Here is a 72,089-nt window from a genome sequence, read left to right on the forward strand (position 1 = left end):
ATTTCACTGTGTTGGCTATTCATTAGATATTTTATTCACATGAGGAAAATTAGGGTATTATAAGGGTGTGGTTTGTATGATGGGAGATAGTTATGCAACCATCATGAATGTAAATCTTATGGAGGGCCATTTGAAACAAGAGCACATGACTTTGTTAGTCATTTTTCTAAGATCATCTCTTCAAAAAATAAAATCTTAAACATGTGATTCTTCAAGCACATACTTTATACAAGTAAATGAGGGAGCTACTATAGGAAATGATGAATACGTGAACAAAGTTGAACCTAAGAATATATAACAATTGCCAATTCAACACATCTCCTTTTTATACCTAAATCCTTCGCAATTCCAGGCATAAGATGATTAACACACAATGGTACTTGAACAAAAAGCACTAATAAATATTGAGGATGTGAATTGATAATACTGTTTCGCAGATGATTTTTGCATCTCACCCTTTATCACTGGTGCTTCGACTTTATTAGCCCTCTTCTTTGGTGACCGACGAATGAAGAATTAACACAGTAAAAAATCTAAGATAAGATTAATCCACTAAAATTAGAGAATGATAAAAAATGAATTTGGCTTGTGATTAAGAATTATCCATTTTTACAAATCCTTGCTTTCTAAGTTGTATGCTAACCCTTGCTTGATGAGTATTGAAAACTTCTCCCATTGTATCCTTGCTTTCGCTAGTTTGAAGTTTTTGGTTACATGCACACAATCATGACTTTACATCACAAAGCATTCACATTCTAAAAATTTTCATGTTCTTTCATTACATTTTTATCTAAACAGCAAATTCTAAACTTTCACTTATTCAAACGACTAATCTAAAAATCTATGACTTAAAGGATCTAATATAGTCTATGATTTAAACTAAACAAATCAAAACATAAAATCTATGATTTAAACTAAATCTCATCACTTACACATCATAACAATACAGTCCACCTTAGTCATGTGGACATTCTTGGGGAAGAGGTTGCAACATTGTATTTGGATCCAATTGATCACTCTTTCTCTCTCTCCCTCTCTCCCTATTCAATCTAATTAGCCAACTGGATTTGCTCGACATTTTAATGTCTCAAGTATTGCCTCGTGATCTGACTCGCAAACTTTCCAAAGAATCATATTATGTGGTCTTTCCCCATATTTTATCAAGTGGACATTTAATGCGACAACAAGGTTTGCATAATGAAGAATCTTCCTCTTTGTTTGCCAATCCTCAAATAACCACAAGTTAGGGTTCTTCATAGAATATCGTCTAAGCCATGTGCCGGTTACAACCACTGCATCGACATGGTATTCTAAAACTTCACCCTCTATAACCAAGTGATCTAATTTTTCTTTGGCTTGGACACAATGACACAAATAATAATCTGTCCCTTCTTCATTGTCTTTAGGTGCAATAACAACAAAAACATGACCTGCAGTGACAAATGTACAAAATGTGGTCATTAATTCCAAAAATACTTAGGTAAAAGTTAAAAAGTTACATATTGAAATTACGAAGATATATAAATATATAAATTACCAAGTTGCACTAGATCTGACAAGTGGTCAAAGTCAATAGATGAATACATCTCTACCATTTCCAGTGCTTGTGGGGGACGATAGGTGTCAATTGGGTCCAAAACCCATATATCCCATTTGTCCACCCATTCAGTCAACTCACAGTCATCCCAATTTTCCTCTGCACATGATGGACAATAGCATGCCATTTTTTATTTGTGGATACTCCACGAACTTGCATCAAAGCTTCTAAAAGAATGCAACTCACTGGAACCTATTAGTGTGCAACAATCTTGATATGGTGCAATGTTAGTATTATCTATCAACCAAAAAAATCTATGGACCGTAGACTCACCTTCCTTACTTGGACCCATTGTAGCATTACACCAGTGGACGATGGATTTTGTATTTGTCAATATTGCTCCATTTTTGTACTTGAGTTCTTCATGAGCTAAGGCTCTTTTGATGCATGCGCCTGCACCATCATGCTCTCCCTTTCCATGACCAGCCTCTATGAAATTCTACATGTATTGAATTCTACACAACCTATGCATCTTGCTTAACCAATAGAAAATTTGTGTATTTTTGAATTGAGATGCACAATTGTCTAACCAAATAATGTGTTGACAATATGTGATGCCCCTGTTAGCCAAATCTCCATAAAACAGTTGAAAAAAACCTTGTACAAACTCTATAGAATGTGATTAATCATCACTGATGTAAAAATGGTACTCCCTCAAAATCTTCTTGTCATCCTCTGTACTTGTAGGTGAATGCATGAATGTTATGTGAAAAAATATGGAAACCTGTTGAGAGGTATAATACTTTGCTTGCACCTCATTTTGTGGTTGTAGTGTGTAGTTCTCTGTGAAGTCTACAACCGAAACAATGGTATCCAGTGGAAACGTATCCTTGCACAACTTGAATTGCAAATTCAACCATTGAGCTCTATGTGTATGCCTTGCATACTCGTAAATAATCTTTTCACAAATTTTTTTCATGAAATCATACACTAGAATCTTTTCAATGACTAAATCACATCTTTTGCCCCATTTCCCATCTTTTAGAGCATATGTCACTGTCTTAAATTTTCCATAATCTACTATTTCATTTCCAATTGCATGTGTACTATCCATATGTTGACAAGTTGATAAAAGTTGTAAAGAACCACAAAATAAGCATGTACCATCCAAGCATGATGTCTTGTAAAATTGTTGGTCATCCCCTATTTTACATAAAATGTTGGATATGAATTCCCTTGAAGATCTTAGTGGCTCATTCATGTCACAATCCTACAAAACAAACTTAGAATGAAAAAACTCATATATATGCCTAAAAACATAAAAATGGTTAGAAAATTCAATATGTATCCTACAAAAAGTTGTGCATGTGTGATTTATCTTGACATAAAAAGGTTTACCCATCTCAAAAATTCTTTGACTTATTCGAATTTGAGGATACATACCAATAAATTTTGCAAAAAAATATGTCTGAGTTAAGTCCAAAAAATGTTTTGCATGTGGGTCATGATTTTGGCTACCAATCCTCCTTCTTACAACATCTCTTTGATTAGGGGAAACATGTGTTATTTTTCCAAAAATCTTCGATCAATGATTTCAAACCTTCACTAATTTCTTTATCCTTTCACGGTAGTCTATTGCTAAATGTCCATAACTCATTTTTCATTGGATCTTTCAATCTCTCACACCTTAGCATGACTCTCCTTAGCGTACCTCTACCAATTTTTAATATTTTGCTTATCTTTCTCATGAGTCAAGCTTTCTTCACTTGGCTACTTTCTATTGTCGATGTAAGTACTCATCTTGTGATATTACTATCTTTGGTGTGTGATTTAGAACCAACTTTGTCATAAGCACTCATTAGATTCTTTACAATGCTTTTTTCATTTGAATCGTGCATCATTCTTAACCCAAGAATCTTCATGATAGGCCTAAATTTCAAATTCATCATCATTTCAAAAAATAATTGGCATTGACCTGTAATATTTAATTCTTCAAAAAATAATCTCCACATACGATTAACTTTTCTTTGACAAGTACGCTTGCTAAACTTGTTAGGCATTGATTTTAAAATGTTAGTATCAATATCAATCAAATATTTTGATCTTCTAAAATGAATTCTAGAAGGTGTTATAATCTCTTCAATTCCCTCAACATTTTGAACATCAAAATAAGGTTGAGTGTATTGCGTACCTTGAATCGAAGATGATGTGCCTTACAAATAAGATGAAAAAGATGGAATATCACCTACTTGATGTGTTGATGTTGTGCCTTCAACATGACATGATGGAGTGTGTATATCGTTGGATATACAAATTAGTGTCTCTTCAACATGAGAGGATGATATGACTTCAACATTGGAAGATGGTGTAGTGGACGATATGACTCCAACATTGGAAGATGGTGTAGCTTCACAATTCAATTGTCTTCTTGAGCATAATAGTCTCATTTGTTCTCTTTGTCTTTCCAATTCTTCCTCTTTGTTTCTTTGTACTAGTGGTTCTTGATCCTCTTCAAAAGTCAATTCTTCATTATTGCTTTGCAATTTTCTTTATTCACGTAGTAATTTCATTTTATCTCTTTTAATTGCCAAATCTCTCTCGCTATCTTCATTTGTTTGAGTTTTTGGTTTGTTCCTTGGCATGATGATGACTTCTACATGTCAAATTATTCAAACATCTGAATTACTTAAAATGTGTAAATTAAAAATTATTCAAACACATATAAAAATTATAATTATTTGAATGAATATACAATATATATCAAACGACTTGTCAAATTTCTAACCATTTCGAAATAACATTTCATTCAAACATACAATTTTCAATGAATTCACTATATATTAAACAACATGTCAAATTATAATCAAATTTGTATCTATATATCAACAAAAAATATTTAAAATGGATTGTACTAACCTTTTCTATACAAGAAATTTTCAAAAAGTCTTCAAATCACGTATCCAATGATTGAATTTGGTGTTTGCTAGCTTCAAAAAGTGTTGAAATAGTGTTTTCTATGTTGAAACCCACAATTTCTGTCAGAATAATAGAGTGCACAACAGACCAAAAGCAGAGAATGGATAAAATGGGTCCCAAAGTTTTTTTTTGACTATTTTTAGGTGATTTCACATAGTGCGTATGCACTATAGTGCATACACACTATAAAGCGTGTATGCACTATAGTGCATATGCACTATGTGAAAACACATCACTCTGCATCCTCCCTACTGTCTATCCTTCCTACTGTCTCTCTCTCTCTCTCTCTCTCTCCCTACTCTCTCTCCTCTCTCCCATCCCCTACTCTCTCTCTCTCACTCTCCCTCTCCCACTGCCTACTCTCTCTCCCTCTCTCCCTCTCTCTCCTCTCCCATCCCCTACTCTTTAGGTCTCACACACACTCCCATCCTCCCTCTCCCACTTCCTACTATTGCTCTCTCTCTACCCCATACCCTACTCTCTCTCTCACTCTCTCACATCTGCTACTCTCTCTATCTCTCTCTCTCCCATCCCCTAAACTCTCTCTTAAATATAGATACACACTCCCATCCCCCTCTCTCTCTCCCCTCTCCCATTCCCTACTCTCTAGATCTCTCACACACTACCATCCCCCCTCTATCTCCCCCTCTCCCACTCCCTCTCCCACCACCTACTATCTCTCTCTCAAGTTCTCTCTCTCCCTCTCTACTCTCTCTCTCTCCCCCATCCCCTACTCTTACTCTCTCTCTCCAATCCCTAAATCTCTCTCACACTCTCTCCCATCCCCTACTCTCTCTATGCCACCTCCTACTCTCTCTCACACTCTTTCCCATCCTTTCACTCTGTCTCTTCCATCCCGTACTCTCTCTCTGCCACCCCCTACTCTCTCTCACACTCTCTCCCATCCCCTACTCTCTCTCTTTCATAGACACACACACACACACACTCCCATCCCCCCTCTCTCTTCTCTCCCATCCCCTACTCTCTAGATTTGTCACACACACTCCCATCCCCCTCTCTTTGTCTCCCTCTCCCTACTCTCTCTCACACTCTCTCCCATTCCCTACTCTCTCTCTCTCACTCTCTCCCATCCCCTACTCTCACTCTCTCTCTCCCATCTTGTTTTCTCTCTCTCTCTCTCTCTCTCTCTCTCTCTCTGCCACCTCCTACTCTCTCTCACACTCTCTCCCATCCCCTACTCTCTCTTACACACACTCCCATCCCCCCTCTCTCCCTCTCCCACTTCCTCTACCACCACCTAGTCTCTCTCTCCCATCTACTACTCTCTCTCTTAGACTACTCTCTCTCTCTCTCTCTCCCTTCTCTCATCCCCTGAACTCTCTCTTTTATAGATACACACTCCCATCCCCCCCTCTCTCTCCCCTCTCCCATCCCTTACTCTCTAGATATCTCACATGCACTCCCATCCCTCTCTCTCCTCTCCCACTCCCTCTCCCACTGCCTACTATCTCTCTCTCTCCCATTCCCTACTCTCTCTCTCTCTCTCTCTCTCATTCCTACTCTCTCTCTCTCTCTCTCTCTCTCTCTCTCTCTCTCTCTCTCTCTCTCTCTCTCTCTCTCCCATTCCTAGCTCTCTCTCACACTCTCTCCCATCCCCTACTCTCTCTCACACTCTCTCCCATCCTTTCACTCTGTCTCTCCCATCTTGTACTCTCTCTCTACCACCCCTTACTCTCTCTCTCACTCTCTCCCATCCTTTCACTCTGTCTCTCCCATCCTGTACTCTCTCTCTTCCACCCCTACTCTCTCTCTTCCTCTCTCCCATCCTTTCACTCTATCTCTCTCATCCCATACTCTCTCTCTGCCACCCCCTACTCTCTCTCACACTCTCCCCCATCCCCTACTCTCTTTCTTTCATAGACACACACACACACACTCCCATCCCCCTCTCTCTCTTCTCTCCCATCCCCTACTCTCTAGATCTGTCACACACACTCCCATCCCCCTCTCTCTATCTCCCTCTCCCTACTCTCTCTCACTCTCTCCCATCCCCTACTCTCTCTCACTCTCTCTCATCCTTTACTCTCACTATCTCCCTCTCCCATTGCCTACTCTCTATCCTCAATCCCTTACTCTCTCTCTCCCCTCTCCTATGACCTACTCTCTCTCTTTCAAAGACACACACATTCTTATCCCCCCACTCTCTTCTCTCCCATCCCCTACTCTCTAGATCTGTCACACGCACTCCCATCCCCCCTATCTCTCTCCCTCTCCCTCTCCCACTCTCTCTCCTACCACCTACTATCTCTCAAGTTCTCTCTCTCCTTCTCTACTCTCTCTCTCTCCCATCCCTCACTCTCACTCTCTCTCTCCCATCCCCTACTCTCTCTCACACTCTCCCATCCCGTACAAGCTCTCTCTACCACCACCTACTCTCTCTCTCACACTCTCACACTCTCTCCCATCCCCTACTCTATCTCTCTTACACACATTCCCATTCAGCCCCTCTCTCTCCCTTTTTCGCTCCCTCTCCCACCGCCTACTCTCTCTCTCCCCGATCCCTTACTCTCTCTCTCCCCTCTCCCATCACCTACTCTCTCTCTTTCATAGACACACACACACACTCCCATCCCCCTTTCTCTGTCTCCCTCTCCCACTCCCTCTTGCATTGCCTACTATCTCTCTCTCAAGTACTCTCTCCCTCTCTATTTTCTCTCTCCCATCCCCTACTCTCACTCTCTCTCTTCCATCCCCTACTCTCACTATCTCTCTTCCATCCCCTACTCTCTCTCACACTCTCTCCCATCCCCTACTCTCTCTCTCTCTCTCTCTCTCTCTCGTCCCCATCCCATACGAGCTCTCTCTGCCACACCCTACTCTCTCTCAAACTCTCACACTCTCTCCCATCCCCTACTCTATCTCTCTTATAAACATTCCCATTCCCCCTCTCTCTCTCTTGCACTCCCTCTCCCACTACCCACTCTCTCCCATCCCCTACTCTATCTCTCTTACACACTTCCATTCCCCCTCTCTCTCCCTCTCTCTCCCTCTCCCAATGCCTTCTCTCTCTCTCTCTCTCTCTCTCTCTCTCTCTCTCTCTCACACACACACACACACACACACACACACACACACACACACACACATCCCATCCCTCCTCTCTCCATCTCCCACTCCCTTTGCCATTGCCTACTCTCTTTCTCTCCCATCCCCTACTCTCTCTATCTCTCTCCTCTCTCTCATTCCCTACTCTCTCTTTCACACACACACACCCATCCCCCCTCTCTCCTCTCCCATCCCCTACTTTGTCTCTCACTCGCTCTCCACCACCTACTCTCACTCTCACTCTCACTCTCACTCTCACTCTCACTCTCAATCTCACTCTCACTCTCACTCTCACTCTCACTCTCTCCCTCTCTACTACCCCCTACTCTCTCTCTCTCTCTCTCTCTCTCTCTCTCTCTCTCTCTCTCTTACACACATTTCCATTCCCCCTCTTTCCCCCTCTCCCACTCCCTCTCCCATCGCCTACTCTCTCTCCCATCCCCTACTCTCTCTTGAGCTACGCTATCTCCCCCCTCTCCCATTCCCTACTCTCTCTCTTTCACACACATGCACTCCCATCCTCCTCTCTCTCACTCTCCCTCTCCCACTCCATCTCCCATTGCCTACTCTCTCTCTCCCCCATCCCCTACTCTCAATCTCTCTCTCCCAACTTGTACTCTCTCTCACACTTCCTCTCTCTCCCATCCCCTACTTTTAATCTCTCTCCCCCATCCCATACTCTCTCTTTACTACCCCTACTCTCTCTCACACTTCCTCTCTCTCCCATCCTATACTCTCTCTGCCACCCCTACTTTCTCACACTTCCTCTCTCTCCCATCTCATACTCTCTCTGCCATCCCTACTCTTTCTCACTCCCTCTCTCCCATCCTGTACTCTCTCCCCTCTTCCATCCCTTACTTTCTCTCTATCTCTTTCTCTCTCTCTCTCTCACACATAGCCATTCCCCTACCCCCCAAGCTCTCTCTTGTGCTTGCATTGTAATTTAGGCCTCAATAGTGTGTGTGCCCTATAGCATGCATGCACTATTGAGAATTCAAATGGTTCTAATAGTGCATGCATGCTATAGCACGTACGTGCTACTAAAAGCTTTGCATTAAAACCAAACCTAAGGTTTGGTTTTTCCTTGGAGATCCAACCCAAAGGTTTGGACTTTATAAACAGGTCTAAGACGTGTTTTCTAGCAAACATATAAAAAATGATTGATTTTTCTTGTGTGCTTTCCTTCAAGATTCCTTGTGGTTGGGTATCAATAAGATTAGGTCACATGACATTATAGGTCTATGTGTTAGCTATCTAACCATATAATTTATTTTTAATTTGAACTATTTCAAGCCTTTCATCTATAATTTCTTTTGAATGTATGTTCATTTTTTGTCAAAAACCACCATGTACTAATTGGGCTATAGATTTTAGCTCATTCATCGAATTTTGTAACAACTTAGTTTTTTAGAAACTAGACTCTATTCTACACACTTTGAAAAAAAAAAACTTTTGATTTTAGATTAGTTTTCAATTATTTCTTGGGGGAGCACATAGATATTTCACATTTTTGGGATGTGTGTAGTTAAAAAAATTATAAAAAAAAAATACACATTATAAAATTACCTAAAAAATTTGGGATAAACTTTTTAGGTATAAACTACATAGTGTTAAGTAATTTTTGACCAGAGCGATTAAAGAATTTCAAAAAAATTTTAAAATTTTAGGGGGGCCACACTTTGTACCATGTTAAGTTTTTTTGGAATAAATAGTACCACTTTTTGTGGCCCCCTTTTTTGAGGACCTAAAACTAAACCATTTTGAAATTTTTTTAGTAGTTTAGAAACTAGATTCAAAGGACTACGACTTTTGTTTTTGTCATATCTTAAAATTTTGAGCGTAACTATCTTCAAATTCTTGTTGAAGTTCAAAAATTGCTGATTTCAAGAAAAAGGTGTCCACTTATACCCCGCTTTTGGCACCACAACTTGGTGCACTTACCTGGTAGTAGAATGGTAATTTGATTTCATCATGTCCTATTATGACCAAATAAACTACCAAATATGTGACTAAATATGGTACTAAATATGTGACAAAATATACTATTAAATATGGTGCAAAATATACCACTAAATATGTGACTAAATTAACTTTCAACTATATGACTAAATATGTGATTATATATACTAGTAAATATGTAACTAAATATGTGACTAAGTTAATTAAAAAAATTAGTGACCAAATAAGTGACTAAAATCATTTAGTATCGTTATAAATGACTAGATATTAACTACTATTAGTGAATTGACTAAGTTTAGTCACATATATAGAAATTTTTGTTGTAGTGTATAGATGAAGAATTTTGTCAATAATCTCTCATGAGAATGATTTAAATCATAATTACTAAGGTATAATGAAAAAAACACAAGGTCAACTCTTTTAGAGAGAAATAAATTTGGTTTCAAATTCCTCTAGCATGATAAAGAAACCCACAATTAGTGAGATTGTGGTCTAATGATTTTAGAGAATAATTTAGTGTAAACTATATTTTAGAGAATAATTGAATGTTAACATGTGTTTTATTGCATTTAATAGTAAAGACATAAATATCTTGATATAATGAAAAATATAGGCATATAATTTAATGATAAAAGAAGCTTAGTTGTGCAAATAAACAAAAACATTAATCTCAGTAATAATTCATCAATTAAGAAAGGAAATAAATAATTGGCCTTATCTTTACAAGAAGAGGATTCACCAAATTAGAAATACAAAATCTCAAACCATGTGGATTCAAGAGGGTTTTTTTTGTAAAAAATGTCTTTTATAGATCAACCAAATCTCAGTTATCAGTAATTCACTACTATACTTCCACTGACATTAAACCCTACTCTCTTTCTCTCTCTCCAATATCAAGACTTTACTTTTAGTCATGAAGCAACAAGTTAGATGGAATATTATTATCAATAAGTTTATAACCATGGGGATCTAATCAATATACATTATCCATCGAGCAATTTATTGTTTGGTTGAATCAATTGTGTCAATTTTGTTCTTGTTCCTCAAATTAATCTTGTAAAAAAAAAGTATAATAGAATTGCTAAATAATTAAGTTCTGGGGGGGGGGGGTTGGTAAATCAGTTATAACTAGTTATCCCACAAGTCTTAAAAACACTTTCCACTAATTTAAACACTTTAAACTTTTTGATCACTAACTTGGTAATCATATCTAATATCATAACACAAACTGATATAAAAGTTGCATCAAACTATCAACTTCAAATACTGAGTATCATAGTAAACATGAAATAAACATGCACCACAATAAGCAGTCACATAATTTTGACACAAGTATTTAATGTAAAAACCATGTTAATGGAAAAACCACCAGAGAATAAGAAACCCTAAAATTTCACTCTTTTGAAGTAAGCTCTTTTAGGAACCAACTTGTTAGAATATTTTTACCAAAGATTGTCTAGACCTTATCACTCCTTAAAAAATCTAAAGATTGGATTTCTCTAAAGGACTTAAAAAAATTTCAATAGAATATCACCATATAGGATTTAAATAAGAGTATTAGGTTCACTTGATTAAGAGATTTTTTTCTATAATGGTTAAAGAGTAACACTGAAAAGATCTATTAGGTTTCAACACTACCTTGCTTGTTCAAATCCTTGTATTTCTCATTATCTTTCCTCTTTCAATAGTTTTTCTTCCTTTTGATCCCTTTCAACTAATCCACTCAACAACTCATCAACTTAGCACTTCCCCTTCTTGATCTTCACAATGCTGACATTCTTGGTTATCCTTCTGGTTATCACTTTCTTCTTCAACTTGTTTAGCAAAAATTAACATTTTGTTCATCCCTTAAATATGAAACTTTTCCCACTTCTTTATAATCTTCTAGGTCTTGTCGCTTAATCACAGTTGTGAGATCTTCATCAAGTTTAGATTCGTTGAATCTAGACTCTCAGAAAATATACTTCCACCTTGAACTTTGTGCTCTAATTCAAATCATCAAATCTCCTACATAAGATGTAGAATTTCTCCAGTTGTTGATCTCATAAACAACTTTGTCCTTATCTTAAAAACTTCTTGAATAATCTATATTTTCATCAAATGTCACCCTTATATTAAATCTTTCCTAAACTATTCTTCATTTTGAAGCTCAATTAACATTATGTATCTTGTGATATTGGTATCAAGATTTAACTGTGTGATTTTGAGTCAAACTGATTGACCCATGTTTCATGAGTAGTGATTCAACATGAATCCATCTCTCATGAGAATAAATAGAACACTTAGCACTCATAAGATCTAGGTGATGCTCATAGGGGTGAATCATTGGGACTTCCTGGGAGGTCACCCATCCCAGTACTACTCTAGCTTGAGCGTGCTTAACTATGAAATTTACTCCATTATTAAACCCAAAGCTTGCAATCCCATTTGAAAAACCTTCACCAAGTGTTGTGCCTTATGAACCATTCATTAGAAATCCCCTTAAGCTCATCAATTGATAAGTAGGAGATAATTTCCATAGCAAGTCAAATTGTGATATTGGTATCAGGATTTAATTGTGTGATTTTGAGTCAAACACATTGACCCATGTTTCATGAGTAGTGATTCAAAATGAATCCATATCTCATGAGAATAAATGAAACACTTAGCACTCATTGGATCTAGGTGATGCTCATAGGGGTGAAGCACCAAGATTTCTTAGGAGATCACCCATCCTAGTACTACTCCAACCCGAGTGCGCTTAACTATGAAGTTTCCTCCATGGTTAAACCCAAATCTTGCAACCCCATTTTCAAAACCTTCACAAAGTGTTGTGCCTTATGAATCATTCATTAGAAAGCCCCTTAAGCTCATCAATTGATAAGTAGGAGATAATTTGCACAACAAGTCAAATTGTGATATTGGTATTAGGATTTAACTGTGTGATTTCGAGTCAAACTCATTGACCCATGTTTAACCATGGAGGAAACTCCATAGTTAAGTGCACTCAAGATGGAGTAGTACTGAGATGGGTGACCTCCTGAGAAGTCCCAATGTTTCACCTCTATTAGCATCACCTGGATCTAATGAGTGCTTAGTGTTCCATTTATTCTCATGAGAAATGGATTCACATTGAATCACTACTCATGAAACATGGGTCAATGAGTTTGACTCAAAATCACACAGTTAAATTTGGGTATGTGCAAGATCATGGTCAACCAAACTATGCTCTTAAGTGGCAATAAAAAATCAAAAAATCAGGGTTATGTCAACTTGATGTGCAATTTTCTACTTGTTATTAACTTTATATCAAAAAGTTGAGAGAAAAGAATCTCTAGAAAATTGAATCTAGTTTCTAAAATACTAGGACTTATCTAAAAATAAATAAAAATTGATTGGTCAAAATTTTGATTTTTAATGCAATATTACAAAAATTTCAAAACAGAAATAAGAAGCAGACATATGTCTAACCACCTTAATCAAAATCAAATGATAATATTTTTTAATAATATTCTAGATATAAGTAGTAGACTCATGCCTGGATGTGAAACATATTTTTGGGTATTTTTATTCTAAGTAAATAATTAATAATTAATTTTTGACTTTGGTATTTTTGGAATTAAAAAACTCTCGTGTCTGACCACCTTAACTAATTCAAAACTCCACAAAATTTAAATTTTCCTTTTTTTTCCCCCTATAGTGAAAGAAACATAGAATGTGATGCATTTTTTGGATTTCAAAAATTTTGTACCATTTGAAAGTTATAGTTGTTTTTCAAGTAGTGTGTTAGTCAACACTTTATACATAACTCCATTAGAAAATAAGTAATAATTACTTACTAAACTCATAATTTGAAAAACATTACATTTATGGAAAGATGAGAACATTCTTAAGAAACCCTTTTCATTTCATCAAATTTTGGTGAAACAAAAGTCGTCAGCTACATATTTGAAGTAAAAATCAAATAAAAATAGGCCAAAAACACATTTTTAGGATGGTTTTAAAGTTGACCATATAGGGTTGGTATCAAAAGATATATTAGAACTTATAAATATATTAATTGTTTCCTTTTAGTATCAAGGTTGGTGGGAAAAAAATGGAATATATTTTGAAATGCTTTAAGGCATTTCAAAACTACATATTTTTAGATCGCCACTTTTTGGCACACCATGATCGTACACATACCCAAATCCTGATACCAATATCACAATTTGACTTGCTATGGAATTTATCTCCTACTTATCAATTATGTATCTTGCTTGACCAATAATAGAATCAGTTAACACTATAATTTTCTAGTTGACACTACACATCTTCACTTCTTCATCAGGTGCTCAGTGAAAACTGTAGTGACTTAGTTAATACTGTAGTTCTTCATTCACTAAAAAAACTGTCTTTCTTATATACAATCTCAATAGTTAAGTAAATCATGTAAAATAATCAAACCAACATTATACTATCAAAGTCTAACATATCCAAGTTACCATTGAATACCATACACTTATCAACACTTACAATAGTATTATACTTCCTTCAAATCCTCTTCATCAATCAAATGATATGACACTCTACTGAATTAGCATACTATCTAACCAATTAAGACTTAACATCAATGAAAACATAAAAACTAATATGACTCTTTCACATACATTAACAACATTATCATTTGGGGCTAAAAATCTCCCAATTTGAAATTGATGGTAACACATAAGATGTCACATTACATAACATTACATTATGAAACAATAAACATAAAATGCTAACACAACTTCAATTTTCTAATTTTATTCAGGTTGTTTGTAATTTTATAACCTTTGCATCAGGTTCTTCTCTTGTTCAACAACGTCATCAGAATCATTGATCTCCCCCTTCGAGTGTACTCCTTGTAGCATCTCTCCCTTTGACTCATAAGCAATATGTTCATGTGAAAATTCTCTCCCTTTTTATAAAATCTCTCCCCCTTTATTTCATAAGGATACATCTCCCCCTAACTTTACTCATCTCCCCCTTTGACAAAAATGCCAAAGGTAACTATAACCTTCAATGAGAAACTTTAAAAACTTGTAGTCATACCTTGTACCTTCCATGTACTAATTACATACACTTCTAGAAATTACTTTTACAACTTCAAGAAATAGTCACTCAAGAGTGAACTCTTGTATCAAATCCACATAGATATTCTAATAATACATGAATTAATGAAAAATGCATCTTCTCCTAGTGAAACTTGGACAAGGGAAGGACTGGTAACTTACCTCTAAGATACTAAAAAGAATCCTTAGGAAATGACTTTGTGAAAATATCTACAATTCACTGCTTAGACTTGACATACTCAAGTTTACTTATTTCTCTTGTACTTGCCCCCTCAAGTAGTGATACTTAGTAAATATGTTCTTATATTTTCCATACATGACGCGATTCTTTGATATATTAATAGCACTTATGTTGTTAAAATAGATAGTAATAGATGCTTGAACAATACAATATTTGAATAGTTAATAGCAACAACAACATAGTCATCTTCAACAGTAGATTATGATAAAAAAATTCATTTCTTCCTCAACCATATAATTAAAATTTCTCCTAGAAAGAAAGATCGACCACTATTTCTCTTTTTGTCATCAACATTTCCTACCCAATCAAAATTAGTGTAAACTCTAAGCTCAAAATTACCTTATTTCTTGTACCATAATCCATAATCTTCTATAGCTTTCAAATATCTTAAAAAAATCTTATCTCTAGTCATATATGTCTCCTTAGGATTAGATAAATATCTTGCAACTTTACCAACTCCATGTGCAATATCAAGTCTTCTATGTATAATATATTGTAATTTCTGAATCATTGATATGTATTGTGTCTCATTCACTTCAGAAAATTGTCTTCCTTAGATAACTTTCATCTAATGACCATAGGGGTGCTAACTATACTTGACTTATCCATACCAAATGTCTTCAATATCTCCTTTATGTACTTATATTGGGTTGCATATATAATATCTTTTTCTTGATGAACAATTAAACCAATGAAAAACTTAATCTCACCAAACATAAACATCTCACATTCTTTTCTCATGTAATCAACAAATGATTTGTGCAACAAATCATTACCACCAACTATTATATCATCAACAAAGATTTAAGTAATCAACACATTATTTTTAGCTTCACTTTTCAATTAGAACTTACTATTTTCACTTGTTTTTACAAATCCAATTTTGATCAAGTATATTAAATGTAACCTTTCATACTATGCTCTTGGTTCTTTTTTTAATCCATACAATACTTTGTTCCATTTACATACCAAGTGCTTCTAATTTGGCTCCACAAATCTCTTAGGTTGTTCAATGTAGATTTCTTCCTCCAAAATTCTATTTAGAAATATAGACTTAACATCCATTTGATAGGATTTGAATCTCTTGTAAGTTGCATAAGCCAATAGTGGTCTAATTTCTTCCAGTCTAGCTCTATAGGCACACATGTCTCACTATAGCCTATTTCTTCTTCTTGGGCATAAATTTTACAAAAAAGTCAAGATTTTTTTGTGACAGCTTCTCTTTTTTGATTAAATTTATTCCTAAATGTCTATTTGGTTCCAATCACATTGTTTCCTTTAGGTATTGGTACCAGTGTCCATATATTATTCTTTTCAATCTAATATATCTCCTTACTTATAACATTAATCTAGTCATCATTATCAAGTGCATCTTTCATAGTTCTAGGATCAAATTCAATAATCAAAGATGTATTGTCCTTCAAGTTACATTTTTTCATTATTCCAACACTCTTGTCTCTAGTGATTTCATCTTGTGAATGGTTCCTTCTCATATACTTTTCTAAGATAGGTTTGACTCTGTGATCTCTAGCATTATCATCACTTGGTTGGGGCTCAACATTCTACTTGGGTTGTTCTATCTATGGCTTGGGTAATGCATCTTGTTTCTCAGTAGATTTTTGTTATTTCTTGATGTGTAATTGCAATGAATTACCTAGGTGCTCAAGTGCAGTAGAAGGTGTATTATCTTGAACACATACAACTTTTTTGTAATCTTTAGGTTCTTTCTTTATCTTCTCATCATTCTTATTATCAAACTTATCAATTTTCACATTTGCAGTTTCAATCATTGTGTCAATCACTTCATTCAAATATTTTTAGGCCTTTCTCCTAGTAAAATATCATCACATTCTAAATCAAAATTCCCATTTATTGCATCTTAATGAATATGACACATACTTCTAAATATTTTAGAATAACTTACATTTAGTGTATGAAAATACCAAAGTTCATATGGTGTCTTGCTTGTCCCTTTCTTCAACTAAACTCAGTTGAGGGTGTAAGAAATAATACTTACAACTTATCTTTAGAATATTTTCCCAACTCCCTTTTTGATTAGCATTTTTTTAGCACAATCAATAATAGATCTTTTTCTTCTCTCTACAATCTCATTTTGTTGTGGTGTCCTCAGTGTAGACAACTATATCTTAATTCTATGCTTAACATAGTAGTTAGTAAATTCATAAGACATAAACTCACCACCTCTACTAGATCTCAAATGTTTTAGATGTTCACTGGTTTCCTTTTCAACTCTAGCTTTGTACAACCTTAAAATTTAAAACACATTAAATTTGAACTTCACAAACATACTTATCACCATTCTAGAATAAACATAAACAAATAGTATGAAATGTCTATTTCCATAGTAGCTCTCAATTTCAGGGGACCACACAAATTAGTATGTACCATTTCCATAATATCATTGGATGAATGTGACCTACATGAAAAATTAGACTTAGTAATATTACCAAGTTGACATTACTTAAACATAACATTATCAAGTTTATGCTAGTTTGGTAAGCCTCTTACTCTCTTCTTTATACTTACTTTGAACATATTCTCAAAGTTTAGATGACACAATCTCTTATGCCACAACCATATAGATCAACTCTAAAAAATGGGCATGTACTAATAGTAGGATCTAGGTAAAATAGATTACCTCTTGTTTTCTCTCTAGTACCAATCAAGTTTCCATCATCATCATAGATCTTCACCATTTTTGCTTCTTCTTGTGAAACTCCAATCTATGACTTATATTATTTAGTTGTACAACACTCAATAGATTATACTTTAGTCCTTGAATCTAGTAAGTATCATCACATCTTATTTAATATTTAGCATCAACAAACCTTTATCTTTCATATAGGGCATAGAACATTATTTCCAAGTTTAATAGTTACACCATCATATTCCTCTAGCTTATCAAAATTATTAATATAACCAATTATGTGTTGTGAACATCTACTATCAATAATCTGTGTATTATGTTTACATGTAAAATAAGGCCTTTTCCTCTTTCATACCTTTCCTCATTTAGTATACTTTAACAACACTATATACTAATTCATCACCTTCATTCTTATCATCAAAAATTGACTCGATGCTCTCCTATTAAAAAATGTAGCATGATTTCTCTTATTTGTCCTTGTAGTCTATACTCCTTCTTATCTTTCTTGTCACTCTAACTCTTGTTAGGACATCTAGTAGAATTATGACCAAATTCATTGCATTTAAAACATATAAGAGGCAACTTACCTTTGAATCTTCCTTTACCTCTTGGTAGCCTCCTTGGAAATTGTGCTTCAATCTCATCCATCTCTTTATCATCTAAATTTGAATCATTCTCATCATTTCTACTCTTCTCTTTCTTTTCACTTCTAACGGCTAGTGATTCATTAAAAAAATTCTCAATCTTAGGCACACTATTATCAAACTTATTTAACTCAAATGTAGTCAATCTACTGATCAAAGCATCAGGAGTAAGATCCTTACTAGACATAGCTCTAAATTTTTGAATAGAAGATAATCTTATAGAATGAATAGGCAATAAATTTATGATAAGTTTACTTACAACTTCTTCATCACTCATGACTCCTCCAACATCTTTAATGGAAGTCAAAACTTCCTTTTTTTAGTTACTGTATTGAACAATATTTTATCCTTATTTCATCCTCATGTCATCATACTTGCCTCTTAGACTTTATCTTTGTCTCTCATTACATTCTAATCTCCACTATGCACAAGTATCAGCTTGTCCCACATTTCCTTAGTAGTAGTATTGTTCTTGACATTGTCAAACTCACCATCATTTAGTATAGAAGAAATCTTAATCGTCAAGCTATGGTGTTCTTTCTTCTTGTTCATCACGTCAACTATCATACAAGAGTTTGGAGAGGTCTACTAGTTTTCTAGATAATATAATACATTGTCTCTAATTTTTGATAGGTAAAATATTGAATTCTTCTTTTCCATGAAGAGAAATTCTCCTTATTTAGTTTTGGTACCTCTCTCTTATACATCTTTGGATCTTTAACTTAAGTCCTTTAAAACTTTACCTTTAAGCAATTAGCTTAGATACCAATTGTTAGACAACTAAGAGATGGGTGGGGGGGTTGGGAGGGGTGGGATTGGGGGCTAATAGGAATTATGTAATTAAAAAATTTAAATTATATTTTCCTATTTCTTGAATAGTGTCAGCAAAGCAATCAAAGAAACACTCACATTTCAATAGACAACAACAATTTTTGGCATTTTTATGTTATACACAAATAAGGTCAAGAATTATTTTTCAAGCATAATTTTATTCCTATTAAGGAAACTTCAAAGGGATACAAATTGAGTTGATGAGAGCTTGAAGGCACCTCTCTTAATACCATGGCACCCCCTGAACAAAGGTAATTGCAACATGCCTTTCTAACATGATCACCATGTAAACCATATTATTACCTTTTAACAAATATCCACTCATAATAAAAAAGGATTCAAATTAGATGACATCATGACCATTAATAAATAAATAGATTATGTGTCATATACAACTGGACAAGTTCCTTTGTATAAAAACTAAAACCCTAAAGATCCTTTATTCAGTACAAGACAAAAGAAAAATATGATTACATGGTGCACATTAATTAAGTTCTCAACCCATAGAATTCATTTCTTTCTTCTATATGGTACCATGGAATAAATCAATAGTATCTTTTTAACAAACATGGAAAAGAAAAAATGCCTACGTTAAATTATCAAAATGATCATAATCCAAGATTGCATATTTATACTGCAAGAATACATATAACAAGCTAAGAATGTTGCAAACTATTTTTGGATTCAATTTTGACACTTTGTGATTCATAATCTGGATAATTTTACATTAAGGTTTTGGATGACACTCTTTGATTCATAATTTTGTACAGGCATATTAGGGATACTAAATAAAAACTACATATGACTAGTTTTGTGTTGCAGGTATTGATTTTTGGTTGAAGAGAACTACCCAAGAAACAAACCAAAGAAATATTTTGCACCAAGAAATGTTAAATGGTTCCAAATAGCCATTTGTTACATTTTTGAATGAATAAGTGTCAAAACATAACCACTTTTATATGAGCTATTAGATTTCCACAATCCATCAGTGTTGTGCATTTGATTTCTGGATTTGATTGTGTGAACAAATTTTTTACACCAACATTTCGGATCACACTCCGTGATCCATCATCAGGATGCATGCAAGAGAAGAGAAGGAGAAGAGATCTTGCATGCATCCTGATGATGGATCACGGAGTGTGATTCGAAACGTTGATGTAAAAAATTTGTTCACACAATCAAATCCAAAAATCAAATGCACAACACTTTTATATGCATTTCTTGATGTTACAAAGTGTTCTCTCACCTTCTAGTCATTTCCTAAATCATGATAACTGTGTTGGATATATTATGATGTTGAAAATTGAACCATTAGCAATTTGAATGAGTGACGAGTCTTTACAAAAATTATAAGATGACATTTATTTTCTATAGAAAAACCCCTACATATTGTCATAGGCATTTTTATTCACGTTTCTCATATCTAGAGGCATAGGATGCATGCATCATTAGTAATTTAACAAAAAATGAACAAGCTATTTGAGTAGCTGCAAAATAGCATTCAAGTAGTAGAAAGTATGTAAAGATTACTCTGAAGCTCTGTAACCAAAATTGTGACAACCAAGTACCATTTTTTATTTTGATGGCCAAAATGGGTTCCACATTTTGAATGGTCATCCCTGATTCGTCAGTTATTCCAATCAATTTCTACAGGTCTATAGATTTTTCTAGAATAGTTACATTTCCTTCCTTGAGAGTTCGGTAATAATTTTAAGTTTATTAAATTCTTTTTAGTGGAGACTATGCAAATTGAAGAAAATATTCTTTTTTATACAATTTAATTGACAAAATATGAATTTATAATATGAAATAAAATTCATCAATATCATAAACTTCTAGATTATAAATGTTAAATAATAATAATAAATATTTTATGTAGTCAAATTTATGGACGCTAAAATTAAATTTGTTAAATAAAAAAAATATCTCAAATTTATTGACATCAGAAATGAAGAGTGGTCCTTAGCTCGCAATGTTGAAATCAGGTATCAACACAAATTCAACGGCAAGATACTTTGCATTAACGACAAAACACTCGCTTTCAACATTTACCAACTGCAATTTCATATTTTCACACCGAAAAATATTTGCTTCCTGTATGATATTCCTCGCAATCATTCGAAATCTCAATTATTTCTACACAATTCTATAAAATTCGATATTTTAAAATTTCTCCTCCTTTGAAAACCTAAAAATGGTTCATGTACAGCTTTTGTTTTGTGAGTACATTTACAATATGCTCCGGCACAAATAAATGTCAAGTCTGACAAGAATTTCTACGGCTTTAAAATTTGTGAAAGCGCTAGATTTACACAAGGGCGGGCAAATTCAAGTGTTAATTATCACAAACCATAATTCAGTGGACATTAACAGATGTGGAATCCATGGACGAAGATGAGCGCTTGATAAAATCTATGCAGTCAGCAATGGCCTCCGTGTAGAATGAATAAGTAGAAGCACTCACATGAGTTGCATAAACAGAATTAGTAGCTGTTTTGGCAGTCCCACAATCGCACAGTGATGAATTGAAAATAGTTTCCCCAAATATTGAACTCCAGAAACGGTGAAACGGTTGCTTCAACTTTTCCAGGAGAAAGAAAAGTCGAAGCCTTGAGCGAGACAAGTGTAGCCTGCTGCATCTCATTCTCAGCCTCCGTACTTTTCCTCTACTCTTTCGCAAATTCCTCCCTTTCCTTTGCATTTTCTCCATCTCCTTCTGCAGCTGCACTTGATCTTAATTCCTTCTTTCTCTTGTTTCAGTCGAGCACTTCCTAAATATATAATACGAATTTGTGTGAGGCGTTACGTGGAAGTTGCGGAGGAAAGAGGTTCGCCTAATTCTGCCATTTTTCCTTCCGACACGGACACGGCAGGGATTCAAAGGTTTCCACATTACTTGAGAACAACGCCGCCACGCAACCAACCACGAAATTGCTACATAAGCCGCTGTTTTTGAAATTAACATCCCCTGGTCAAAATAAATGGAAAGTCAAGCCGGCTATATTATTACTCCTTACCATTCCCACGTAACAGATCAAAAAGAATTTTCAAATTCACTGCACTTTCCTCCGTCGGCCGTGTGGGTTCACTTCGACGGATATTACATGTCTCATGCTCTCGTTTTTCCTTTAATAAATTATTCCGCCGGCCATGCAGCCACAATTAGGGTAATGTCGAGAGTTGATGTACGATATATTTATACGGATACGCATTCCATGAATATAACTGCTGCCACGCGTCTTTCTTGGGGCAACTTGTGAGTGGAGAATAGCATAACATTAATCACGCCACAAGGAGCCTCTTAAGTCAAACTCTGCATTTAGACTAAAAATTAAATTTGTCAGCTAGGTTTTACTTCTAGTGAAGCTGATAAAAGCAGTTTAACGAACAATTAGGAATCACACCAAGCTAATGTTTATAATGATGTGTGCTTTTTTAAAAATCCACATTTTAACAGTAGTCGAACACGTCGGCAGTCCAGCTGTACGATAGTGATTGTCGAAGCACAATTTTTCTTTGAGAGGCGTCTTCAATTGAAACTTTCATTTGAGAGCCCCGTGGAATAAAGTGTTTGTGAAAAATGTGTCCCCTTTCCCAATTAATTCGACACTATCTATGTACATGTACATTCTAGAGAGGCCATTTCTAATTTCATCTCACACTATTTAGAAAGTATATTGAACATATTCAAACGTATAAACTTTCCCTTTTATGTAATATATTAATGTCATATTTTTTAATTTTTTTTTTTTTAAATTAAGCTTTTCAAGTTTATTTATATCAAGTTTAAGAGAATTGAATTTAAGTTATGGTCGGAAAGTAGATTAAGTAATAATAATTTTTTTTTGGTAAATTTAGACTAAATTTATTATTTTCTTTATTATTTGTTTTAAAAATTTGGGGGATAGTATTGTGAAAAGTGTTATGATTAGATATATTATTTATTTTAAAATTGTATTTAATTATATAAATAAGAAATAATTAAAAATTTGTAAATATTTTCAAGTGGGCAAAATAGTCAATCGTGTAGATGCAAAGATTATTCATAAATCTATTTTGAAACAAAAATAGTAGCTATTTATTTCATCATCTTGTATCATTTATACATACATGATAAGTTTTCAATTTAATCCGACTAGAGCATTTGGTTCCTCATGTTTATTATTGAATTTTTAATGAGGATGAAGTCTACCATACTCTATTTGAAACACAATTGTGAGTTCAAATAGGAAAAATAATAGAAATATACATACTTTAACTCACAAGCCTAAATTCTAGAGTTATATAGAAAAATCTAAAATAAAATGATGCCTAAATCTATAGATTTCATTTAAATTTCAAATTTAGCAAAAAGAGTAAATCCTTAAAATATGATCACATTTCCTAACTTATTAACTATAACAACTTGTGTGGAAATGAGTGATTAGTTTTATAAACAAGTACTAGTAGGGATGTAATAGACTTACTTACTGGTACCTAGGTGTTTCAATTATTGTATCGAGCTACTTGGCATACACTTAAATTATAGCATGAGATCTTAGTATGACTAGCAAATGGGATTTTTGTTGGCTTTTTATTAACGGAGGCAGGAAAAGGATACTCAACTTAATGAACATTAAGTACAAAGAACTTTGATGCTCTACACCATTACATCCAAGCAACAAGAAAGATTGTCATGTCCCCTTTTCAAATAATTAAAAATAATAATCTTTGCTAAGGCAGGCAGGCCCAAAAAGGTGAAGTTTTGGAAAAAGGGGATAATCTTTGGAAGCTAATGGACTAATAAATGAAGATTATTATTAAAATATGTTTTATTAACCCCTCTTGGACGTGAGTTAGGGTTATGCCCTCTTTTAAGGGGTTTGGAGGCATTTTGGGCTGACCAGAACTTGATTTTTGCTCATTTCTTTGTTATTCTTCAGAGGCTGCCAAACCTGTGGAGAAGGAGACCCAAGAACGAGAGTTTGCAGGTTTCCAAGGAGACCCAAGAATGGGAGTTTTTAGGTTTCCAGGAAGGCTAATGATGGGAGTTTGAAGCCATTCCATGTGCATGCTCATGCAGAGTTTGCCTTTGTGCTGAACAGTGCAGATTTGTGAGTTTTTGGTTGTATTTTTTGTAAGAGTTTGGTGTTTCCAGTTGAGTATTTCATATCAGTTTGGGTTGCTACTGTATATCAGACTTTTAAATGTTAAAATAGAGCTGAAAATATGTATTTGGATATGATTATACTTCTGTGATAGATTATTAAGTTTTTGTGGTGATTTCGAGCTATTTTGTGCTATTTTCGGGAGCCCGATGAGCATTGTTTTTGTCCTCTGTTTGTGAGCTATTGTGTGCATATTATACAGATCTGGAAATGTCATTTTATAGGCTATTATGCTGCTCAAATTTTTGTAAAAATGTCCACTTTTAGATTTATTAATAATATGTTTAGCTGTGAAGTTTTTGGCACTATTTTCGGCATACCCGATTTGGGGTTTATTGAGAAATTGGTGGATCTTTGAAAGATTGGTTGTTTGATCTTAAAGATCTGATTAGAGGCTTGAAATATCATGTAAAATCAGAAAAGGGACATTTCAGTGGTATCAGAGCCATGATCTTGCCAGCCTGAGGGTTTGTAGAAGCTTGCATGTTAGTTTTGACAACTACTGAGATCTTGCATGTCAGTTTTGACAACTACCCAGATCTTGCATGTCATAATTTATGGTTGCATGTTGCTTCTAATTAGTTGCATGTCAAAATCTATGGTTGCATGCTACTTCTAATCATTTGCATGTTAGTTCTTGGTGAATTTGGTGGTTGCATGTTGCTTCTAATCAGCTGCATGTCAAAATTTATGGTTGCATGCAACTAAGTGAAAGAGAAAAAAGATATTTGCAGCGAGAAAAGAATAAAGAAATTTTGATCAAACCTCCAGTTGAAAGTAAAAGTACAAAATCCAAGGAAGGGAAAAGTATGGCTGATCCAGATGAGATGGCAAAGAAATTCTTCCAAGACATCCAAAATACTCAGAAGCAAACAGTGCATAGTTTGGTAGAAACTAGAGAGGCTTTGCGAATATTGATAGAAAAACTACAAGGAGTTGCATCTATTAATGAGAAAGGGAGCACTTCAGGAGGAGCCAAGAAATCTGAAATCCACACCATCTAAATCAACCAAAACTATTTTCTTGCCTGTAGATGAGCCACCAGTACCAAATCCAGCTATTAATCCTATGGAAGAGGTTACAAGTAACTTGATTACATTAAGAGCTACTTACAATGGCTTAGATGATGACTTTCGTAGTTCGGTTCCTTTTAGAGAATATGTGGATATGATGAACATTTTGATGCCCAAGAAAGAGTACAGAAGGGAGCATGACATAAGTGGAAGAGAGCTCAAAAATAAAATAAGCAAGTTTATAGCACCTACTTTTGATGGAACAAATAAAATTTCAGCTAGAGCATGGCTACAAAAATTACAGACCTTCTTCACACTTAACCCCATGAAGGAGAGTGATGCTGTTCAAATTGCAAGTCTACACTTGGAAGATGCAGCCTATGATTGGTGTTATCATGGAATGACTACTCAAGGTCATGATCAGGTAACTACATTTGATGATTTTAGTCAAAGAGTGATAGATAGATTTGACCTCAAGGATGATGATTATGAGGATGTTGTTGTGCATGATGGTGAGATACCTGGTAGAGATGAGCAGACATTGAGCATTCATGACTTTTCTGAGAGAGAGTACCAGGCACAGTTAGATGCTTCGTCACATGAGGTTGAGGCTAGTAGTACTTCACATGATTTATCTTGCCAGCTGAAAGTGAACAAAGACAATATTGTGACTTCATTATCTCATCATGATAGGTATGTGGAGTTAGTTGGTATTGGTCATATTACTCAAGTGAGGATTTTGCTTGAGTTACCAACTGATTCTAGTTCACAGATATGGACTCGAGATTGTTATATTGGCATTTGGGATTCAGTTGATTGGAGATCTTTAACACATTTTGGTAGTAGTGTTTGTTTGGGTGCTATCATGGATTTGATTAGAAAATTGCATGGTGTTGTCTTTTCTTGTGCTAGCAGCTTGTCTGATGTTGGTATTAGTTTTTATACACCGGTGTTGGGATTTGTTCATATATCCAGTCGACCATACTTGCTAGAATGTGTTGATGATCTTTCATATTTGGCAGTGTGTACAGATGAGTCCCAGGATCATATTGGCATTGATGACATCCAGGAGGATGCAGTGGGTAGTTTTGAAGACTTAGTTTCGTTGGGTACAAAGGAGTTGGACAATAGTGCTACAATTTTTGATACTCCGTTTGTTGATATGAGCTTTAGAGTTGATTCATAGGATATGGATGGTAATAATATAGAGACTAGTAACTTTGAGGATACTCCTTTAGACAGTGCATCAGAGGAGGTTTGTAGGAGACAGTCAAGCCAGTGCCATCATGTGTCTAATCAATTGAGAGTTAGTGAGCGAGACATTGCTATTGCTTGCCGACATTTCGATGCTACTCATCAATTGTTAGTAGTTTATGGATGGGGTTCTCCTACTAGTGATGAGTAGGGAGGCAGTTATCTTTCCTTGACAGAGTTCCACTCTTTATGGGATGCTATCTAGATTCTGAGATAGGATTATATGCAGTTGGTAGTTGATAGAGATTATCTTATGGAGTGGGGCAGTACAACATATGATGCATTGTTGGCCAAGGAAGATGAGGTGAGTGAGCTTACTGAGCAGCTTGAGGTGACTTTTGAGATTCTTGAGAGCACACAGTTGGCTTTCAAGGAGTCACAGTTTCATTTGGCTAAGGTGACCATGGAGTTAGAGAAACTACAGTCTTTACTAGATTTTGTACAATCACAAGCTATGGTGTTTGATGATCTGAGGATGTCCATGGTCGAGGTTGTCAAAGATAGTGGAGATGGGGATGCATCCATCCTTGATACTAACATTGGCATATCAGGTTCATCCCCACTAGAGTCAGGTTCAGTTGAGTTGGGTGCTGCAACATATTGTTGTGGTATGCCTAACATGGTGGTGACCTCTAGCACTAATGGCACGAAGACTAGAGATGCTGTATCAAAGACCATGTGTAATGTTGGTGAGCCGATAGTTGGCATGGTTCCTACTAGTAATAATACTCCCTTGGTGATGACTTCAAAGGTAGTAGGCAGTTCCAACTTGGTTAGTGATCGATTGCAGTTAGTTACATCTGGATTGCAGTCTGAGCCACTAACTGAGATTGGCGCATTCTATCAACATTACATTGTCAGGTATGCTCATCAATTTACCTTTGATGACCATGTTGATGAGATGATGATACAGAGATGTACTTTGGTTCCTAGTGCTTATCATCAGTTATGGGATAGTTTGACGCCTCAGGATGAGAGTTGTGATGGGCACAACATGGTGATAGGTTCTACAGTTTACAGCTTGATAATACATGACTTAGAGCAGGAGTTTTGGAGTGATGCTTCAATGGGTGTTGTTATTGATTCTACTCCTTTGGCTATGACATCTCCTGACTTAGCTGGTGATCAGTCACAGTGGGTTGTATCACTTGTTCATGGCGAGCTGTTGACTGAGGTTGGTTTTCTTTATCAACATTATATTGTAGGGTATGTACATCAGTTAGCATTTGATCCTTGTGTTGAGGAGTTGATGGCAGGCAAATTTGGTTTGGGTTCCAATTCTTACTGTTTATCTTGTGATGACTTTTCACCATCAGGGGTGCATGGTAGTTATGGTTATGAGATAGTGGTTGGTGATCTACAGAGTTGTGTTGACTGCAGGCGTTGTATAGTGTGTGGATTCTCCATACTTGGTACAATTTCATTCGGGAGCATTCACCATTGTTGCAGAGTTGGATTGTACATTTTGTATAGGCTAGTGGAATGCATTGATGGTATTTATTGTGTTGGTAGTCCACTTTACTTGGGTTTTGATGTTCTAAGAGTTTGTGTCTCATGGGTTTCTGACTGTGGAATTTGTGATTTTGGAGTTTGGTTGAGCTATAATTGTCAGTTTGATTATGGATTCCTCTTGGTCATATTGCAGAGGATATTGCAGGAGCCTGTGTTAATTGGTAGTAGTATAGTTCATGACTACATTTGGGATCCAGGTGGATTGATTGGTTTATTGTTCAGCCATTTCTTGAGGACAAGCAATGTTTGGGAGGGGAGGACTTGTCATGTCCCCTTTTCAAATAATTAAAAATAATAATCTTTGCTAAGGCAGGCAGGCCCAAAAAGGTGAAGTTTTGGAAAAAGGGGATAATCTTTGGAAGCTAATGGACTAATAAATGAAGATTATTATTAAAATATGTTTTATTAACCCCTCTTGGACATGAGTTAGGGTTATGTCCTCTTTTAAGGGGTTTGGAGGCATTTTGGGCTGATTCCAAAACTTGATTTTTGCTCATTTCTTTGTTATTCTTCAGAGGCTGCCAAACCTGTGGAGAAGGAGTCCCAAGAACGGGAGTTTGCAGGTTTCCAGGGAGACCCAAGAATGGGAGTTTTTAGGTTTCCAGGAAGGCTAATGATGGGATTTTGAAGCCATTCCATGTGCATGCTCATGCAGAGTTTGCCTTTGTGCTGAACAGTGTAGATTTGTGAGTTTTCGGGTGTATTTTTTGTAAGAGTTTGGTGTTTCCGGTTGAGTATTTCATATCAGTTTGGGTTGCTTCTGTATATCAGACTTTTAAATGTTTAAATAGAGCTGAAAATATGTATTTGGATATGATTATACTTCTGTGATAGATTATTAAGTTTTTGTGGTGATTCTGAGCTATTTTGTGCTATTTTCGGGAGCCCGATGAGCATTATTTTTGTCCTCCGTTTGTGAGCTATTGTGTGCATGTTATACAGATCTGGAAATGTCCCTTTATAGGCTGTTATGCTGCTCAAATTTCTGTAAAAATTTCCACTTTTAGATTTATTAATAATATGTGAAGCTGTGAAGTTTTTGGCACTATTTCCGGCATACCCGATTTGGGGTTTATTGAGAAATTGGTGGATCTTTGAAATATTGGTTGTTTGATCTTAAAGATCTGATTAGAGGCTTGAAATATCATGTAAAATCAGAAAAGGGACATTTCAAAGACTGTCACTAACACAAACTATTAGAGATCCTCCACATATAAAAACCTAATAAAAAAATAGAGTAAGTTCTATTAATACTAGAGTCTAACATATCCACCAACATCTTGCTGGTAACAAAATAGAATAATAAAGTCTTAGAGTAATGAAGTTTAACATAAACCAGATTAAACATAACAATATCTAAATTGTGTCCCAAAATTACAAGTAGGACCATAGTCAGCTATAAAAGTATTAAAGTAAAAGTATTGATCATTAAATTGAATGAAAAAGGAAAGCCAAGGCCAAGAAAAGCTAGGCATATTTAATGTTCTCCTAGTCCTCAACCAGGTACCTAAGATCCTCTTTCCAGTTGTGAACATCCTCCATGCTTGTCATTTCCACACAAACATTTCTTGTGCATGCCAACTTTCTTGAGTTTGCTATGACCCATTACTATACCAAAGATGGCCTTCCTCATCATCACTTTCTGGAGCATGTATATAGTGGAGATAGCCACACCCAACTCAATACCAATAACAAAATTTTCATACTTGTTGTTTAGAGATAACACTTTTTCATTGAGGACTTTAAAATGATCTTCTAGGTCCTTTTTTATCTTTTCAACCTTACTTTCCTCATTAGTCTCCATATTAACTTGGGTTTTGATTTCCACATCATGCTTGTCGACTTGTGGGACGTCCACATCAAACCCTATAACTACCTCAATATGGGCTACCTAGGACTCTTGTTCAACCTCCTTCGACTCTTTTCCATCCATTTCCACTTCAAATTCCTCCTCCATGGAAATATTCTCCACTTTCTCTAGAGTTTCTTCAACCTCAATATCATAGGTGTCTTCCTCATTTTTTCTTGGGTTCCTCTCTACTTTCTTCCTTGTAGTTCTAACCTTTTTTAACCGTCAATCTCTCTAATCTCCTTTCACTAGAGCTAGATTAAATAAAATAACCCCAAGGCTTCATTTTCTTGTCTCCTTCAACCTTGTTAGACTCTTCTAAGTCTTATTTATCCACCTCAATAATTTCCCTAAGGATTTTACCATTCTCAGGGCTAATAGTTTGGCTAATTTAAGTGGATGCATTTTGACATTTAGCTAGGGTTTTCAACAATAAAGACTGTTGTAGGTTTTAAGAATTTTTGTTTGGCTTTTCTAGAATCACCATGCTCAACAGGAGGGACTTCCAAGTTAATTTTTGGCTCAACTTCTTCAATTACAACTAAGTTTTGAGGGGGCTCTAGAGAGCTCTCTTTAACAGTAGGTCATCTACCAAAGTGCGAGTGATGGGAGAACACATGGTGGTAGAGAAAAAAAAATCAAACCATGGTGTATAGGTGGATTTTCCCTATATTTAATACTATTGATCAAGGAAGAGTATATAAAAAATGAATGCCAATTTTTCACCATTTCTTAACATATTAAAAAGCAGCAAGTGGTAACCATGATAAGAGGTAAACCACCCTTCCAAGGTAAAGTAAGACATAAACCAAAGACAAAAAAAAAGGAAAAGGGGTGGGGGAGGGAAGTACGATAATACCTATTCCTAGATTTAATCCTAATAGGCTACTCTGTGCCTTTGAAAAACTTATGCTTAAATTTACTATAGTTTTTAGTCCCCTTCCTCTCAACCTTCTCCCCTTCACATCTCAGGCTCGTTACCTCACCAATCAACTAGGGAGTCACAAAAAACTTGACAATACCAATGATGACCTCTCTTCTATATTAAGAGATGGAAAACTTAGCAAAAAGCATGGATTTATGACCTTTCATTGCCGCTATGTAACTGCTCATCTATATCCTCATAAAGTAGTTCCATATTTCTTTATTTTTACAACAAGTCTTTACAACTTCTCATCTAAACCCACTTCAAAGGACCCCCCCATGGTATAAGCCTTTTCAAAAGCCTGGGCTTCTTCACAAAGAGCAGAGTTAAACCTAACAGTTTCCTAACTCACAATGTCTTTTTGCATTATAACTTTCCACCTCAAACTACCTAAGAGATCCAAATAGTAATATTGTATTATAGTAGAGAGCTAAAGAACAATATGAGAAGTGGGTAAAAGTACACATATGTGTCACCTCTCATAATGACTTATTAGAATGACTAAATTTGAATATTTCTATCTAAAAATTAATTTTATTCAAACATATGATCTATATAAATTCATTCTAGGTAATATATATGTATGTATGTATGTATATGTATATGTATATATATATATATACATATAGCTATATATACATATACATATATACATATAGCTATATATACATATACATATATATATATATATATATATATACATATACATATACATACATATACATATACATATACATATACATATACATATACATATACATATACATACACACATACATTACATACATACATACATACATATGTATGTATGTATGTATGTATGTATTTATGTATGTATGTATGTATTTATGTATGTATATCTGTGTGTGTTTGTGTGTGTGTGTGTATTCTCACACTTTTCCAATTGGAAATGTCTATTAAATGCACGTTTTATAATAGTTTGTGTCTGATTACTAAAGCAATAAAATTATTTCCCAAAAATGACATTTCAATGATTTTTTTTAACAACATATAAATACCATTTTGTAGAGCTCAAAGTTATTAATTCTCTCATATACATTTTATAGTGTTTTACTTAGATATACTATATTGTAATTAAAAAATACTATAGGTGCATATTTTCACACTCAAGAATATGTTGATTTTGAGAAATAAAAAAATATCAAGTCTTATAAAAAAAATTAAAAAGAATATGTCATTCAAGAGGAGAGAGTCTTCTTCCAGAATGTATAATTTTTCTATTGGTTAGAATAGATTTGTTTTGAAAAATTTTGTGGGAGATGAAAACTATTGATTTCAGACGAGTTCAAATTTGGATTGTTACAAAAGAGAAAATATACACCTCTAAAGACAATCTTTATTTTTTATTAATCTAGCTATATGTATCATCTATAACGTAATATAAGATCAAAGGGAAAAAAGGGTTTATTTCTATATAGTTTTGTGGTGGGAACTAGACCCCTCATTTTCAACATTTTTCAGCAACTAAAAAATAATCCTTAAAAATTAGGAAAATATATCAATTCTTATTCCAAATAATCATTAAAAATAATAATACTAAACTTCTTCCATTTCTAGAAATTTCATTAGTTTACTTCATTTTCAAATTCTAAATAATAATACCAATTTTATGTTGTTGAAGTTGAATAGTTATACTTTTGTTAGCCTTTTTCTTTATGAAAGGATGACATGGGTTTGTAGTTTTACCCAAGTGTTGTAAAGATTTCATTTCACATCACTTATTAAAAATATAGTACGTGTCACACAAACTTATACAATGATCAAGAAAGCCTCAATTTTAAAATTAGCAACTTTCTAGCCCTTGAAATGATAGGGGTCATTATTATACATTATGCCACATTCCACATTCCATAAATAGGGGGTGTACTTATGATGATTCACTGAGATTTTCTTATCTTTGTGAATGATAGCAATATAATATGTCATAGTCTTCATCATTATAACTTTATACCCAAAAAGTTTCATAATTAAGATGAAAAAGGTAACTTCACTATTTTTAGCACCAGAAACTTTATAAAGCTTGGAATTTAGAAAATTATCTATCTCACCACCTTTCTCACTTGAAAATTTATTTGGACTTTTTATGAATTTCCACATTCTCGTGATATTAAAAGAAAAAACTAAGACAACAAATCTTGTCTTACCTTTAACAATGTTATTGATGGTAGAAGAGTACTCTTCCATTAAATCTCTTTTTGTACTTAATCATACCTTTGACCATTTTAAACCATAGTTTTTAACTTCCATGAGATTTCAAAATAAAAAAATGTGTTTCTATTTTTTAAAATTAAGGCCCCAGTCAACCATATGGTTAGCTACCTTATTTCATTCTCTTAAGGTATGCCAAATTTAACATTTTGAAAAGACTGGAGGCATCTTTTACAGTCACTCATGACGCTCTAGATGTGCCAATAGTGGATTGTCTTATTTAGAAGGATATCAATAATGACTTTTGAGTCCTCTCCCATTTCAAAATTTTGTTGCATCATAATATTGTAAGAGTTTAGCTCCATACAACATATCAACTCCCTCAACATAGTTGTTAGAATTAATTCCAAGGTTCTTCACAACTCCCATTAGAAGAAGACCATTGTAGTTTCTTAAGATACCACCTGCCCCCACTAATCTTGGGGTTCCTTTAGAGTACCCATCAACATTACACTTAATTTAATCTTCCTCAAGAGGTTTCTATTGACACTAATTTCTTTTCTATATGTTATTCCAATTTAAATTTATTAATCTTTGTGTGACATTCAAATTAAATTATTTTATTCTTAGTTTCATTAGTCCAATATAGAAAATTCATTTGGGGAAGCTTGCATTATTGATACTTTCCCTGATAATTCTCTTAGCAATACATAAAATAGGGTAATTTTTTTTCTTCTCTATTTTTTTTTTTTTTTGTTATTTCTTTCTTCCCAAATAGACTAGGCTATAGTGGGAGGAATAAGAAGCAAAAAGTTGTTAAGGATAGGGTGCAAGTGAGTGGATTTTCTCCATTGAAGTATGAGAAGTTTGATCAATCTTGGCATAACTATATTAACCCTAGTCTCCTGCAAAGCAAGACTCCAAAGTTCTCTAGTGAAGGATTAGTGAATAAATAAGTGGTTAATATTTTCAACATGCTTCTCACATGAAATACACTTGTTAGCATAACTGAAGACACTTTTGTTGATATTATCTAATGTTAAGATCTTGTCATGAAAACCCACCTACTGGAAGCAATTAATATTATGGAGAACGTTAGTGATCTAGACCTCTTTCTAGAAATGAGTTTCTTCCTCAATTGATTCCAGGGAAGCATAAGTAGACTTGATTAAGAAGAGACCATTTATATTATGTATCCAAACCCATTTTTCCTCTTCCATATAGTTGAATAGAGAAGGGTCTTAAAGCCAACCTTTTAGAGTGAACACTTCCTCTCTTTTAATACATGTGATTCTCCTTACCTCCATTTGTCTTAGCCATAGGATTTCCAGGTCTAACCATTTCACCTTTCAATTTCTCTAGACAAAGTAGTTTTCCACATTGATACCTATAGTAGACTTGAGCCAATTATTAAACTTTAGGTTACCATTTATCTCTTGAAGTGGGGAGACAATAGCCCAAGGGTCATGCTCAAATAGAGTATTCCTTCCATTCCCAATTATTTTTTTACCTCTTCTCTTAACTACCCCTTTAGATTTCATTAGATTCTTCCACAAAGGAGACATTCTATTGATAAAATCTACCGATAAGAGAAGGTAAGAGGGGCCATTTTCCAAATATTTAGCTTTGATGATCTTAGTATGATCTTTTGAACCTTCCAACACCATCCAAACAAACTTATCAAGTAAGGATTTATTCATCTTGAAATTTCTAACCCCTAGTCCACCTTCCTTCTTACGTCTATAGACTTGATTCCAGCTAACTAGGGATTTCTCTTCTTCTTTTATCTTCTATACTAGACAAGAGAATTTTTTTTTTGATCTTTTCAAGGGTGTTAGCCACCTTAGTAGGCATAAGGGAGAAGGTGATGAAGTAAACCAGAATACTTTGCAACTACACTTTTAGCAGAAGAAGTTTCTCTCCTAGACAAAAGTTTTCCTTTCCAACCTGCTAAGTTTCTTTGGAATTTCTTAATAATGCTATTCCAATACTGACACGATTTAATTGGAGACAAAGGGAGACCAAGATAAGTATTGGGCATGGATGAAATGCTAGATTCTAGAAGACTCAAAATACTCAACTAAACCCCTCTTCTAGTGTTAAAGAAAAAGGTTTACTTTTATGAAACCTTATATTTTGTCTCAAGAGAGCGGCATACTCATTGAGTAAATTTTTATAAGTTGTGGCTTCGAAGGCCAAAAATCCTTCAAAGAGCAGCATTTCATTGACAAACTTTTGATGAGTAGATTGAGGAAAAATATAGCAATTTTTAACTCGTATGATAGCATTATCATGGAAAATTCTAGCAAAGCTTATACCCCACACTTTAGATACAAGGATAAAAAGATAAGTAGAAAGGGAATTCCCTTGTCTTAGCCCTTTCCTTATCGAAAATAACCTAGTAGGCTTACCATTAACCAAGACTTGATATTTATTAGTGGTCACACAACTCATGATCATTTTGTGAAATTTTCCTTTAAACTTGAATCTTGTTACAACTTTATCAAAGGACAACCATTTACCTATATCATAATCTATCGAGATGTCCAGTTCGAAAACCATCAAAGGTATATTGTTAACATTCATAGAGTGCATAAGTACATGAGTAGTAATAATAGCATTCATTATATAACTTCCTCCAAAAGACCCTTTTTTATTTTTAGATACCATTTTATTCAAAAAAGGTTTAATTATATTCACTAAGACTTCAACAATAATCTTATAAGTTGTGTTGCATAGGCTTATGGGCCTTTAGGCATTCTTGGAGGAGGGGTCTCTTGATTGAGAAATGAGGGAAATCTAGGTCTAATTTGCTAACTCTAACATAACACCCATTTTAAAGAAATGGAAAACAACCTTGAAAAAATCTTTCTGGATGACATCCCAATATCATTTAAAGAATCTAGGAGGGAACCCATCTAGACCTAGGGACTTGAAAGCATAAAAATAAAAAGAAGAAACTCTATCTTCTTCTCTAGTAACCTAGGAAATCAACGTAACATTATATTCCTCCATCAAAGATAGGGGCATACACCCAAGGAGGTCATTGGGGTCATCCAAAGCATCATTAGTAGGACTATTATGAGTATAAAACTTTAAAAATTTAGTGTTGATATCTTTCTCTTCTTTGAACTACACTCCATTAGAGAAAATAAGGGATCTAATACCATTTTTTCTTCTATGTTTCAAAGTAATTTGGTGAAAAAACATAGTGTTTTCTTCTCCTACCTTTAGCCATTGTATATAGGTCTTTTATTTCAAAAAATCTCTTTGTGGATGGACATAGAGACCCAATGGTCTCTGAGAGTCCTTTCCTAGATACTAAGGAAATGATCATAAAAGTATCTTTCTAGTAGCCTATGAACCTCTGCCAACTTACTCTCTAATGTTCTTTTAGTAATAAAGATGTTTCCAAAAGAAATCATGTTCCACTTTTTGACTTTATCCCTTACTTCCCTCAGTTTTTTTAATCTCAGTTGAATCATTAGGGATGACTTAGCTAGCTTAACCCACAAAGAGAGAATCATATCTCATAGGTTGTGATTATAAAACCACATATTATAAAATCTAAAAAGACCTACCACCCTTTTACCTCTTTCCTCTCTAGGAGAAGAGCATTATGATCTAATCCACTGTGAGGTTTCACTTCTACCAAAACATCATCCATATTAGTCTAGTGTTATGAGAGAGAAGCCCTATCTAGTCCTACATAGAAAAGGATAGAACCTTGTATTGTGTTATTCCAAGTGAAATTAGACCCCCTTAAGTCTAAATCATTGAGATTCAAATCTAGGAAAAATAATCCTAAATCTGTCATACTTTTTGAGAAGTCTTCAGTTCCCCCAACTTTTTAGAAGGGTGGAGGGGGTAGTTGAAGTCAGTAATAAGCATCCATTTAATGTTTCTAGTATTGATAAGGTTTGTAAGGTTTTTCCATAGAAGTTTCTTTTGTCCTCAATTATTTGATGGATAAACATTAACTAAATTCCATGAGCATCCAAAAGCTAGATCTTGGAAATAAGTAATCATAAAGTTAATGGAGTTAAAGAGAGTACCCAACAACTTAATCACATTCTAGATAAAAACTAGACCTCTTGAGGCTCCTTGAGAATCTTAGGAAATCCAAGAGCCATCAGGCCAAAAAAAATTCATTGATTTTTCCATTCAATCCCTATTCATTTTAGTTTCTTGTATGAGAAGAATATCCACTTTGAGATCCTAAAGTGTAGTCTCACCATATGGTACTTCAAGTGATTATTCATCCCCCTAAGATTCCAAGAAAGGATGTTGACCATTATAAAATATAGTATAGTACTAAATAACAACTACACAAAGCCACTTCCAATCATACATATTAGGCTTTAACCTCTACATGATGGAATCCATTATGAGTAGGGGCCTCCAAGTTTCCCTTCAAATGTCCCTAGGGTGGTGGACCAACTTCTTTGGTAACTAGTATGCAAACTTTACATTTTCCAAGATTAGTTATATTTTTCCTTGTTTTCTTGTCAACTTTAGTTCACCAACCTTCCTTGATAATGTCATTCTCATAAACAAGGTTAGACTCTCTATAATTATGCCTCAATGGGCCTTTACATGTTTGGTAGGTTTCTTCCCAAGAAAGAGATATAGGGAAAGGAAGACCTACTACAATACCTGAGCTGATATCTAAAGGGTGAGGACTAACAACCTTCTTTGAAGTATATGAGGATGAAGAAAGGAGGGATCTAACATATTCATCAAAAACAAATTAATGAGAAAAAGTGAGAAGAGGGATATGTTGGTAACAATTGATTAATTGTGTATTGTCTTTGATGTTACACAAAATGTCATATCATTGCCAGTCAGTGTATACCAAGCTCACTCAGACATTGAAGATAGTTTCCTTTGTTTGTCGAGTACTCTAGAGATTGTCTTGTTTAGAAGACAGTGTCTATAGAGTTCACTTGGGCAACAAAGTAAAGCTTACAAAGGTTGAGTGTTAACCGAGCTCACTTGGTTAATGAAGGAAATGTTGAATAGAACTAGTATTAACTGAGCTCACTTGATTACCAAAGGAACTTTGTGAATATATAGTGTTGATCGAGTTCACTTGGTTAACATAGGAAAATCACTTTGAGTTAGTATCTATTGAGCAAGGTGGGCTAATGAAGGATTTTCTTGTTTTGGCATATTGAGTTCAATTGAATTATTTGTTGGTTCTAGCCAACTGAGAAGATGAATATTAATTATTATAAGTTGTATTCAAGCTGACTTGTCAAATGTGTATGATATAAATATATGGTCAATTTGAGGATTGAATATGTAGAACATAATTGAAGACTTAATGATGCTTAGAGGAAGTGAATTAAAAGGATAAGTGGAATATCCTTGGTGAGTTGCAAAGATGCATTTGATCAGGAATGATCAAGTATACAAGCTAGAATTGAGATTTGTAATAAGAAATTCAGTTGCATCAAAAATTAGGTTATTTCATTGTTATTCTCTAACCATTGCAGTAGTGATCTAAATCTCTTAATAGAGTTAGCTTAACAGTTATTTATAAATCCTCTAACAAGGTGGCATTTCTATTGAAGTGTCTAAAGACCTCTAACAAGGCCACTCCTAACTAGGTGATTAGATCCTCTATTAGGGTCACATCTAATAGTGTGTTTTGTAGCCTTTAACAAGGTTGTCTCCTAACAAGGCTCACTTCAGAAGAGTGAAAATTAGTAACTAGTTACAATTGGTGGTTTTTCCCAAATTGGGTTTCCATGTTAAATCTTGGTGTTAATTATGTTCATGCTATCTCTTTTATGTGCATGAAACTGAGTTAAAGTAAGATCAATCATTGACAATATCTTAAGATTTTTATGATAAACATTTGCCAAGTTATTTCAATGTTTACCAAATTACAACATTTGTTAGTTGAAACTGAGTGCCTATGTATTTGTCAAGTTACAATAGAGTTTAATTTAATTAGAATTTTGATTTGTATTGACATCTAAGTGATCTAAGATTTATTTTGTGGTAACTAATTCACCCCTTCCCTCTTAGTTACTCCTCTTATATTTCCAACAATTGGTATCAGAGGTTTTGGTGCTTGCAGAGAAGGTTTCAAGGACCTAAGCTAAAGATCAGGATGTCTTACAAAAGAAAAACTCCCAAGTTGAATAGAGACAACTTTGCAACTTGACAAGGACTTATGAGGTTACATTTGGCAACTATTAGTGATTCTAGATGCAAATATCTTAATAGTGAATACAAGACTCCTACTAGAACCTTGAAGAAATTGTTGAAAAGAAAAACCATAACATCATGATGATTAATACTGCATCTTCTCATAATTATGTTGAATTTGATGAAGTCAAAAGTTGCACTACAACTTATGATATATGGATCAAACTAAAAGCCATCTATAGAGGAGATGATAATGTAAGAAGAGGCAAAGCCAAAAGTCTCATAGGACAGTTTGCTCATATAAAGATGAGAGAAGATGAAAACATTGCAAAATATGTTGAGTGCGTTAAGGCAAGTGTGAGTGCAATCAAAGCATCTGGAGGAGACATTGATGACAAAATAGTTGTAAGAAAGGTACTTAGAACCCTTCTTCCTATCTCTGAAATTAGAGTGTTTTCTATTCAAGAGATGAGATGTGGTCCAAATAGAAAAATAATAATGGATGCTCTAGTTGGAAGATTGATAACTTTTGAATTGGATAACTATGATAACTATGTCCCTAGTTCAAAAGGTTTTGAGTTTGCATTTGAAGCCCAACTTTCACTCAAGAAAAGGGGTAAGAAAAGAAATGTTAGCCAATTAGAAAGTGAAGAAGAGGAAGAAAGTAGAGACAATGATCTTGAAGTTGTTGAAGCCCTACTTGCAAGGAAATATTCCAAATGCAGAGGTAAGTACAAAGGTAAGATTCCTCTAATCTATTTTTCTTGTGAAGAAGTTGGACACATTGCTTCAATGTGCCCAAATAGAGAAGACAAAGATGCAAAAAAAGAAATAAGTTCAAAGGAAAGAAGGAATTCAAGAAATAAAAGGACTACAAGGAAAAAGGTAAGAAATATTGTTTTATGGCTAAAGATTCTGATAACAATGAAGATGAAATGATATATATTATCGTAAAAGATGAATCTAATGATGAAGGAGATAAAATGGTACTTATCTCTCATGTTAGAAAAAATGATACCTAAATTATAGATAGTGGTTTCTTGCGTCATATGATTGGTGATAAAACAAAATTTGAACACATGGAACATCATGATGGTGGTAGTGTGAGATTTGGAAACAATGAACCTTCTTGCATAAAGGGAAAAGGTTGTATCTCATTAACCAATGAACTTAGATGTGACAATGCTTATTGGGTTGAAAGACTAAAGCATAATCTACTAAGTGTAGAAAAATTGAATAACATTGGATTCAAGGTAGAATTCATGAATGAGAAGGCCAAATTGCTAGATGGAATAGGTGATTTGGCTGGGTCTGGCAAACAAACAAGATCTTAGTGAAAGTTCATGATTTATTGCTCAAGTAGAAGAAAGATGGTTATAGCAAAAAATATTATGTCACGTAAACTTTGATAATTTGGTCAAGATAAGTAAAAACAAAAGAGTAAGAGATATTCCTAGCTTGAGGAAACCTAATATGGGTCTATGCAAAAATTGTCAAATTGGTAAGATGGGAAAAACTAGTTTCAAAAGCAATAACTATCATACTAACAAAGTCTTAGAACTTGTACATACAGACTTATGTGGACCTATTGGAATAGAGAGTTATAGTGGAGATAATTTTTTAATTCTTTTTGTTAATGATTACTCTAGAATGTTGACTATAATGTATCTAAAAGAAACATTTGAAGCATTTCAAAAATTTAAGTGGTATCTGGTAAGAGTAGAGAAAGAAACAAGAAAGAAGCTAAAATGTTTGAGATTAGATAGAGACAGTGAATTAGTTTCCAATGAGTTCAATGAATTTTGCATTGAAAAAGGAATTAAGAGACATGTATTAGTCCTTGGTACACCACATCAAAATGACATCGCTGAAAGAAGGAACAGATCCATCATAGATTGTGCAAGAACATTGATAATAGAAAAGAATGTTGCAATCAAATATTGGAAAAAAGAAATCAATAATGCAATACATACCTTGAATAAAGTATAGTTGAAGAAAGACTCAAACCAAAGTCCTTATGAACTATGGTATGGCTACAAACCTAATGTAAGTTACTTGAAAGTATTTGGTAGAAAATGTTATATCTTGAAAGAATCTAGGAAAGGTAAATTTGATGTCAAAGATGATGAAGGCATATTCCTAGAATACTCCTACACAAGTAAAGCACACATATGTTAGAAATTTTCTACTCATAAAACCATAGAAAGTGCACATGTGAGAATTGATAAGTTTGGAGAAAAGAGCAAAGATGAAAGCAATAAAGAACCTGAGGATTATAGAAGGTTTGTGTATTATGAACCTAATATATTGCCAAATCTATCTAGAAGTTAGAAAGCTTCACCTACTAAGTCCCCAAAATCTCCAATAGCTACTGAGTTGCAACTAGTGCAACCCAAGTCATAGTCTAAAGGACCCGAATCACAATAAGAGGCTACCAAGCTATTGCAAGAGCAAACCAATTTTGATGGACCTAAGTCATAGATAGTGGGCTATGAGCTTAACATAGAAAATGATGAAGAGATCAGTGGAAAAAACTCCAAATCCAAAGAACCTATGTTAGAAAGATATGTAAAAAAGAATCATGCACCTAATCAGATTATTGTAGACAAGTTAGATGGAACAATGACAAGAAACAAATAGAAAAGTATATGTCTGCTTGCTAAGTTTAAAACTAGAAATGTTAAAGATGCTTTAGATAATGAAATTTGGATTGAAGCCATGAATGAATAAATAGAATAGATATAGAAGAATAAGCCTTGGACTCTTGTTCAAGGACCCAAGGATAAAAATGTAATTGGCACAAAGTGGGTTTTTAGAAATAAGCTAAGTGAAGATAAAGAAATTTCAAGAAACAAAGAAAGGTTAGTTTGTAAAGGTTATTCTCAAGAAGAAGGTATTGATTATGGTGAAAGTTTTTCTCTTATTGCAAGATTGGAAGGTGTTAGAACTTTTCTAGCATATGCATTATACAAAGGATTTAAATTTTATCAAATGGAAGTAAAATATGCATTCCTAAATGGAGTTCTTGATGAAGAGTCTACATAGAGAAATCTAAAGGTTTTGTAGATCCTAGAAAAAGAGATATGGTCTGCAAATTACACAAACAATTGTATGGTCTCAAGAAAGCTTTCAAAGATTGGTATGAAAGACTTCATAACTACTTGATAAAGATTGGTTTTTAAAGAACACATGATAACAACAATTTGTACATCAAAGAAGGACCAAACAAGAAGATTATGTTGGTAGAAATATTTGTGAATGACACTGTATTTATAGGAAATTATGACTTGTGCAAAGAATTCTCAGAAGAAATGAGTAAATAATTTGAGATGTCTATGTTTGGAGAGACAAAATTCTTTTTTTGATTGCAGATCTAGTAGAAGAATGATGATATCTACATTACTCAATCTAAATATATCAAGAAAATACTAAATAAGTTTGGAATGAAAGATTCAAAACTAGTTAGAACTCCTATGTCTACTGGACATAAGATTTTCAAAAATGATGATTCCAAGGAGGTAGATCAGACCACATACAGATCAATAATTGGAAAGTTATAGTATGTAGTGCACACAAGGCCTGGTATTGCATTAGTAGTTGGTATGGTGGCAAGATTCTTAGCAAATCTTAAAGAAAATCACATGATGGAAATCAAAAGAATCATGAGATATCTAAAAGGTATTTAAGACTATTGATTATTGTACATAATAAGAGGCAATTTGGATTTGAAAGCATTCACAAATATTGATTGGGAAGGAAGTGTTGATGACAAAATAGCACCAGTTGTGGATCATTCTTTCTTTGTAAAATACTGGTTTCTTGGACAAGCAAGAAACAAAATTTTATTTCTCAGTTTATGATAGAGGTAGAATATGTGGCAACATTAGTTAATTGTTCAAATATTGTTTGGTTCAAGCACCCGTTGGCAGGTATGAAGATAGAAATCAAGGATCTAGTAGTTATCTTCTATGATAATACTAGTGCAATTAACATATCAAAGAATCCTATGATGCATATCAAAACAAAAAACATTACTATAGATATCATTTTTTGAGAGAATTGGTACAAGATAAAGAGGTAAGATTGGAATATGTGAATACTAGAGAACAAAATGTGGATATATTCACTAGACCATTACCTAAGGATGCATTTCTATATCTAAGAGCTAAGTTAGGGGTCATTCCCCTATCTAAAGCTCACTAAATGAAGTTTAGTGATGCATCAACTAGAGCATTTTGAAGATCAGTCAGTTGATGCAATATTGACAAAGGCACATTGCAAATGAATTAGTACATGGGGTACATTGATATTCACTAAACATTGTCTTTGGCATGAGATGTCAAAGAGGGAGAAGTTAACTATCATATCTCATAGAAATTTTTATAAAAATAAAGAGAAAGAAATGTCAAAGAAGGAGAATGAGTTGAGGCCTTGGCCTTGTTTTTTGGTTTGGAACTTGGAAAATCACTTTCTATATCTAAGTTACATGTTGAAGGAGATTCCTCCATTATTATTAGTGCATGTATTAAATGTCATGTACATAATTGGTCGATACAATATATATTATATCAATAATGGTCTCTTCTTGATTCAATCTCTGAATGTTACATCGTGCATACTTATGATATCAAAAATGGAGTTTTCTATTAGAAGATGATGAAGACAAAGTTTTCATTGATAAAGGGAGAAATTGAAGGTAGAAGGAGTTCGCAGTGACAGAGGGAGTTCTCATGGGTGAGAATAAGAATGAAACTAAGGATATGTTCCTTGTTTTATTCTTAGTCTAAAATTTCATTTCATTATGACATATTGTGTTGCCATCAAAGCCAAAGAGGGAGATTTTTGGTAACAATTGATTAATTGTGTATTATCTTTGATGTTGCACAAAATGTCATATCATTTCTAGTCAGTGTATGTTGAGCTCACTCAGGAATTAAAGACAGTTTCCTATGTCTGCTTAGCACTCTTGAGTTTGCCTAGTTCAAAAGATAGTGTCTACCGAGTTCACTTGGGTGACAAAGTAAAGCTTACAAAAGTTGAGTTTTGACTAGGATCACTTGGTTAATGAAGGAAACATTGGATGGAACTAGTGTTAATCGAGCTCACTCAGTTACCAAAGGAACTTTTTGAATATGCAGTGTTGACTGAGTTCACTTGGTTAATACAGGAAAATTGCTTGAAGTTAGTATCTACCAAGCGGGGTCGACTAATGAAGGATTTTCTTGTTTTTACATATTGATTTCAATTGAATTTTTTGTTGGTTCTAGCCAAGTGAGAAGATGAATATTAATTATTCTAAATTGTATTCAAGCCGACTTGACAAATGTGTAAGATATAAATATTTAAGGTCAAGTTGAGGATTAAATGTGTGGAACATAATTGAAGATTTAATGATGCATAGAGCAAGTGAATTAAAAGATAAGCATAATATCCTTGGTGAGCTGTAAAGATAGATTCAATCAGGAAGGATCAAGTATACAAGCTAGAATTGAGATCTATAATGAACAATTGAGTTGCATTAGAAATTAGATCATTTCATTGTTACTCTCTAACCATTGTAGAAGTAATCTAAATCTCTTAATAGAGTTGACTTAACAACTATTTGTTAATTCTTTAACAAGGTGGCATTTCTATTGAAGTTTCTAAATACCTCTAACAAGGCCACTTCTAACAAGGTGATTAAATCCTCTAATAGGGTTCCACCTAACAATGTGTTTGGTAACCTTTAATAGGGCAGGCTCCTAACATATTTCACTTCAAAAGAGTAAAAATTAGTAACTAGTTGCAATTGGTAGTTTTTTCCAAATTGGGTTTCCACATTAAATCTTGGTGTCAATTGTGTTCATGTTATTTGTTTTATGTTTATAAAACTAAGTTAAAGTAAGATAAATCATAGAGAATATCTTAAGATTTTCATGATAAGTGTTTGTTGAGTTATTTTAGTGTTTGTCAAATTACAATGTTTGTTAGTGTAAGCTGAGTGCCTGTGTATTTGTTGAGTTAAAATAGAGTTTAGTTGATGCAAGAGAATCCTAGGTTGCCTTGTTATCCTACTCATTTTTGTTCATTCCACAAGTTGGTGACTAGCAAATCCTTCATGTGCCGAGCAATACCTTCATGTGCTTAGTAGTCCTTCATGTGCCTAGTAGTTCCATCATGTGCCTAGTAGTCCTTCATATGCCTAGTAGTTCCTTCATGTTCCTAGTAGTCCTTCATGTGCCTAGCAGTTCCTTCATGTGCCTAGTAGTCCTTCATGTGCCTAGTAGTTCCTTCATGTGCCTAGCAGTCCTTCATGTGCCTAGTAGTTTAGTCCTTCATGTGCCTAGAAATTTAGTTCCTTCATGTGCCTAGCAGTTCAGTTCCTTCATGTGCCTAGCAGTTCCTTCATGTTCCTAGCTGTTCCTTCATCTTAGTAGTTCCTTCATGTGCCAAGCAATTCCTTCATGTGCTAAGTTACTATAGCAATTTCTTCATGTGCCAAGTTACCTTGTGTATGTTGAGTGACTCTTCATTTTCCAAGTTATCTAGTGTATGTCGAGTGACTCTTCATGTGCTGAGTTATCTAGTGTATGCTGAGTGACTCTTCATGTGTCGAGTTATCTAGTGTATGTTGAGTGACTCTTCATGTGCCAAGTTATCTAGTGTATGTCGAGTGACTCTTCATGTGTTGAGTTATCCAATGTATGCTGAGTGACTCTTCATGTGTCGAGTTATCCAGTGTATGCTAAGTGACTCTTCATGTGCTAAGTTATCCAGTGTATGCCAAGTGTCAGTATTTGGACATGATTTCTGCGAGCTGACCTGCAGGATTTATTTCAATCGTGACATTTATGTTAAGATCTTTTCTTGGGATGTGTCCAAACTATTGTTGGGTTGGCCCTCCTCTTATGTAATGTTCTAGAATAATCTATAAGCCATTTTGGAAAGTATATATAGAGTGTTTAGGCTTAGAGTTAGGCAGGTTTTTGGAGGAGTAGATGGGAGAGAAGAACTAAGAGTGCAAATTTGCAGTTGGATCTTTGAATGTGAATGTATTTTTAATTGGCCGTAACCCAGAATGCCTTACAGCTAGGCATGTATGTTGAATATTTGAAGAATCAATAAAAGTATTTCATTCTTCTTCCTCCTTTGGTTGTTGTTCCTTGTGATTGCTTCCATTGTGTTAACTCTTGTAGGGTGGTTTGGATAGCTGGGTGAGCCTTTGGCCCTAGTTATTCATCCTTTTTCCTATGTCATTAGTTTAATCAGATTTTTGATTTTTATTAACATCTAAGGGACTTGGGAATTTATTTTGTTATAACTAATTCATCCATCCCCTCTCAGTTACTCCTCTTATATTTCCAATAGGATATTTGTAGGAGGGAGTAAAGAAACATTAGAACCCTCCATGCCCAATAGGATAGAAAGTTCCTTACTACTAGAGTGGACCTTTCAATCCAAAGAGGATATCAAAGGTAAATCCTTGGGATTCACAACTTCCATGGGTTCCTCCTTTAATCATGGGTACCTTCCTTGCTATTCAAATTGAATGACTATAAATGAGCCCACTAGGAATATTTTTTTATTAAGTACAATTTGACAAAACAGATGCTCCTTATTCATTGACTCTTAGTCAAAGAGCTTTCACCTATATTGAATAGTTAAACACCTTTGAGAATGACCTTGTTGATCTAGTGTAATCTTGGTTGGTGCTCTTGTGGACTTTGATGCACTAGTGGGTTTTAGCCGATATACTCTCCATGTGAATTTTGATAAAAATAATATTAATTTATAAATATGTTATTATCTATATCCATTGTTTTGATTTCTCGAAAAAAGAGTCTTGTAATGACTTCATCCATATATAAGAATGAAAAATTCAATCATTATTTTATAATTTGAACACATTAAAAATGACTATAAAAACTTTAAGTATTATGTATTCTAATAAGAGTTGAGCTATAAGATATGCTATGAGATATTTTACAACAAACTGAAAAATAATATTTTTAAAGAATATATTGCAAAATTTGTCCATTGTTGAAATGGAAGCACTTTAATATGATGTAGACTTCCACTTTAGAGGGCACCAAGTCATTCAAATATGTGTATGTGAGGGAAAGAGGTAAATTTCCAAGTGTGATTCCACTTATGATCCAAATTAGATTAGCTAGGATCCTGTTAGTGTTTGAAAATACTGAAGAACAAAATGCTCAATACCAATATGGTAATACTCATACAACCTAAGGAATAACCAATTCCTATTAGCAATTATATGTGTAAATCATTTGGGCCGAACTTCAACAAAACCAAGGATGGTTTTCTAATCTTTAGGTTCTGCTAAACCAAGGTGGGTATACCTAATGGATAATTTACTAGGATATAGTTGTATGAAACTTAATTTAGTTTCATTATGATTTTCATCTTCTACCCTATCACATATGCAATTTATTCATTTATTGATACTATTTGATTCCTATATCTCCCTTTTAAGCAGATTTTGGTCACAATTCTACTTGAGTTTATAAAAATCCCTTGTAATAGTAGCTACCTATGACTCATAAATAATGTATAAATGAGTGCGTACCACAAATACAACCTTGACTAAAAATGATCTTGAATTTAAAATTGATTTGGCATGTAGAAGCAAGATTTACTCTCATCTTTCATTGATTTATATGACCAGTGCCTTATCCATTGGGAAAAAGCTTACTATTGGTGGGAGATCTAATTCAGACAACTTGTAAATGAATTTATCAATAGCGATCACCCATTCCCAATCCTATAAAATATCCTTTCCATAAGCTCATGAGTTCTATTGATCTATTGAAGCATTTATATAATTCATTGAATTAAAAGCAACAATAGAACCAATACATAACTATTCTAGACTGCATTTAGCCACATGCAACTCATTTAAATGTCCTCAAAACAAATAAGCTCATGAAATGGAGCCAGGAAATGATGATATAAAACAATGGTGTAAATACCCCTTTGTATTATCTATTTGAAATGAGTGATATAGTAACCAATAGAATTTCAACAAAGCCCAAAAAATTCATCTGGTTGTGTCATATTTCTCTGAGAAAAGTACACTTGAAAGTATCTAGACTACTACATGAAACATGACTGGCTATACTATTTCTTGATAACTCCAAAAAATACATCAAAATTTGGACCCTCACATTTCCTTGAAAATTGATTGATAGAGGCATGAGTTTCAACAAGAAAAGGGCAAATGTGATTGATATGTGTCCTTCAAAAACATACTTACATACACCTATCACAAAAAGACAAAACTATGAATAACATAAAAACTGATACATCAAACATTCTTTTGTGGACCCCTTTCTATTACATCAGTTGGAAAGACGAGGGTACTATGATCTAAGTCTTTGATCATTCTGATTCCTTAGAGTAAGTGGTCATCAAGCTTGAAAGTGACGAGTCATCTCCAGTTACCTACAAACTTACCTTAACTTGAAGATTCTCCTTGTCTTTATCATTAACTATAAGGGTGACTTTTACTTTTGCACCTTCTTCTTCCTCATTATCTTCTGCCTTGTCACCTTCTACCATCTGCTTTATAGACATAAATTTATCTTTCCACTCATTATAGGTAGTGTCATCCAACCAATCAAAACTTAGGACCTCCCTATGTACAGTTATCAAAGAATTTGCAATTGCTTCTACATCAATAAGATCTTTCCTGATAGTATTATAGAATAACTAAATCTTTACCATCTCCTCAGTAGTCATTGCCTATAACAAATGACTAGTTCCATTAATGATTTTATTCATCCTTTCAAAAAAAATCTCATCCAATTCCCTCTTGCACTCTTCCTTTTCTTTCATTTTATCAACAGTCTCTAAAGCACAAGGAAATAAATGAAAATTTTCACCAATATACTTGGAAAAACAAATAATTAATCTTTTTTGAAAATAATTTTTCTTATCATCAAAACCTTGCAACTTATTTATCAAATCAAAGATGTTTTCAATTTGATGACAAGGCAGCTGGATGATAGATATACACATAGAAGGGATATAATTATTTCTTTCTATCCACTTATGTGCAAGAGGTCTGAATGTAGTTTCATCCCTCTTCATTTCATCCCTGATGGTTGCAATTCTTGCCAATTGATCAAAAAATTTTGGCTATTCAATTCTATCTACTAGATACATTATACCCTGCCTCAACTTTTCTTCATATTGATTGTTCAGTTCTACATGCAATGCATATAACTTATTCTTCCCCTCTTGAAAATCTTCTACAGTGAAGAACTGAGGCCTCTTCGAGGTATCTGGTATTTAAATAATTCATATTGACTTAAAAGGTTCAATAGGTGGCCGTGGGGGGTATGCAATCTTGGGTCTATTGGACTCTCCTATTTTTCTTTTCACAAGAATCTTCTCCATTTGAGTCACTTTATTTTCCAATGACTATATTTGCATACCCCTCTCCTCATATGCTTTGAAGACTTCTTCAAATCTGGCATTGAGTTGTGCAAACTTATCTTCTTCTTGGCCAGACACCACAGTGCCAAATTTTAAAATTGCTGAGGCCATCCCAATTATTTGCTTGCTGCCAACCTCACCAACCCTAAACATTGTTAATGCACCAGTATGCTTTGTAGTAGAGATTTCTTGCATTTTGGTCTTATCCCTTTTCTCAATGGACCAAATAACCAGGGCTTGGTGTTCATCACTCAATTTGACTCCCCTATGAGCCTATAACACCTCTTCTTCAGTCTTAAATTGGACATCCTTTCGTTTTGTTACTGAATAAAAAACCATGGCATTCACTATATCCCATTTTGGTAAAATAAGGACTCCTAACTATCTAGCTATTTGCCTTCTAGCCTTAGGTGTAAATTGAGAAAAAATATTCAAAAATTTAGATTTCATTTCTTTTATAACAAAGTCCGATTTGTCAGGTTGCTTTGCCTTTATCTTTTCACATGTCTTTCCAAAATTTCCTATGTTTAACCTCCACAAAAATTTTGCAAATGCTCTAGACTTCAAAAAACTGTCATCATCAATAAACCTCTCAAAGGCTTGGACAACTATAGGATCTATTTCCTTACCTTGGTAATCGGAAACTATTAGATCCAAGGAAGTTGTAGGAGGTTCTTGTGGTTTTCCAATCTCCAAATTAGTGGAAGTAACAATTATATCCCCCTCCCCACCAATTTGTCTAAGTTTTTCCTTTAAAGATACTTCATCATATATCTAGATTGGGGACTAGCTTGGGGAGTACTATTCTACTTGAGAAGAAGAAGACCCTTGCTCTAACTTTTTCCTTTTTGGAGCACTGGCTAAAGGTGGACTTTCTAGCCTTGGTCTTGGTTGTAGAGGAGCCTATTGCACATTTTGAACCATTACATAAACTACCCTTTTTTGCAAGGTGTATTGACCAGGAGCCACTACATTTTAGCTATTTATCCTCCTTTGCATGTCTGTAGCCCTATCTTGATAAATCTTGGCATATATGGCCTTCTTCTCATTCATGGTTTGGATTATCACAGCAAAATTATTCATTAATGCTTTCATCTTGGCTCCCTAATATTTTTTATCTTTCCATGGGTCATAACTAGAGTAAAAAGCATTAATGAATTCTAGAGTCTTCTTGAATACTATACATTTCTCCTTTCTCAATCCTTTCTCTTGTAAAGAAAAAAAATTCCTAATAACATTCTTAGAGTAGTATACTTGGTGCACCATGTAGGCAGCCTTTGTCCTCTCTCTTAAGAGGTAATAGAATCCTTTAGGGTCAATAAATCTGGCATGAGATTCTGCCATGTTGTATCTATCCAAGAATAAGTTGAGATGTTTCCACCCTTTGCTTACAAAAATGAAATCATGCACTACAATAACAACTAGAAAGAAGGTACCCTTCTTAGGAAAATCCCTCTCATCAATAGTGCCTATTTTCCATAACAACTCTGCTATCCCTATCTTAAAAGGCACATGAAATGGCAACACATGAGGCTTGCTCAGGAAGCCATATACTCTTATTACTATTAAGACATTATAAGGGATTATATCCCCCCAATTATGACTAAACAATAGCCCTTGTGCATGGTCCTTAGGTCTGACCAACTCTAATAGTGCTTTTGGAATTCTAGGGCTATCCCCTCTCAAAAGCAATCTAAGCTTTGATGCAAAGTATCTATCAAACTTAACAAAACTAGCATCTCTATCCTCTAAGGGCATATCCACAATCCATTATCGAACTGGATGCCTCTCTCCATCCTTGGTTATTTCCAAATCCATACCCTTGAAAAAGAAAGTATATCCCTTGTACAAGCATATATACATAAGCAATGAATACCAACACAAAGGTTTGTTTATTTTCCCTTGGGCTATTCCTACTAAACCATTGTGAATTTCTTGTGCTAGGAAAGTACCAAAGTCAAGAATAGTGCTCATCCCAAATTGAAGAGTTTGAGCCATAATGAAAACAATAGAGCCTAGGATATGCTCTGCTTCATCCATTCCAAAGATCTTGCACAGAGAAAAATATAATGCTTGAGCCCTTAGATTAAAATGTCTTCTTATTAATTTCTCGGGTGTGCTGGCAGTAATCACAAAGAATGTACCCACCTTGGTAGCATGTTCTTGCAATGGCCCTATTCTCAAGTATGTCCTTTGGGCATCATACCTTGCTTGGAGGTCATCCATGTCAATTTTTTCATGGACAACATGGTTAGGTTTTAAATTGAAAACCTCTCAAATTAACTCAAGGAAAACTCTAAAAAGATGTACCCCAACATGGTTCTAAACCCAATTTGTAATACGGTCATGCTTTTTATCTAAGTCAACCAACAAATCACTGTTAAAGAAAATTGTAGGGACTATTAACTTTCCAATGTCAAATTCCTAGACATAGCTCGTGGGGGTATCTAAATTCCTTTCAGAGAACCATTTTTTGAACAATTCTAGGCCTCCTATAGATACTTGGGCATCTCTTACCAATTTTCCTTGTCATAGAAACCCTTGGCTACAATTTCCCTAGAGTCTTTTGGAATGAGTTCCCTTCCTTTAGTTATTTCATGTAGAGATAAATGGAATTGTTCAAGAAAATCATCGTGTACAGAACATTTTAGATAATCCGTTTGTCCCATAAATTCTTTTCAGGGAGGAATTTTTAATAAACCCTAAAAATTATATAATAATAAACACTTGATTTTGAAGAGTCACAGAGTACTTACCCATTAAAAATTGCACTTCTACTCTGTATGATTTCCACTGTAACTCACTGGATTGTTGGATAAATATTTTTTGCCCTAGCTCTCAAAATTTTGTATGCTTTGATACTCTTTCTACGCTTTGGTGGTTCATCAGTGGTGAATTTGTGAGTTTTATTCATGCATTGAACCCACACAAATGAGTTCTGCACCATATTTACTCGTAGTAACCATTACCTCCAAATTGCACCCAAATTTAAATCTTATCCATCGATTTCACGAGATTGGACAACTTTAATTCAAAAAGCAATGCACTTTATGGATATAAAAACATGTCCATGTGTCACATTACCACTTACCCGCATTCCTTAAATTTATTGCATCTTAAAATTGTGGGTAAGTGCTACTCGTTGATCAAGACAAGATCAATGATCCCAAAATTTTACAATTGAATAAGACCCAGTTAGCTGTACTGACCAATAGGAAGTCTTGATGTGAGTTTGTGCCTCCTAACTACTTCCATTCAAGTGGGTCCCAAATCATCTTCCGCGCAAGTGAGTACTTGACATCATTCTTTCTACGTGTCAAGCTGTCGCATCCTTGCTTTCCTTATCCAACGAGCACCTTCATAAATTGGGTATGCACCCTTTGTTGATCTTAACAAGATCAATGGTGACACATCGCAAACCATTTAACACTTTGAAATAGGAGTGCTGACATCACCACAAACACGTGTTTGCATGACACATACCTGCTTTCTTTAAACTTCATTCAAGTTCTTAATGTCTGCATGTGCCCTTCGTTGATCTTGATCAAGATCAATGGTATGAAAAAACTTTGCACTTTATGGTCACAACATGCATTTAATAATAAATTATTTAAGCCTCGTGCTCTAAAAAATCTAATTACTACATTAATCATTGGAATTTTTGCACCCATAGCATAAGTACTTCCAGCTAGGCACATCTGGCATACAACAAGACATGAATCAACATTTTCCCCTAATCTTGGCCCCACTATGACACATGATGCAAAGGTGCATACCCACATTTCTTATTTCTCAAGTAGTTTCTTAATGAAAGCTTGTACCAACCGTTGATCTTTGAAAGATCTAGGGTTGATAAAACTTCGATCCTATTTGGCAGACACACCTCTCCATTGGCACAACTGACAGTACATACTAGCAATCACTTTATAGCTTGGCACACCACAACACACACCAGAGATTCTCAACCCCACCTTGCTACGTGTTGAAATACTGCTTGCTGACTTTAGTTATGTCTTGTGGAGCTTAAAAATGTGGGCATACGCTGGCCTTGATTTCTTATAGATCAATGGTCATAGAATCATGTGTCTCAAAATACCACATCAGTTGAAATGAAGAATAAAATACTGCCACCTAGTCCAACTCATCTGACAACTACCATGGAAGATACTTCAATGTCACCCTATGGAAAGGTGGGGTCATGATGTTAGATCCTGCTACGTGTCCAATTTGTGCTTTCTCACTTTATTTAATTCTCATGTATCTTCTTAATGCTGGAAAGTGCTAGCCCTTGATCTAAACAAGATCAATGGTCGATGAATCTTGGTCATAAAGTGATACCTCTATTAATATAGCAACCAATCACATTGCAGGAATTCCAAAACATGCATGAAAGGTACTAACAAGTCTGCAAAAAGGTTCTGGCAATTTATGACAAATCACAATCTTTGTGGTGCACTGAGACTTTAAAAAAGGCAAGGGCTATATGTCATCAAAGCACATGCTCACATTATTTAAAAACCTTGCATCTCAACATTATGGGAATGCGATACCTGTTGATCTAAACAAGATCAACGGTTGCACAAAATCTATATCACATAGGATATTTATCAATAAAATGATCGAGAAAATTGTAAACAAAGCATGACCAATAAAGGTTTAAACAAGATTTTAATGAGTTCATGCTTGCATAAGCCCAACCTTAGGGTAAAAGTGATATGCCTTAAAGTTTTTTTTGGAAAATTACTTTCGAAAGTTTTTCAAAACTAGGGTAAAATAAGAAAAGGCATTAGGGTTTTCACACGTAGGGTTTTTCAACTAATTGCTCTGATGACAAACCTTGAGAATTTGATAGAATTCCAACAACACAAAGACCAAGACATGAACTAGGGAAACCTAAGCATTTGAAAATACAAGAAACAAAAACCCTAATTTGTATGATACAATGTCTTAAATGTTTTTTTGCTAAATTTTCAAAAAAATTTTGTACTATGAAAAATTAGACCAACAGTGGCTCTGTCTGGGGATGATAGGCTACTTGAGTCTATGCAAGAATTTATAATCTTTGGGAGAGCAAACCACAAACTTGGTACAGGAATGAAAACTTCTTCAGAGAGCACAGAACAAAACAACAAATCAGGGAACTAGACTATACAAGGATATTTACAAGGATCTACAAAATATACACAATGTACAAGAACACAAGGAGCCCTAAAACTAATGTTCATGGAAAAATAGATACCTTAAGAAAAGTATCTCTTCAAGAATTGTCCATGAATTGGAAATTCAAGAATATCTCTAGTTAGATCCCTCAAGAAATATGAACCTTCCCCATTTGTATCATAAATGCTATATGGTCTTAGCCAAATTGGGTCAAATTTACCATGCTTTCCTTTATCTTCCATTCTAACATTCCACATCAATAGCATGTCACCTATTTCAAACTTCCTCTCAGGGGTCCTTTTTTCATATAAATACTTCATCTGTGATTGCAACTTGGCATTCTAAATAGAAGATTCTCTCCTTGTCTCTTCTAATTACAAAATATCATCCATTCTGAGTTGGATCTTATCAACAATATCATCTTCATAAAGTTGAAAAAACTTATACATTTCCTTCAAGTTATTCTAGGGAAGTCTAGCCTGTATACCATAAATCAAATCAAATGGGGCACATCCAATAGCCTTTTTCATAGTAACCCTGTTAGCCCATAGAGCTAATGGAAATTTTGAATCCCATGCCTTCTTGTTTTCCCCTAGAATTCTTTTGATAATATTTAGTATACTCTAGTTACTTGATTCTGCCTAACCATTCCCTTGGGGATGATAAGGTGAGGATGCATACTCTATAATGCCATATTTGCTACAAAAATTCTTATATTCCTCAGACCTGAAACACATAGCATTATCAGTCACAATTTTCCATAGGCATCCAAATCTAGTCACAATGTTATTTAGAATGAAATTAATAACCTCTTTACTTGTTACATTCTTAATAGGGATTTCCTCAACCCACTTGGTAAAGTAATCAGTAGCTACCAAGATCCAAGAATGCCCACCACTAGATTTGTTTGTAATTTCACCTATAAAATCTATTCCCCATTGTTGAAATGGTGCCTGCACTTCAACAGGTCTAAATGGTAAATTTCTGGAAAATTTGAACTTTTCACCAAATCTCTGGCAAGTATCACATATTTTCACAAATTCATGAGCATCTTTGAAAAGTGTTGGCCACCAAAAGCTAGCCCTAAGGATTTTATGAGAAATAGTCTTAGTCATATAATGACTGCTACACACACCCTCATGCATATCCTTTAAAATCCTTCTGGACTCAATTTCATCTACACACTTCAAGATAACCCCCTCCATATTTCTCCACCACAATTAACCTTGAACTATAATATATCTTATAGCCTACAATTTAAGGGATCTTTTCTAGTTTTCTGTTAACCTTGATGGAGATTTCATGTTTTGCAAATAATAGATCACATCCTTGTACCAGTCAGAAATATCCATATCCCAAAGATTTTCTCTGCAACTATCACCCAATTGGTTGATTTGGTTTGCCTCTAAATTGGCTTTTGTCATTAATTTGGCCAAACCTTGACCCCTAACTAATTTAGTGATCTGAATGTCAATATTGAATTCTTGTATTCTGTTGATCCATTTGCATCTTCTACCAGATACCTCCTATTGTGAAAAAATATCTTTTACAACGGTAGTAGGAATAAATCCAACAACAGTAGCTCCCATTGAATAACATCTAAAAGCCTTTACCCCTTTCACCAGTGCATATGCCTATTTCTCAGTTATATCATATTTGAGTTCTGCTACCTGCAATGGCTTGCTAAAAAATGCAATGGGCTATTCCTAACCTTATTCATTTTTTTGTAATAGTAATACAACAACAATATGAAATGAGGCAAAAGAAAATATGTGCATTAGCTTGTCATAATTTGGGGCTCTTAGAACAGGGGCATCTTTAGTAGCTTGCTTAATCTTGTGGAATGCAATACTAGGTTCACCATCCCACCTTATCTCAAATTATTTCATAAGCATTCTTGATATAGGTCCACTAATTTTTGCAAAATTAGTGACAAATCCCCTAAGAAAGTTAATCTGTCCAAAAAATAATTGAATTCCCTTAACACTCTTAGGTTTTTGAATCTTGTCTATTGCTTCTAACCTTTCAAGATCAATCCTCACTCCATGTTTTACGACCAGGTGTCCTAATAACTTTCCTTCCATGACACCAAAATGACACTTTCTGGGATTCAAAGAAATACCATACTTAAGGGCTCTAATAAATACCTTCTCTAGATGTATGCAATGATCATTTTCATCTTTAGAGTAAGCAGATAAATCGTCTTGATATACAGCTAAAAATTTATTGATAATATCAGCAAATGCCACATCCATTGCATGTTGAAAAGTAGCCCCAACATTAGTAAGCCCAAAAGGCATCCTAACATATACATAAGTACCCCATAGGGTGGTAAAAGTAGTCTTGAATTGTTTTGATTCCTTGACAACCACTTGTTTGTAACCTGAAAATCCATCCATTATAGACATGAGCTCTGAGGCAGTGACCTTTTGCAACATGGCCTCCATGTTTAGTAAACCATAATTATCTTTTAATGAAGATATATTTAGATTCTTGAAATAAACACACAACCTTATATCTCCATTTTTCTTCCTAATAGGAACTAAATTGGACACCCAAGAAGAATTTCTAATAGGCTTTATAATCCTTGCATCCCTTAGCTTGATTAATTCTTCTTGCATTTTGGGAGCCAATGTTGAATTTATTGGCCTTTTTTTTTCGTCTAAAAGGCTTAGCATCTACTTTCAAAGGAATTTCATGCTGAAATAGATCCTCTCTATAAGCCTTTAGGTCATAATATGACCATGCAAACACATACCTATATTTTCTTAAAAAATCAACTAGACCTTTCCTTATTTTAGGGGATAACTTCTTGACAATATATACCTGCTTTGGTGCCTCTAAAGTTCCCAAATTTACCTCCTCAAGGACCTTAGCACTATATTCATTATTATCCATATGTACAATATCTTGGTTGTCAAAGACTGTTTCTAAGACAACTAAACCCTTTGGGATCTTGTTAGTCTTTAATTGCACAACTTCATACCCAAGAATAGTATCTTTTCCATTTATGTTTTCCACATAAGCCGCACAATCAATTTCTTGTCCTAATAGCATATTTTCACAATTTAGAAATCTTAGAATATCTTTATCATCTTCAAATACTTGCCAATTGTGGACATTGTTAGGATAGAGGGTCTAGTTTGAGTCTCAATTTTAGATATACCAACAAATGTAGTATCATTAGGTTTTATTGCTATACTTGCTAATAAATCTGCCATCTTATTGTAACTTCTATACTTCCAAACTATCCCAAATGCATCAAAACATTCTATCATGTCCCATACTACATTTCTATATTTTTTTAACCTTTTATTTTTTGACACGTAAGAATTTCTTACTTGGGATACCACTAATTTAGAATCTCTGACAACATGTAAACACTTTATCCCATGCCTATGAGCTAATCTAAGACCTAATAGTAAAGCCTCATACTCTGCTATATTTTTAGTACAAGGGAAACTTAAAGTAAAGGAGAATTTGCATGTTACTACTGCCGGAGATATCAATAAAATACCTGCACAAGATCCATCCTTGCAGAATGCACCATCAAAAAACATAGTCCATAGATTACCCTTATCTATTTTTGTGTTAGCTTCCATTTCCATCTGAGACTTATGCTTGGATTTCTTCAAAGTCAAAACCTCAGGTCTAAATGCATTAATATCTATATCCACAAAATTTGACATATTGTCTTCTATTTCTTCCTCTATCATGTATATGCTCTTAGGCTCCCTATTGACTTTTATCAAATTCCCCTCAATATTAAAAGTAGCGAATGAAAAATCACACTATAGACTCCCTCCCATGGCAGCACTCCACTTTCTATATAACAACATGCTATATTGAGGTGGAATGTCAACAACCAATACACTCATAGTAAGCTCTTTGTCAAGACAGGCTATTAGTCTATATGGTAAAGAATTAATAGTACCTATGACTATCACTTCTCTTTTATCCATGGCACAACATCTTCCTTGAGTAATATCTACCTTCAAGACTAATTCCTTCATTATTTCAAAAGGCATCACAATATTGGAAGCACCGGAGTCAATCATGCAAATTTTTAATGTTTTACCATTTACTAAAATTCTTAAGAAAAATGGTTCAACATTTCCCAAACACTGATTTATAGAATTATCCAAAAACATTTGAGGAATTTGAGATACAACTACTTCGGCTTCATTGTCCTTTACATCTTCTTCACTACTCTCCTTGGGACTCTGATTTTCATTACACTCATGTCTCACATTTATACTAGTATTTTCCAACCATGCTAAAGCTTTATTTCTATGTTTAGGGATCCTTAACAATTCGGATAAAGGGACTTTGATAGTGATTTGTGATAACAATGTAGTCATATCTATAGAAGAATCTGATGGGTTGTCAATAACAATACTCCTTTTGTCATGATGCTTATCAAAAATACTTACAACATCTTGGTGATTCTTGTCACTTGTAATGATTGCTTTTGGTATCTTCTCATCTATCTTCTTTGGAACATTATTTGGGGACTCATAAACCTTGGGATTATCTTCCTTCTTTGGTTCCCACTTTTTATTTATAATTTTAACCTTCTCAACATGGATCTCTTTAGGCTTCATAGCTTCACTCTTCTTTGGACCAGTTCCCTTTATGAAGATACTAGCTACCTTGCCCTTCTCATCTCTCTGAGCCATACTTCTAGTCTAAACCTGGGCTACCATACTAGTAGTAATTTGATCAATCTCTTCCCTAGAGGGTTTTCTTAATGTTACTTCTTCTTTTGAACCTACCATGTCACACACATTTTCTTCAATATCACTTTCATCAAAAAATACTTCTTTTTGTATGTCACTTTGAAATTGTCTTTGGTCATGTACATCTCTATCATAATCTTCATTGTTAGAATAATGTGATTCAAACATGTTACACCCTACATCATCATTGTTTTCCTCCTACTCATGATATTTTTCTACTACAGTTTGATTTGTTGGAAATGACAATGCTACTGCACAAGATTAAGGAGAATGGGGTAATTGACATGCAAAACACCATGTAGGCTCAACAGTAGATTCAAGATCATCCACCAGATTTATAGAATTTTTTGATAGAGGATCAAGAGTTACCTTGTTATTGTTACTCATAAGGGAAGGAACAATAGGCTGACCATCTTTCCAAGTAGTGGTATCGGGGAAATTTTGCAACCTATTCTATCTATTGAAGTTAGATTGATAAGGGATCCTATTGTCAGTGTTATTCCTTTCATTCTTTACCTGAGGAAGACTTAAATTCTTTATAGAAGTGAGAACTTGACTTATCTCACTAGACTCTTGTTTCTTCCCACCTACAATTTTATGATCTTCCTTTCTATTTCCCTTGTTACCAAACAATCTAGGGTCATCCCTTTTACTTTCTAATCTACTTGAGATTCTCAAATTATTCTCAATGTTAGTAGCAATCCTGAAGGCTTCTCTTAAAGTCTTAGGTTCCTTATCCCTAAGCTAATATGCTATTTTACCATCAAAAGCATTCAAATAGATGATGAGGCATACCTTATCATCAACTCGCATAGTTTGCATCAGCTTGTACATTCTCTTTTGAAATCTATTATTGAACTCAGTGACAGACTCCTTGAGCAGCCTCTTGATGTTATTGAATTCACTCAAAATATAACTCTGATTTAGCTTGTCACCATATTGTTCCTTGAAAAATTATTCAATAGCCTTCCAATCCATAATAGACAATTCAAGAATTCTTTTGAACCATTCTCTAGCATCTTTAGTTAGTGACTGAACAAACAACTTCATTATAACATCTTCAACTTCAACCTCATAATCACTTAACATATCCAAAAAACTTCTTAAGTGATCCTCACATGTAACAACATTGTTCCTAGCAAATTTAGGCAACCTTTTCCTCATTTCTTGTGGGATGGGATTAGGAAAACTAGGGATTCCGTCAAAACATATCTGCCTATAACCCTCTAATTAGATACTTCTTCTTTGCAAATCAATCTTAGGCTGATAGGGAACATTTCTCTTAACATTATCAATGGTATTACTAGTACTAGCATCAGCAACAGGCTTATTCAGATCTACTTTCTATGAAAAAGAAGACAAGAAAGAAATAGGTACCTAAGTAGCATTCTGATCTGCATTATCAAATTCACCATCTATGTTACCTTTAGGCATGGCTACAGATTGCTTCTTAGCAATTTCTAGGAATTTGATCTTGTTGTTCATCTTAGCTATAGTAACCTCACTTTCTGCAATCTCCAATTTCTTAGCCAAAGCATCTCTTTATTTTCTTCTCTTTTCCAACTCAATATCAGAAGGTGACATGGAATCATAAATTTGGACAACTTTTTCTGGTTCATTGATCTTAATACCAACTTCCTTTTGTTTTCCTTTATCTTGAATATTAACAGCATGTCCTACATCCCTTTTAGCCTCTAGGGTATTATAGCTCTTGATCTATTGTATCACAGGACCCTTTTGGTTTGTATCTTGGTTCTTTATCAACCTTTGCTCTTGTAATTTGAGCTATTCAACTTGACCCGCAATTTTAGACTACCAAGCACTAGCTACTATCTCATTTTTCTTTTTTAAAGCAACAATTTTCCTGAGTAATTCTTGTTTTTCTTCATAGGCTTTCATGATCATTTCCTCCCTTTCCTTCTAAAATTTCCTATCAATGGCTTCTTTCTCAGCAAGGTTCATTCTCAACATTTCATTCTCATCAGGGTTAGGAATAGTAAACTCAGAACCATAGGTCTTCTCATCATTGAAACTTTCAGGCTCTAAATGTTTCGATCTTTCCCTCTTGGGAGAGTAATCTGACACGAAAGGATTTGTGCTATTCTAGAAAATATTGTTACTAGTCCTACCCTCTAGACTATGTGCATGTGGATGCACAACTTTTTCTTGACATATCATTTTAGGAGCATTATAGAAATCATCATTAGATAAACTAGGATGAGATCTAGGATCCTTGCAGAAAGGTTCCTTTTCAGCTGCAGAAAGGTAGGTGCTATTTTCTCTTGCCATTTGCTCTTGGGAGTAATTTCCCTTCTGCATCTAGGCTCCTTTTACAACCCAAATTTTCTTTCCTCGAGGAGGAAGATCAGTCTGTAACTTAATAGTTGGGTTTTTCTTTACATTTGCTGCATGTTTTTCACACCTCCCATGATATAAAATGTTCTTAAACTTGAAACTAGTTAAAACCTTTCTGAGTCACCACCCACCTAGGGGAAAAGTAATGTAATGATCTTGTTGACCTAGTAAAATGTCACGGGATTGTTAAGATGGAAACTAGCAAATAGAATACAACTAGTCAGAATTTGTTTTGGGACTATAACTCTGTCTTAGTAGATAAGACACCTTTTCAAGGACCATACATGTCAGTGTACACCTATAGTGTGGGGTATTATTCTTTCTAAAAAAAATTCTCAAAGTTTGTCACTAGAAAATTCCACTAAAACCATAAGTAATCTCAAAGGATTTGACAATTGTAATGCTGACACTTGTCCCCAGTAGAGTCACCATTTTGTTGGTGTTTGAAACTACTAAACAAAAAATGCTTAATACCAATATGGTAATAATCATACAACCTAAGGAATAGCCAATTCCTATTAGCAATTATATGTGCAAATAATTTGGGCCCAACTTCAACAAAACCAAGGATGGTCTTCTACTCTTTAGGTTTTGCTAAACCAAGGTGGGTATACCTAAGGGATAATTTACCAGGATACTACTGTATGAAACTTAATTTAATTTCATTCTAATTTTCATCTTCTACCCTATCACATATGCAATTTATTCATTTCTTGATACTCTCTGATTCATATATATCCCTTTAAAGTAGATTTTGGTCATAATTCTCCTTGAGTTTATAAAAATCCCTTGTAATAGCAGCTACCTATGACTCATAAATAATGTATAAACGAGTGCTGACCAACAATACAACCTTGACTAAAAATGATCTTGAATTTAAAATTGATTTGGCATGCAAAAGCAAGAAATACTCTCATGTTTCATTGATTTATATGACCAGTGCCTTATCCATTGGGAAAAAACTTACTATTGGTGGGAGACAACAGTAATGTTGACACTTGTCCCCAGTAGAGTCACCATTTTGTTGGTGTTTGAAACTACTAAACAACAAAATGCTCAATACTAATATTGTAATACTCATACAACCTAAGGAATAGCCAATTCCTATTAGCAATTATATGTGCAAATCATTTGGGCCCAACTTCAACAAAACCAAGGATGGTTTTCTACTCTTTAGGTTTTTCTAAACCAAGGTTGGTATACCTAAGGGACAATTTACTAGGATACTGCTGTATGAAACTTAATTTAGTTTCATTCTAATTTTCATCTTCTACCCTATCACATAAGCAATTTATTCATTTATTGATACTCTCTGAATCATATGTATCCCTTTTAAGAAAATTTTGGTCACAATTCTCCTTGAGTTTATAAAAATCCCTTGTAATAGCAGCTACCTATGACTCATAAATAATGTATAAACAAGTGCTGACCAACAATACAACCTTGACTAAAAATGACCTTGAATTTAAAATTGATTTGGCATGCAGAAGCAAGAAATACTCTCATCTTTCATTGATTTATATGACCAGTGCCTTATCCATTGGGAAAAAACTTACTATTGGTGGGAGATCTAATTCAGACAACTTGTGAATGAATTTATTGACAACAATCACCCATTCCTTATAAAATATCCTTTCCATAAACTCATGAATTCTATTGATCTACTGAAGCATTTATATAATTCATTGAATTAAAAGCAACAATAGAACCAATAGACAACCAATCTAGATTGCATTTAGCCACATGAACCTCATTCAAATGACCTCAAAAGAAATAAGCTCATGAAATGGAGATAGGAAATGATGACATAGAACAATGGTGTAAATATCCCTTTGTATTATCTATTTGAAATGAGTAATACAATAACTAATAGAATTTCAACAAAGCCCAAAAAATTCAACTGGTTATGTCATATTTCTCTGAGAAAAGTACACTTGAAAGTATCTAGACTACTACATGAAACAAGACCAACTATACTATTTCTTGATAACTCCAAAAAATACATTAGAATTTAGACCCTCACATTGCCTTGAAAAATCATTCATATAGGCATGAGTTGCAATGAGCAAAGGGAAAATGTGATTAACAGGTGTCCTTCAAAAAGATACTTACATACACCTATCACAAAAAGACAAACTTGCCAATAATAGAAAAACTGATACACCAAACATTCTTTTGTGGATCCCTTTTTATTACATCAGTTGGAAAGACAAGGGTACTATGATCTAATTCTTTGATCATTTTGATTCCTCAGAGTAAGTGGCCATCAAGGTTGAAAGTGATGAGTCATCTCCAATTACACACAAACTTACCTTAACCTAAAGATTCTGCTTGTCTTTATCATTAACTCTAAGGGTGACTTTTACTTTGGCACCTTCTTCTTACTTGTCATCTTCTACCTCATCACCTTCTACCATCTACTCTATAGACATAAATTTATCTTTCCACTCATTATAGGCAGTGTCATTTGGCCAATCAAAACTTAGGACCTCCCTCTGTATAGTTATCAAAGAATTTGCAATTGCTTCTACATCAACAAGATCTTTCTTGATAGTATTATAGAATAACTGCACCTTTACCAGCTCCTCATTAGTCATTGCCCATAACAAATGACTAGTTTCATTAATTATTTTATTCATCCTTTCACAAAAAATCTCATCCAATTCCCTCTTCCACTCTTCGTTTTCTTTCATTTTATCAACAAATCTTTAAAGCACAAGGAAATAAATTATTTTTTTCACCAATATACTTGGAAAAAGAAATAATTAGTCTTTTTCGAAAAGAATTTTTCTTATCATCAAAACCTTGCAACTTATTTAACAAATCAAAGATCTTTTCAATTTGATGACAAGGCAGTTGGATGATAGATATATACATAGCAGTGATATCAGTATTCCTTTCTATTGACTTATGCACAAGAGGTATGGATGTAGTTTCATCTCTCTTCATTTCATCCCTGATGGCTACAATTCTTGCCAATTGATCAAAAAATGTTGGCCATTTAATTTTTTCTACTAGATACATTATACCCTGCCTCAACTTTTCTTCATATTGATTGTTCAGTTCTACATGCAATGCATATAACTTATTCTTCTCCTCTTCAAAATCCTCTGCGGTGTAGAACTAAGGCCTCTTTGGGGTATCTAGTATTTCAATAATTGGTGTTGACTTAAAAGGTTCAATAGGTGGCCATGGGGGGTATGCAATCCTTGGTCTACTGGACTCTCCTATTTTTCTTTTCCCAAGAATCTTCTCCATTTGAGTCACTTTATTTTCCAATGACTGTACTTGCATACCCCTCTCCTAATATTCTTTCAAGACTTCTTCAAACCTCACATTGAGTTGTGCAAATTTATCTTCTTCCTGGCTAGACACCACAGTGCCAAATTTTAACATTTCTGAGGCCATCCCAATTACCTGCTTGCTACCAACCTCACCAACCCTAAACACTATTAACACACTAGTATGCTCTACAGTAGAAATTTCCTACATTTTGATCTTATCCCTTTTCTCAATGGACCAAATAACCAGGGCTTGGTGGTCATCACTGAACTTGACTCCCCCATGAGCTTGTAACACCTCTTCTTCAGTCTTAAATTAGACATCCTTTTGTTTCCTTACTGAATAAAAAACCATGGCATTCACTATATCCAATTCTAGTAAAATAATGATTCCTGACTATGTAACTATTTGCCTTCTAACCTTAGGTATAAATTGAGAAAAATCATTCAAAAATTTAGATTTCACCTCTTCTTTTATAACAGAGTCTAATTTGTCAGGTTGCTCTACCTTTATCTTTTCACATGACTTTTCAAAATTGCCTATGTTTAACCTCCATAAAAATTGTGCAAATGCTCTAAACTTCACAAAACTTTCATCATTAATAAACCTCTCAGAAGCTTGGGCAACTATAGGATCTAGTTCCTTACCTTCGTAATCAGCAACAGTTAGATCCAAGAAAGGTGTAGGACGTTCTTGTGGTTCTCCAATCTCCAAATCAGTGGAAGTAACAATTACATCCCCCTCCCCACAAATTTTTCTAACTTGTTTCCTTAAAGATGCTTCATCATCTATCCAGATTGGGGATTGGCTTGGGGAGTACTATTCTACTTGAGAAGAAGAAGACCCTTGCTCTAACTTTTGCCTTTTTTGAGCACTTGCTGCAGGTGGACTTTCTTGCCTTGGTCTTGGTAGTAGGGGAGCCTATTGCACATTTTGAACCATTACATAACCTGCCCTTTTCTGCAAGGTGTACTAACCAAGAGCCATTACATTTCTACTATTTATCCTCCTTTGCACCTCTTCAGCCCTATCTAGATAAGTCTTGGCATATATGGCTTTCTTCTCATTCATGGGTTGGATTATAACAACAAAATTATTCATTAATGCTTGCATCTTGGCTCCCCAATATTTTTTATCTTTCAATGGGTCATAACTGGAGTCAAAAGAATTAATGAATTCTATAGTCTTACTAAATACTATCCATTTCTCCTTTCTCAATTCCTACTCTTGTAAAGAAAAAACATTCTTAATAACATCCTCAGGATAGTATACCTGGTGCACCATGTAGGCAACCTTTTTCCTCTCTCTTAAGAGGTCATATAATCCTTTAGGGTCAATAAATTTGGCATGAGATTCTACTATGTTTTATCTATCTAGGAATAACTTGAGATGTTTCCACGCTTTCCTTACAAAAATGAAATCATGCACTATAGTAACAACTAGAAAGAAGGTACCCTTCTTAGGAAAATCCCTCTCATTAATAGTGCCTATTTGCCATAACAACTCTACTATCCCTATCTTCAAAAGCACATGAGGCTTGCCCAGGAAGCCATATACTCTTATTACTATTGAGATATTATAATGGATTATATCCCCTCAATTATGACTAACGAATAGCCCTTGTGCATGGTCCTTAGGTCTGACCAACTCTAACAGTGCTTGTAGAATTCTATGTTTGTCCCCTCTCAAAAGCAATCTAAGATTTCATGAAAAGTATCTATCATACCTAACAAAACTAACATTTGTAGCCTCTTCAGTCATATTCACACTCCATAATTGAACTAGATGCCTCTCTCCATCCTTGGTTATTTCCAGCTCCATACCCTTGGAAAAGAAAGTATATCCCTTATACAAGCATATATACATAAGCAATAAATACCAACATAAAGGTTTGTTTACTTTCCCTTGGGCTATCCCCACTAAACCATTGTGAATTTCTTTTGCTAGGAAAGTACCAAAGTCAAGAATAGTACTCATCCCAAATTGAAGAGTCTGAGCCACAATGAAAACAACAGAGCCTAGGATATGCTATGCTTTATCCATTCCAAAGATCTATCACATAGAAAAATATAATGCTGGAGCCTTTAGATTAAAATGTCTTCTCATTAATGGCTCAGGTGTGCTGGTAGTGATTATAGACAATGTACCCACCTTGGTAGCATGTTCTTGCAATGACCCTATTCTCTAGTGTATCCTTTGGGCATCATACCTTTCTTGGAGGTCACCCATGTCAATTTTTTCATGGACAACATGGTTAGGGTTTAAATTGAAAACCTCTCTAATTAACTCAGGGAAAACTCTAAAAAGATTTACCCCAACATGTTTCTTAACCTAATTGGTAATAGGGTCATACTTTTTAGCTAAGTCAACCAAAAAATCACTATCAAAGAAAATTGTAAGGACTGTTAATTTTCCAATGTTGAATTCCTAGACATTGCTCATGAGGGTATCTAAATTCCTTTTTGAGAACCATTTTCTGAACAATTCTAGGCCTCCCATAGATACTTGGGCATCTCTTACCCAATTTTTCTTGTCATAGAAACCCTCTGCTACAATTTCCCTAGAGTCTTTTGGAATGAGTTCCCTCCCCTTACTTATTTCATGTATAGATAAAGGGAATTGTTCAAGAAAATCATCATGTACGGAATGTTTTAGATAATCCGTTTGTCCCATGAATTTTTTTTGGGGAGGTATTTTGAATAAACCCTAGAAATTATATAACAATAGATACTTGGTTTCGAAGAGTCACTAAGTACTTACCTGCTAAGACTTGTATAATTTTCACTGCAACTCACTGGATTGTTGGACAAAATTTCTATGCCCTGGCTCTGAAAATTTTGTATGCTCTAATACTCTTTCTGTGCTTTGGTGGTTCATTAATGATGAAATTGTGAGTTTTATTCATGCATTGAAACCACATGAATGAGTTATGCACCATATTTACTCGTAGTAACCGTCACCTCCAAATTGCACCCAGATTTAAATCTTATCCATAGATTTCACCAGATTAGATGACTTTAATTCAAAAGCAATGAGCTTTATGGATTTTAAAATGTGGCCATGTGTCACATTATCACTTACCCACATTCCTTAAATTTCTTGCATCTTAAAATTGTGGATAAGCGCTACTCGTTAATCAAGACAAGATCAACGATCACACAAGCTTACAATTAAATAAGGCCCACTTAGCTATATAGACCAATAGGAAGTCTTTATGTGAGTTTGTTCCTCTTGAAAACTTCCACCCAAGTGGGTCCCAAATCATCTTCTGAGTGAGTGAGTACTTGACATCATTCTTTCCACCTATCAAGCTATTGCATCCCTGCTTTCCTTATCCAACAAGCACCTTCATAAAGTGGGCATGCGCCCTTCATTGATCTTAACAAGATGAACATTGACACTTCTCAAACCATTTAACGCTTTGAAATAGGACTGCTGACATCACCAAGGACACATGTCTACATGGCACATACCCGCTTTCTTTAAACTTCATTCAAGTTCTTAATCAAGATCAACGGTATGAAAAAAATTTGCACTTTATGGTCACAACATGCATTTAATAATAAATTCTTTAAGCCTCGTGCTCTAACAAATCTGATTACTACATTAATCGTTGGAATTTTTGTGCCCATAGCATAAGTACTTCCAGCTAGGCACATCTAGCATATGGCAAGGCATGACTCAACATTCTCCCCTAATCTTGGCCCCATTGTGACATGTGGCACAAAGGTGCATACTCGCATTTCTTATTTCTTGAGCAATTTTTTAACTCGAGCTTGTGCCAACCCTCAATCTTTGAAAGATCTAGGGTTGATAAAACTTTGATCTTATCTAGCAGACACACCTCTCCATTACACATCAGCTATCACTTTATATCTTGGAACACCACAACACACACTAGATATTCTCGACCCTACCTTGCTATGTGTCAAAATATAACTTGCCCATTTTACTTATCTCTCATGTAGCTTAAAAATACAAGTATGCGCTGGCCTTTGATTTCTCATAGATAATTGGTCATAGAATCATCTGTCTCAAAATACCATGTCAGCCGAACTGATGAATAACATACTATTGCCTGGTTCAACTCATCTGACAACTACCATGGAAGATGCTTCAATGTCACCCTACGAAAAGGTAGGGTCATGATGTTAGATCCTACTATGTGTGCAATTTGTGCTTCCCCGCTTTATTTAGTTCTCGTGCATCTTCTTAATGCGGGAAAGTGCTAACCTTGAATTGAAACAAGATCAATGATCAATGAATCTTGGTAATAAAGTGATACCTCTATTAATATATCAACCAATCACATCACAAGAATTCTAGAATGTGCATGAAAACTATTGACAAGTCTGCAAAAAGGTTCTAGCAATTTATGACAAATCACAATCTTTGTGGCACACTAAGATGTTAAAAAAGGAAAGGGCTACTTGTCATCAAAGTGCATGCCCGCATTATTTAAAAACCATGCATCTCAACATTGTGGGAATGTGATACCCATTGATCTGAACGAGATCAATGGTCACACAAAATCTGTATCACATAGGATATTTCTCAATAAAATAATTGAGCAAATTGTAAACAAAGCATGGCCAATAAAGGTTTAAAAAAGATTTTAATGAGTTCATGCTTGCATAAGCCCAACCTTAGGGTAAAATTTATATGCCTTAAAGTTATTTTTGAAAAAATACTTTCAAAAGTTTTTCAAAACTAGGGTATAATAAGATAAGCCATTAGGGTTTTTCAATTGATTGCTTTGATGACAAACCTTGAGAATTTGATAGAATTCCAACAACACAGAGACTAGGACACGAATCAAGGCAACCTAAGCATTTGAAAATACAAGAAACAAAAACCCTAATCTGCATGATACAATGTCTTAAATGATTTTTTGCTAAATTTTCAAAAAAAAATTGTACTATGAAAAATTAGACCAACAGACCCAATAGAAGAAATGTGCTAATACTAAATCTAGGTTGTAAAGAGGAATGAAATATAAAGAAATACACTCTCTTAGGCACTTGATAGGATAATGTGAATGTAAAATTAAACTAATTTCTTAGGAAATGTAAATTTAGATTCCATGTGAGTACAATTAGCTCAATTAAAATGTAAATCTAGGGTAAAAATATGAAATGAAATGTAGTGTAAAAGACTCGCCTTGAAATGTATAAATGAAGATGTGTTTTCTCTCAATAACTTTCAGATCTAAATCTTTTTCTAAACTCACATCAATGGATGTTGGAATGAAACAATGAAAGGAACAAAACCCATAAATCTCCCTAGAATCTAAGACTAAAGGACAAGGTTGACATGGAAGGACATCCTACAACCAGGTTGACATAATCCATGGCTCATAAATTGAAAACTCCAAAAATCTTGCGAACCGTAGGTTCTAGATCTGCAATTATTTTCTCTCCAAACCTGTAAGTCACCATAGAGAAAAAAGGGTTTGGGGGTTGGGGTTTGGTGAGGGGTTGCCTTGGTCAATCCCTAAGTTAAGGAATTAACCATATATGATAAATGTTAATGTAAAGGACTCTAAAGAACAAGAAAAGTGTTAGGATTCACCTTACTCACATGTATGTGATGTAGATCTTGAATTAGGGATGTAGGATATCTCAACACTTTGCAATGGATAAATCATAACTCCATCATGGTGCCATGGGTATGGATATACATCAATGAGAGGATGAATTCTTTAATGTAGATCTCCTCCCTTGATGGCCAATAACATTCGATATCTTGAAGAAGAAATGCTCACAAAGGATTCTCCAATGCTAGATAAATCTCCTTTCTTGAATGCTTGAACTCCTTGAATTAAAATGTCTAGAAATATTCATTAGAGAGTAGAGCTTGGATGAATGGATGATCTTAAATGTGTACAGTATGAAAATGAACCCTCCAGGTCACCCTATATATGAGTTTTCAAGTAGGAAAATAATATTTTCTGACTAGATAATGAACATTAATTAATTATACCCCCAAATTTTTTTGAGCCCCAAGATCAAAACCTATCAGAGATTAGGTTGACCTGGGTCGACCAAGTCTAAGACTATGTCTACCTGGGAGGACTAGGTCGATATGGTTTGACCTAGTCTAGGAGGACAAGTCTTGGGTGCCATAGAGAGCCATGGAAAATATGAGAGAGATAAGGTGGAAAGATGAAAGAGAGAAGAGGAAAAGAGAAAGAGAGGATGAACATATCCATGGTCCAAAGAGGGAATCATGAAATCCGTTGGGTGAATAAAAAATTCTTTGGGTTTTCCAAGTTAATCCGATGAAATTCCTCAACCGTGATTGCCCTAACATGAAACAAACATGGAAGATACTCTTAAGTTCTAGTAACAATATAAAATATCCCAATTATGTCCAAAATGGTATCCAAATGAATGTAGTCCTCTTCTCACTTTTTGCTTACAATGATGTTCATCTTACACATATAAACCTTCCCTTGACAATATAAAATAGAGATTAACTATAGATCCAAAAATACACTCTTATCTGACTCATTATCAAATACGATGACTAACCCAATTTATTTTTTTGACCCAAATATACTTAGCTAAGAGGGTGAGTAAGATGTGTTATGGTCCCTACTACCGCATAATGTTATATGCATCACTAAAGAACATTTCATTCTTCATTGACATATTTTTTCCCTAACACATATAAAGAATCTAACCAAGTAACCTTCCTCATTCCATTACCACTTCATGTCATGCTCTATAATCAAACCATCTATGGGTGACTTTAGGTAGTCTTTCTTCATTATACATATCATATCATCTTGTTCCATATTTTGTTTTGTAATTTTTATTCCATTTACAACAAAAATTAAACCTTCATTGCTTTCATAAATTATCTTAATAATAATTTCATGTTCTTATCCTTTGGTTCCATTAATATTGACCATGATTATTTGATTTTTAATCTATGTATCCTTGTTGTTGTTGACTAGATTCCATCTGAAGATGTAATGAAACATGTGCCATATTGGCTATTCTCCACTAAGCTTTTTAGATGAGAATAGAGAATGCCAAAAGGGAGAATTATTTACAGCATAAGAGGGAGAATCCCATGATAACATTGAT

Source organism: Cupressus sempervirens, chromosome 4 (genome assembly GCF_028749045.1).
Source record: "Cupressus sempervirens isolate cs-2001-9-10 chromosome 4, ASM2874904v1, whole genome shotgun sequence".
In the NCBI taxonomy this organism is placed as follows: Eukaryota; Viridiplantae; Streptophyta; class Pinopsida; order Cupressales; family Cupressaceae; genus Cupressus; species Cupressus sempervirens.